The sequence below is a fragment of the Spinacia oleracea genome, chromosome 4 (assembly GCF_020520425.1).
Source record: "Spinacia oleracea cultivar Varoflay chromosome 4, BTI_SOV_V1, whole genome shotgun sequence".
NCBI classification, from domain to species: domain Eukaryota; kingdom Viridiplantae; phylum Streptophyta; class Magnoliopsida; order Caryophyllales; family Amaranthaceae; genus Spinacia; species Spinacia oleracea.
The window spans coordinates 82795324-82867412 of NC_079490.1; the positions used below are offsets into that span (position 1 = coordinate 82795324).

Consider the following 72089-nt stretch of genomic DNA (forward strand, 5'->3'; position numbering starts at 1 on the left):
CAATAAAAAAAATTCGCAACAAATTTGCTACGAGGACGTATGAAAAAAGGAACTCGATTCTAAGAACGACTTATAAAATAAATAACTCCTTGTGTCGTTGTTAGGCTTCCTATAACGACAATGTTCGGCACCAAAACCGAGCATGCTAATTAAAATAACCTTGAATGTCACACGGACAAATGTTTCGAAAATCCAAAGAATGACCAATAGAAGAGCCAAAAGTGTACCAACAAAAGCGAGAATAGAAAGAGTCAGAAGTCTAGACTAAGTAATGCTTAATTTTGGGCCTAAACTTTAGCTTGTCTTATGCATAGGGCTGGTTCTGCCGCTTGGCGTCGATCTGAAAATCAAAGGTTAGTGCGTCTCGAAGCTACATCACCAACACAAGGTTTAGTAACTCCAAGCTCCATCCGTCATTCCCCCTTTCAAGGATCTCCACTTCTCCAACCTCGATTCGCACCCTCAAACACGTCCATAGAAGAATTACGAGACCAAATGGTCCAAATGACCCAACTTATGAACCAATTGAAAATGGTCCAAATGACCCATCTGGGATCTCATGTGCACTTCAAAGGAACATCGTGAAAAACTTATTCGCTCACTTGACCTCATCTAAGTCCCTACAGATATCACACCTGACTCGTTGGTTAACCACGTTACAAGAGATGTTGAGGAAAAAGCAATAGTTTTTACTGATAAAGACTTACCTAAAGAAAGAGGCGCCCACAACAAGGCCCTCTATCTAGTGGTTGGATGCAAAGGACAAAACATCCCCCTAGCACTCGTAGATAATGGTTAAGCGGTAAATGTTTGCCCATTGCCAACCGCCCATTGCTTGGGGCTACGAAGCGATGACTTCCAAACCTCCACGCAAGGGGTACGAGCTTATGATAACTCTCGAAGGCCTGTGTTGGAAAAAATCAACCTCACAATACAAACCGGGCCCGTGGCACGTACCACGGAGTTTCAAATAATCTACATCAAGCCCACTTTAAACCTTTCCTTAGGACGCCCTTGGCTCCATGACTTGGGAGTTGTGGCTTCTACCTTGCACCAAATGATTAAACTTAACCATAATGGGGTAATTCTAGAAATACGCGCCCCTCCTCTCGATCTCAGTTGTACTATGGTTGGAACGGCCGAAACTGCAGAAGACCATTACGGTTTTCAAGTGGATGAAGCCATCCAAGTCATTGAGGACTATAATTTAGCATTTCTAGATCCGCGTGCATCCCGGGTCATCCCTAAAATACTACTAGCTCAAGGCTATTTCCCGGGAACTCCATTGGGCATAAGGAAGAAGAACTACATGTTCCATCCCCTACCCAACAAATCTACTCCCTTTGGCCTAGGCTATGAGCCCACAGAGGAAGATATTGCTGACCACTTGTCTAGGCTACGCCTTAAGCCAGCCAAGACAAAATAAACCACCCTTCTTCCCCCATAATATCAAAGAACCCTTAACGGTATGTTTGTCCAGGAAGGAGAAGAACGCCCATGATGTGACTTCCCTGAACCCTTCGTTCAGGATGGCTTGCTAAAACCCGGATTTGAAATTTTCCATGACTGTCATACTTTGGATGAGGCACCCCACCTCACCAAGACTGAAACAGCTGAAATATTGGACAACCAAGCTCTATGGACATTGTTTAACGAATCGAGGCCTATGGAGGACGAGACTGTGATGACTACCCTAGCCCTACAAGATGAAAGTTTCGATCCAACTCGGTTAATCGCTCCTACATCAACACGAGAAGAGGCCGAGAACGGATGGGTGAAGACATGTCAGTGGGTCAACGCAAAGGGAATAGAGTTCAAAATGAGTACAAGCGAAGGACCAAGGTTCTACGAGACTAAACCCAAGGCTTGAGCCGTAGAGAGCACTTTAGCAAAACGCCTAGTAGTTCTTTAGATGATAGAAAGAATAAAACTTTAGATATGGTCCTAGGAACCCTTAGAATATTGGTTAATTTATTTCAGTGTGTTTTCCTTACTTTCAAATTTAATAAAGGCGTAAAATTTCTCCTAAAATATTATTCTAACACTAAATAAGCACTAATCATACTTGCAAATATAAAAAATAAAGCGGCCCACTTTAGGCCCAATAGCAAGGCCAACTCGGTCTTGAATCGTGACCTCGAAATAAATTCCCGAAATCCACAAAATAAACCATACCATCCCCTCCATATTTCCAAGACATAAGGGTCAAGCCCGTGCGACCCAAAGAAACCGAAAAGAAATCAAATCCAAACAATGCGAATGTTGCTAAAAAAAAAAACATAACCCCATTATCCACATCATTAGCAACACGCACCTCAACCCACCCAAAAAGCCTACGCAAAAATCTTCATATTTTCCGCACCCTAACTCCATTTTCAAAGCCGTTTTGAGTCACGAATAGAGAAAATTAATCCGAACGAAAATGCGTCTAACGATAGCAGTCCAAAAAGCTTCCGAAATAGCGTCAAAATTGATTTATGAAGAATAAAAAGTAAAATGAAACAAAGAAAAAGAAATAAATGCAAGAACATGTGAAGCAATGCGCCGAGAAACCTGCCCAGAAATCATTTTCAGCGCCCAGAGCTGGGCGCCGAAATCTTTCATGCCCCAGCCTGGGCGCTGAATCTCTCTGCTTGCCAAATTTTGCCCAGAAGTGCTCGTCATTTTATCCGCACATACACGGAAAAATAACGAAAACTTGGGGGGGTACAACACGTATTCAGATATACGTACCAAAAAACACATGAAAAGATCTTTGTGCAAATACATGTACTCAAAAAACAAACAATGTGCAAATACATGTACTCAAAAAAATAAAACAAATTCTTGGCTTACGGCAAAGCAGCAGATTAAAATAATAATAATAAGCTTCACTACCGTTTCGAATAATATGTTTCCATCTCAGAACGTACTTATCAAATTCGGCATCCTAGAATTCATTCTAGCTAGAACTACGCGCGACCTGATTCTAAGTTAAAGTTATTTAACAAGGATACGTAGGCAATCCTGTTTATGGATTCGGTCCAATCAAATAAAAAATATAATGTGCATAAGTGTTGGAAATGAGAAAATAAAAAAGGAGAGAAGCAAAACGAAAATAAGAAAAATAAAATTAAGCCTTTATTAATATTTAAAAATAATAAGAAGGAAAACAAAAAGTGCTAAGAAATGAAAAACAAACACAACTGAAATAAATAAAGGGCACCTACACCCTAACAAGAACTACACTACTCGAGTTCTTCCGGATCATCAAATAAAGTTTTGTAGAGGGCAATGTTCGCAGGGTCCACCTCCACAGGCTTCTGCGCTGCCCCTATATCAATCTCCATAAGAACAGGCTCCTTGACACTAACTTCCAAGGATGCCAAGGCCTCAGAAACATTTTCAGTTTGAACAGCTATAGCCCGCTCAGCCTCAAGGGCACAAACAACAGTAGGGGAAGGATTATCAACATCAATTGGATTGGCCACTGGTTCTACTAGGGGCTGAACTTTCCTAAGCGATACATTATTCCGGCGACGATCTCCGCGAGAGCTTGCATTTCTTTTGTGAACGGCAGGCCCCTTCGTGTTAGGCACCTTTTTAGGCCTAGAATTGGAACGGGGAGGAACTTCTTTTCGCTTTCGATCAGGACGAGCTTTTACATTCTTAATACCATGGTCGCGAGGATTAGCAGAATCACGGCTCTCATACTTAGCCCTACACTAGAGGAAAAAACATCATAAGTTGCCCTTAAAATAGGCTTATAAGTTGCCAATTATAAGGGCAACATATGGGGTGGTCACTTTTGTGAAATTATCAAAAGTTGCCCTTAACAAGGGCAACTTATAATCTTATAAGTTGCCCTTGTTTGCAATAAGGGAAACTTATGTGAAACTTGTAAGTTGCCCTTAAGGGCAACTTATAAGCTTTACATAAGTTGCTCTTGTTTGAAACAAGGGCAACTTATAAGCTTCACATAAGTTGCACTTGTTGCAAACAAGGGCAACTTTTGAGTTTTTTTTTTAAAAAAAATAAATTAAAAAAAAATCTGCAATATAATTCCGGATATTTTGCAATATAAAATTCTGCATTATAATTTATAGAATACTGTTTCACCAAACATCAGCTTGACATTCCTCAAAAATGACATAAATTTCAAATTTCCATTAAATTACCGAATTAATTCAAATGTAATTAATTAAATCGATAAATAACAAAATAATGTAAGAGTCACGAATAACTACAAGCCTGCTCTATTTATTACACTGAGGGTAGTTCACAATCGTTGAAGTAAGTAGCCCACTTGTCTCTAACTTCATCCAACTCCTCCTTGGCAAAGGGCCCCTCCCTTGGAGTTGTAAAAACCTTAAAAAGAAAAACGTACATGCAAACCAATAAATTAAATTAAGTTTCATATGCGAAAACAGAAATTATATTATTCGCGAAAAAAACTTTCTGAGTGTACTAAGATTCATTTCAAGTTCTTTATGCACATCTAAGGCTCACTTAGCTCGATATAGATCATATTTGGCCAAAAATGGCATTTTCGATCTCAAATATCAACAAATGAACCTAAATACACTTTCTAAATCTTTTTCATGATTCATATGATTAATTATATGCTTATAAGACTCATTTCAAGTTCGTTATGCAAGCCTATGAGTCATTTGGGTCGATATAGGCCATTTATGGCCAAAAATGGCATTTTCGATACCAACTACCAACAAACGAACTTATACTCAAATTCTAAACCTTTTTCATGATTCATATGATTAGTTATATGTTTATAATACTCATTTCAAGTTCGTTATGCACGTCTATGGGTCATTTGGGTCGATATAGGTCATTTATGGCCAAAAATGGCATTTTCGATCTCAACTACTAACAAACGAACCTATATCCACATTCTAAACCATTTTAATGATTCATATGATTAGTTATAAGTTTATACAACTCATTTTAAGTTCGTTATGCACGCCTATGGGTCATTTTGGTCGTTATAAGTCATTTATGGCCAAAAATGAAATTTTCGATCCCAACTACCAACAAACGAACCTCTTTCCACATTCTAACCATTTTTCATGATTCATATTATTAGTTATATGTTTATAAGACTCATTTCAAGTTCGTTATGCACGCCTAAGGGTCATTTGGGTCGATATAGGTCATTTATGGCAAAAAATGGCATTTTCGATCCCAACTACCAACAAACTAACCTATTTCCATATTCTAAACTTTTTTCATGATTCATATGATTAGTTATATGTTTATAAGACTCATTTCAAGTTCGTTATGCACGCTTATGGGTCATTTGGGTCGATATAGGCCATTTATGGCCAAAAATGGCATTTTCGATCCCAACTACCAACAAACGAACTTATACTAAAATTCTAAACCTTTTTCATGATTCATATGATTAGTTATATGTTTACAAGACTCATTTCAAGTTCGTTATGCACGCCTATGGGTCATTTGGGTCGATATAGGCCATTTATGGCCAAAAATGGCATTTTCGATCCCAACTACCAACAAACAAACTTATACTCAAATTCAAAACCTTTTTCATGATTCATATGATTAGTTATATGTTTATAATAGTCATTTCAAGTTCGTTATGCAAGTCTATGGGTCATTTGGGTCGATACAGGTCATTTATGGCCAAAAATGGCATTTTCGATCCCAACTACCAACAAACGAACCTATTTCCATATTTTAAACCTTTTTCATGATTCATATGATTAGTTATATGTTTACAAGACTCATTTCAAGTTCGTTATGCACGCCTATGGGTCATTTGGGTCGATATAGGCCATTTATGGCCAAAAATGGCATTTTCGATCCCAACTATCAAACAAACGAACTTATATTCAAATTCTAAACCTTTTTTATGATTCATATGATTAGTTATATGTTTATAAGACTCATTTCAAGTTCGTTATGCACGCCTATGGGTCATTTGGGTCGATATAAGTCATTCATGGCCAAAAATGGCATTTTCGATCCCAACTACTAACAAACGAACCTATTTCCATATTCTAAACGTTTTTCATGATTCATATGATTAGTTAAATGTTTATGAAACACATTTTAAGTTCTTTATGCACGCCTATGGTTTATTTGGGTCGATATAGGTCATTTATGGCCAAAAATGGCATTTTCGATCTCAACTACCAACAAACGAACTTATACTCAAATTCTAAAGCTTTTTCATGATTCTTATGATTAGTTATATGTTTCTAAGACTCATTTCATGTTCGTTATGCACGACTATGGGTCATTTGGGTCGACATAGGTCATTTATGGCCAAAAATGGCATTTTCGATCCCAACTACCAACAAACGAACTTATATCCATATTTTAAACGTTTTTATGATTCCTCCCACCTACCATGTTAGTTTCTGAAATTGGCGCACTATGTTTAAACAGTAGTCATTGTTTGATTTTAAAGTCTCATTTGCTAGTTCATGAAGTGATTGTCATGACTCATGGAAAGATTGGAATCATTATTTAAGTCTCCCTTTAGCATTTAAAGTTGATTAACATGTTTGGTTGTGCCATTTGTATCTTGAGTACGATCATTTGATCATTCCAGCTGAGCTTCTGTTGTACTTATTTTTGTTGAAATGAATTTTCTGTTGAGTATTTGTTTGTTGTAAAAATATCTAGGGTCACAACATCCTTTAACTTAGAGAAGCCTCATTCAAGTAAATATCTATGTTGTTTCAAATATTTCTTGCAAATATCTATGTTGTTTCAAATATTTCTTGCTAAATTTGAAGAAACAGGTCTTACTTTGTTCAAGCATATCAGGATACTTGGATTTTCCATCTCTCTGTTGTTCAGTGAAGAATACAAATGTTGTTTTGCAATTTGTTGTCTTCTATATATAATGATGATTTATATTACAGTAGTCTTTAGGTCCTAGCTGTCAAAAACAAAAAAGTCTTTAGTTCACTTTTTATTTTTCATTTAAATTATTGTTTTGTGCATCAGGCCCACAAAAGAAGTTAGAGCAACTGCTATCTCACTGTGGCAATAGACACTGCGCAGACTACGGCAACCCAGAACCGAAATGGGTGTAAGTATTATGTAGCCTGACAGTAGTCCTTTACTATTAATAAATCTAATTACATATCATACATGTTTTTATATTTTCATGCAGCATGCTCACAACATGCTCACAACATACCAGATATCAAAGATGAGAACAAATTATATAGAGGAAAGACACTTGCCTTAAACAAATTGTTAGAGAAAATAGGATCACCACCACCAGCAATCTTGATCCTCCTATCTTGAGATAAAGATGTGGTCATCGCGCTACATGGAAAGAAAATATATAAGGAACAACTCTCAGAAGCATCACATCATAACAGAACTAAGGTGGATGTCTAGATCTTAATACAAAGGTGCACAAGAAAGAAAAATTCCTTGCACTCTTAAAATAAAGAGGAATTAGAATTGGGAGACTAATAAAAATATCATGCAACTATCTAGGATGAAAGAGATCGCTGCATTTTCAGAAACTAATTAATCATTATACATAACAAATACACAGGAAAAAAAAACCTAAGTACTTATTAAATGTTTCATAGAAAAGTTTAGAACTTTTAAAACTCCTTTGACAAATTGGTTTATCACTCAGTTTCAGAGGAAAAGAAACCAGCACAAAATTGAGCAACCAGTTTCAAACAAAGATTAAATTGAGGAAGCCTGACCTTCGAATAACTCTGAAAACACGAAACTCCCAACTACATCGTTGGCAACTTGGCTAGCCTCCTCGTACTTCTTTTGCAGAAACATAAACATAAGAACAAAGAAATTTGGTGAAAATTACAATTGTAGGCAGAGAATGAAAGAAAGAAGAGATGAAGAACCTTTGCATCAGCACTAAATCCCTGCATAAACTTTACTTGGAGATAACCACTGATTCCTATGAGAGGGATTAAGACGAGGACTATCAATGCCAGAATCTAGTTTGCAAGGAAAGCAATGACCAAACCAGTTATAGCAGAGGAAATATTTTGACAAGAAAACCCAATGCGTCTCCAACTAAAGCACGTACAGTTGCAGCATCAGCAGATAGCCTTGCACCTATTGTACCACTTGAATTTTCTGCCTCGTCAAACCAGCCAACTCCATGTGCAGTACTCTCTCAAAACATAAAGTTCTGATCCTTCTTATCAACTTACACCCAGGTACAGAAAAGAAAGAGGTTCTAGCTAGATACGATATCAGTGCTGCTAAGCCAATGACAACAAACATAAGGGACCAGAACCTTGAATCCCTTCTCAAGATATCTGGTGGCTTGTAAAACATTTCAATCCGCACTAGCAAATATTATACTAAATACTGGAAATATTGCACCACTGGCAATTGCAAACAAACATCCCAACACAGGTATTGGGATTTCAGTCTTGTTTAGAGAGGCTAGACGCTTAATAGAAACTTCTGCAATAACATATGGTATTGGGATTTCTACCACGTCTGCAGTTGCTAGTCTTGACACCGTTGAAAGAGAGTCACGAATGCTGCTGCTATTTCTCCCTGAGTCAAAAAAATAAAATTCTTGCAGATTATCAACTTCAACAAGAATCTAAAAGAAGACATCCAAAGAGGAAATTTCCTAAATTAAAATAAAAAATCTTAACACTGATTTGGATAAAATAAAATAAAAACCCTCCTCTCGTCGAATGCACAATGACAATCCTTTCAAATTACCACAGCAAATATATGTTTCTGTTCAATATTTCTTCTCTTAGTATAAAAGGTAGTGTGGAAGTGGGATGAAAGCTTTGAGATATCAAGCATTTGAAGCCACCACTTGTGTAGTTCTGTTGGGAGGATTAAGTGGTCCAGACCAACATTATTAGGTAACTAAGAAATGGTTTCTGATGAAACTCTATGCCAAAGTGAAAGATACTTAGTAGCCGATAAATTGTATGTTCTAGTTGATAAATGTAAGGACTTGTGAACAACATCTTATATATGTTCTAGTTTTGTCAGCTGATAAATTGTAACTCAACTAAAAAGCTGGACATCATGGTACAATATTGACAATTGGTAGCCGTCTGATATATATGTACCAGTTGATTTTCACACCACAACAGTCTGTTTACACAAACTAAAACCACCCTCATATTCTCTAAACAAACTCAAATTGGCAAAAGAAATCATCAAAAGAACATCTGTAAACAAAGTCTTTGTTCCTAGAATGGAAATGTTGTACCTCTATGCTTCTGATTCTCAAGTATCCTCGTGATATATACATTGAGCAACAATTACATAGAGTTGGCAGAAGTTTTTTCAGAATCACTATTTAGATCCCTTTCAATGCCTCTGATGTCATCAGTTTCTTTCACAACAACAGGTTCTTCAGTTCTATATGGCATGAACTCAATAATTAACAAAATAAGGCCGAAAACTATAAAACCTGAAATATGTAATCAAATATTACCTTGCAAGTAAATTACTCAATCAAACCGAGTGAGAAAGGTTTCAGAAAAATTAGGGCACAAATTACTAAAGAAATTTGGATGAAAAGTGATCGAATAAACAGAAAATTAAGTATCATGTAATGAAAAGACAAGATTATGCGATAGTATTAGCCCAATCTTAAGCAAACTTGTTCATAGAAAAATAAAATTGGATAAGAAAATATAAAGAAATATACCGAATTTCGAGGTTCGCGGCGGAAATTCATTGAGTTTGAGGAGATAAGCCCTTGTGTAACCCACAATGAGCAGATCTGGATGAAGATTCCCGACCTAAATCAACTATGAACTTCGATTAATACTTGACGGTGGTGGTTGACGCTGATAACTTGTATGTCGGTGATGTTTTTATCAATATGACGACAGCACATAAGGGCGCTGGAGAGGGAGTGCGGGGAATTAAGCAGAGAAGAATTGCAAGAGACTTTGAAAGAGAAGGAGAGAATTTTTTTTTGGTTTCAAAAGTGTTTTTTGTTTTCCATTTTTTTTAAGATGGAAGTAATTTCTAAAGGACACTTGAAAAGTAGTCGGTGGTGATGGTGGCCGGAGTGGCTGACTGTGCACGACAGGGAAGAAGTAAATTTACCTAGTATAGGTGAGTATGGAGTGACTGCGAGAGAAGAATGAAGCATGTCTAAAGATGCTCTTAACAAAAGGGAGGGAAAGATTTTAATGATTTATTTTTTTTTATTTTTTTTAACCATCAATGGTGGCTCTTGTTGTATAAGGGCAACCTTTGACGAGCCACCTATGAGGATTTTTCCTCTAGTGCTACCTCGAGGTATCAAAAGCTCAGCCGGCTCTTCATTTCGAGCCTTAGTTCTCACATCCTTATCATCGGAACTCATCCACAATTTGTAGTTTTCGGAAAGACCCACAAAACCATCTCTAGCCACGGTCCAACGCGGGAGGCCACCATAATACTTAGCCCACGCTTGAACCCGTGCTTCGAAAAAGACCGATACTTTAGGTGGTACCGTATCGGAAAACGGGATAGTCTTCCTTAAGCCGTACTGTCGCATGACTCGGTAAGGAAAGATGTAAACGGGTCGAGATAGCCCCAACAAAGAAACATAAACTAATGCCTCGGAACCCCCCGTCATATTAGTCAAACCCCACCACGGTACCACCCACTTAATAGAGCATATGCCATGAGTAAAATAGGAGGCCCACTCGGCCTCGTCCTGGCCTTGGTGCAAATACTTTCGGTTACCCAAAGCTATAGGGCGATAACGTTTAGGATCTGCAGGAGCTTCTAAAAGCCTAAGTCGTTCCATGAGCCAAATCTGCAAAAAACGGGTACGATCAGAAAAAACGGGTACGATCAGAAAAATAATAATAAACGAAAGTCTTGCCTAGGGCGCACTTTCAACGCCCAGGACCAGGCACCAGAAATTCCGACGCCTAGCTCTGGGCGCTGAAAATCAGCTCCAGGCAGGGGGCTGTCGAGGCAAACGAAAAAAGAAAAGAAAAAGAAAAAAATAGGCATATTACTTTGCGCGAATAAACGATCGATTACCTGCAGCAATAGGGGGCTCCCCTTAAAAATTTCAGACTTGGCATCTTTTTTCCATTCATCCGCATTCAGTAAGGTCTCGGCAACAACCAACGGCATAATGGAATAGCAACTTTCCATCTGGCTGATCAAGGGGATCAACCTTATGTCACCGAACTCGCCATTGTTATTCGACAGTAAATAGTGGTTCAACAGGCAGATTACAAGTGCTCGAATGTTCAATTTCTGTTCGGTCATATTTTTACTAGGTCTAAAGTGATGTTTTGCAAGCATTGCCAAATTAACCTTATCACCCACAACGATCTCAGCGAGCATGTTAGCATCTAGTCCTAGGAAAGCCCCTATAGTTGTTTTACCCTCTTCAACAGTGCCAGGAGTAGCAGGAGTAGCATTGGTAGGATAACCAAGGATCGCGACAAATTCATCTAGCAAAGGGCATATTTCATTACCCCGAAAGACAAAAATATGGTGATCGGAATCCCAAAAGTCCAGGGCCGCATACAGAAAATTATAATCAATATTAATTTGTTGTTAGCCTAAGAGTGCCTCTAAGTGGTATCCTTTCAACAAAGCCTTTTCTGTGGGATTAAGGGCTCTTAACCAGCGCCTAACAACTCGTTGGAGGGAGAAGGTAGGAATCGACATGGCAAGAGCAGGGAAAAATAAAAACTAAGCAATTGCAAAAAAGAGAAAGATTGAGAGTGGTGAAAGACGTACTTAACCCCTATATATACGAGAAAGCGTTGAGTGACATACCAATCCCATTTGGAAACGCGCTAAAAAATCCGGGAACTGCCAAAATAGAACTTCCAGCGCCCAAGGCTGGGCGCCGAAATTTTTAACGCCTGGCCTGGGGCGTTGGAAATGTAGCCCAAGGCCCGGATCCTTCAAAACGCAGAGCGGGAAAGGACTTAAAACCGTGTTAATAGACACGAGGCCCTGCTATAATCAAGATCAAGCCCAAAGCACTTTTAGAGCCCGAATAGTGAAAACAAATGTTAAAACTTGTCGAGACTTAGACTCATCTGAAGGAAAAAATATGTGTACATTTTTCAAGGAAATATAGAAAAAATAAAAAATCAAGGTCATTCTTCGAAACGAAAAAAATCAAAATTAAAAAAATCAAGTCGTTGGTTTCTCAAATTAAAAAGCGTTTATTTGTCAAAAGATCAATCCGGGCCAAAGTAAGCTCGATGTATTAATTATTGAAAAAATGAAGCAAACTTCGTCGCTCGAAAAATGAAGTCGCACTCCACGACTTCATCAAAGTAGCATACCACTACGAAGGTCGCTCGCACTTACGAGCACAATCCCAAACACGATCAAGGACATTACAAAATGTGTATCCCCAAGGAACCTCTTTGACAAGAAATGACCGTCAAGCACGAGTGCTTGGGGGCTCGAAAGGAAATATATATTTCAAAAGAGAGTATGCAAAGTTAAAAGCAATATTCCCAGATTACGCTGTACGAAGTCCCGTGTTTGGACGATCTCAAAAGATAAAACTGGATAATTACGACCTCAAGACAAAGGTCACCGTTGATACTTATACATAGTCCCCTAATCAAGGACTCAGGTAGTGGCAAAAGTGAGCCGTAAAGACTAGCTCAAAACCATGAAAGATGATGACCACGAGACAATGGTCCGTCTAAGCACGTTGTCAACCCACATTCAGGTTGCGACTAAATCCGAGCATCCCTCGAAAGAATTCGCTCTTACAAGAATGAATACAAAGAAATTCTCCAAAGAAATCACAAGAAAAAATGAAATAGGGACTTGCCCACCTCAATCGGGCAAGATTGCAGCACGTCACCCGTGAGTCCCAAATCAAAAAGACGAATTCAGGTTCGCTCACCTTCAGCGGGCGGGGTCTGCGTCACTAACCGCGCAGGTCCTCAGTTTTTGAAAACGAAACGAAAATAAATTCTCCAAAGACCAAAACAGGCTCGCCATCTTCAGCCGGCGGGGTCTACGTCACAAACCACGTAGGTCCTTATTTTCAAAACATCAAAACAGATTCGTCCACTTCTATCGGACGGGGCGTCCACCCTCAGCGGACAGGCTCGCCCACCTTCAGCGGGCTGGGTCTGCGTCACTAACCACGCAGGTCCTTAGTCGCTGCAGCGATAACTTTTTTCCGGTTTATCCTTTTCCAAAAATCAAAGGATGGTTTATCTTTTTCCAAAAATCAAAGGATGGTTTATCTTTTTCCAAAAATCAAAGGATGGTTTATCTTTTTCCAAAATTCAAAAGATGGTTTATCTTTTTCCAAAAATCAAAAGATGGTTTCCCTTTTTCAAAAATCAAAGGGTTGGTTTTCCGTTTTTCAAAAAAAGAGCGATGTGCTGGATTTTCCTTCGTTTTACGTCCTATAAAAACAAGGGGGTTTTCTCGTTTAACTAACCCTGAAAATGACAATCTTTAAAAGCATTTTACCTCGTGATTAGGCTTGGCCAGGCCGAGTTACACTTTATAGCTTTGATTTCGAAAACATCTTTAGACACTTCCAATGACAAAGTGAGGGAGTTTCTATACTATCGGTTAACAAATTCCAATGACACGTGAGGAATGTGTTAACACTTCAAGTGATGACCCTTAAGTCAAATGTTATCACTCGGGGGCTCGTGAGACCCTCGCAAAACAGGTCACATACACCATGGCTTGTATGACGCACTCCGTCTAGTACTTTGACCATCGTCTCATCTCGAGACTCTGTCAAAGTGGGGGCTAACTGTAGACGCCTACTTTTGTCCCCATTCCCGAAAGGGAAGGTTCGCTGATGAGAACATAAATCTCCACTTGGCAACGCATTTCCTATAAAATAACATATCTCAAGTACCCTTTCATTTCAGCCAAAACTGCTATTTATAGAAACCTGCTAAGAATAGAAACCGCCATAAAAGGTAGTTGTTAAAAGTGGCAAAGTCATAAAAGATAGAAACCTGTCAGAATTAGGTGTTGCACTCCAACATAAATCCTAAAAGAGATAGAATTTGCGTTCCTGATATAATTCGAAAATAAGAGTTACGTATTAATTAAATTCCTAACGAACCTAGAGTTCGTAACGGGCCCAGACGCATTCCGTCATAAGTTAATACGCACTAAAAGACTCGGATAAATCTCAAAAGCTCTGTATTCTAAGAGTCCAAATCTGACAAAGAACTCGGCCCAGATCCCATTTTCAACGCCTGGATCTGGGCGCCGACATCTTCGGCGCCCAGCCCTGGGCGTTGAAAATGCCTGGGGCCGTTTTATCTCGGGATTCTTTTTGGATTCGTATCTTAAAATCTATCTTTCCACACACCCTTTTCCTATAAATACAGCCTAAAAATCGACGTGAAAAGGACACAATTGCATAACCTGAGTATTGACTCTAGCCTTAAGCCTAAGCCTCACGCTACGAAATTGATCCAGCGTTCTGTCGCAATCGACCCAAAAGTCGAACAGAACGCATCCTGCCCCTTGTAGCTTGATGAATTAAGCCTAAATACTGGAACATTGCTTAGAAACCCGAGATTCGTTAAATAAAAGGAGAAATAGCAAAGCCAAGTGGTTAGTTTTCTGAGAACCACAACGCACCTCTCAAGGGTGCGTTGTAATGTGTCCCTCGTATGATTTAATCGCTTTCGCCACCCTTTTATAAAATTGTCAAACTATTAACTTGATTGATCTATCACGCCTAATAAGATAATACCTTGGACAATTGAATTATCATGCTAGGTACCTTAAATCAATCTAAATAAGATAATCACGATCGATTTAGTATTATGTGTTGCATATTGCTAAAATCAATTCAGAATAGTTTAATAGTTTAACGCATGTCCCTTCAATTATTTATGCTGAGCTAGTAAGGATAACCTGCCTCTGGAGTATTATCGATGAGCACTCCTCTCGGTAGCTACAGTCCCCCGAACTCTCAATCTCTGCCCTGCGGGTGTACGTTGAGCGATCCCCACACCAGGGATCACAAGGGAACCTATGGTAGTCGTGGTCGAACATAATTGCACTCCCTTTATGTCATGATAACCGGGTTTTGTTAGTTTTTCTCATTGTCGTTAAAAACTGAATGGCGACTCCTATAATACTGGTCGATTGGGTGTAAACTCATAGGAAATCCAAATACACTTGATCTGACGACGTCACGCCCACGAGGGACGAGGTCACGCATTAGCCTCGTGCTTTTTCGACCCCCTCACACCTTAGGAAAGTAATTGAATTATGGTTGTCCTATAATAGCTGGCCTATATCAGATTTTTAATTAAGTTCAATAACTGTGTTGAAAATTGAAATACGCGTAGCTGGTAGAGTTTATGCGAAACTGACTTGCGAGCATTGGAAATTTCCAGCGCTTGGCTTAGCATCGCTGAAATATTCTAGCGCTTACATCTGAGCGCTGGAATTTTTCAGTGCTGGTTAGTGAGTTCTGCGGAAATACAAATTGCACATCCGTTTCAAACTAAACCGTGCTTCTGCTTGGCGTGACTATAAATAAAGGGTTGCGACGTTCACTAGTTTTTACCCTTGTATGCATTATCTGATTGCTTAAGTATTCTGAATCATGTTGTCTGTCCTTTTCTTTTGTGTTTCTTGCCACGTCGACTCCTTTTTCCCATGTGTCTTTGAAGCTCATTGTTAGCAGGTGGCTTCGTTCACTTACCCCGACTGATGAGATGTTGTTGAAATAATATGCCTTAGATGCCTTGTTAGGATTACAGCAAATAAAAATTGATTTTAACTTAATCCATGCTGCCATGAATTTTTGGGATTCTGATCATCATGTATTCACTTTTCACAATAATGAGATTGTTCCCCTGCCTGAGGAATTTGCTGCCATCCTAGGTTATCCTGTTACTGCGCTTTCTGTGACCCCTAGTACTGCTGGTGAAGGGAAAAAGATGATGGGGAAATTCCTGGGTTTGTCTGAAAATAAGGTTAATGAGATGTTGGTCGGGGATACTGTTGACCTTTCCGTGCTCATTAAACAGTTTAGAATGTCTACTGTCAATATAACTGAACAGAAATGTAGCATTGGGGCCCTTTGTTTCTGTTTGTTGAATTGTTACTTATTTCATAACAATGACAGCATGCTTGGAGATTTGAGACTAAGGCTAGTTGTCAGTTCGATGGAGAGTTGGTATTCCATGATGCCCATGATGGTTGCCGAGACTATTCTTTGGGCGAATGTCTTGAAGAAGGATGTGAAGTGCAGAGCTATTGGGGGAAGCCCTTTGTTATTGCAGGTAATCAGTTTTGGAAATCGTTTATTTATTTTTTGCGATTATTATTTGAATCTGCTTGCAAATTGTTTTTCTTTCGACAGATGGTAGCGCTGGAAAATTTCCAGCGCTTTCCAGCGTAGCGCTGGAAATTTCTAGCGCTTAGAATGTCAGCGCTGCAATTTTCTGGCGTTGTGCCTTTTCATATATTTTTTTCTCATTTCGTTTTCATTTAATTTTAACGAAACTGGAGCGAGTCTCGGTCAGCTGATTTCTGTCTTTTTTTTCCAGATCTGGCTGATGGAGCGATTGTGACTTCTGGAAGCCCCGTCTGATCTTAGAACCTATTATCCCCGGGATCTTGGCAGTAGAAAGTGCATACACCAAGGAGAGAATGAATCCTAGTGGACTTCTATCTTACCCATGGTCTTTGTCCCGTCAAGTGGGTGGTCCCGTGGTGGGGTGTGCAACCTATGACAGGTGGGACGGGACGCATTGTTTTTACGTTGCTTGCAAGGCTAGTGCGTCCCACCTATTTGTTTCCGTACCGAGTTATGTGGCAGTATGGTTTGCGACAGACTATTCCCTTTGCGGATACCACTCCACCAAGCGCTACTTCTTTCTCGCTGCAACGCCTTCTAGGGTGGGCGGAAGGTTATGACCACTTGCCCCGTCGGGATGTTACCAAAGAGGGGAACATTGCTTTATCTGCAAATTACAAGCTTTGGATGAGCTCAGATGATGTTGCAGAGAGAGCCAAGGTTCGTAGTGTTGAACCTGCTGAGATATTGCAATCACGAAATACGCCCAAGTATGATCGGGAGGTTGTGTTGAAGTCTCCTAGGCCAGATGTTTCTATGGATGTTGATGTGGGAGCAGTGAAGGATTCTGCTAAGGTGTCCCAAGTGCATTCTGACTTCCATAAGATCAAGAGAGATTGGTATAAACTCGTCATGATCCAACACTTACGAGGTATCTTGGCGATCTATATCACACCGTACATGATTAATTGTTATGCAAAAACCATTCACAATTTAAAATCTATCCATGTAACTTTTACCTCATTCAGTTTCACGAGATACCGAATCTTGCTAAAATCTTAGTACTGCTATGTGATATATGGCGAAGGTTTTTTCAAAGTCCTTCATGTTTAACCTTTATAATAACAACCGAGATTTAGACTTAGTTATAACATTCATGCTTAGATTTAATCACATGGGTTGGGAGTTTCTTTTGAGTCTCTCATTTGTGTTTGATTTAGTAATTACTTTTACAGAATTCAAATAGCGCCATAGATCCTATCTAATAAATCTTTAACCTAATATGTTCTAAGTTTCGTCATGGTCCTAGTATTGACAAATACTTTCAAATATAATAATTTAGAATTTGAATGTCATTTTCAATAGAGAGATATGTATCTCATATACAGGACCAATAAAGTTGACTTAACTCCCACTAAAATTCTTATATCTAAGATGTTTCGTATTTTCACAAAGCTATTATATTTAATAGCTTTGTTGAAAAGTATAGTCCAGTTCCCACTTTCATGCTTTAATTCTAACAATAGATTTCTTAAGCTTGCTCCTTTATCTAGCATCCAAAACTTTTGCAATGTGTAATGTACACAATTTATTCAAACAAGTCCAATTGAGGAAGATGATTCGTTTTTCTAATTTCCATATTTCCATATGCAACGACTGCCATACTTCCAACATAATTCATGCATTCCGACTTGGTGAAAAAGATTTCAACATTATCAACACCATGATGGTGTTTGTAATCTTTAACCACCAATATAGCTTTTCTCTTGTATCCATATACAATATCATCTTTGTATGTTTTTTAAAACATGTTTGCAACCAATGGGTGTGAACCCTTTATGAAAAACAACCAAATCATAGACTTGATTCTTTAAGATGAAGATATTTTGGATTTAATGGCCTCAAACCATATTTTGGAATTTTTGATTCGTCGTAGCTTACCTGTATTTCTTATGTTCTCGAAGCACTTGGTTGAATTATATTCCTTATACGATATACTTATGTATTGAAAATCAAACATTAGGGTCTATAAAGACATTACTCAAGTCCTTTGAGTATTAGGATTCTCTTGAAGCACTTCCAATGTCTTCTTGGAACTCTTCCAAAGAATTCTAAGTATGGATCTCTTCTAAAGGCTCCTAAGTATCCTACACTTGTTTGTTGCTTTACTCAAAGTTCTCTTGTGGTTACTTCGAGGTCATATTTCTCCCACTTGCCTTTTTGGAAATATGATGGTTTCCTAAAAGACACTATCTAGAGCAACAACCATATGTTCTCAGATTTGTGGTACAATCAAAACCTTTTGTTTCTATGAGATACTTATAAAGAAACATGTATCTTCTCTTGGGTTTTTTTGATGTAAACACCAACTCCAACTAGGGTTTGACAACCTTAGATATATATGCTGAAAATATGTACTCAAACGAAGCTCAATCCTTGTGAGAACTTATCTTTATCTAGTCATTTGAGAGTATCATTTAGAAACTATATAGGAAAATAGTCGTGATTGTAGGCATTAAAATGTGATAAACGCCACGTCATCATTTTTGTCCCGAAAAAGTCAAATATTGACTTCTATTATTTAAATGACAGACAAATTGTTTAATTTGGGTTATAAGTCAAATAGGCCCATTTTAATCAAATGACGTTGTGAGGGGGTCGAAAATTCCCTCATCTGGATGTGGCAAGCATATTAAGTAAACATGGACTAACTGTTGGGCGTTAGCCTCATTTTACTAGTATTTTAGCAGTCGCCATTCAATTTTAAAAAATTGACAAAACCCGGTTATCGTGACATGCCTGGAGTGCAAACATGTGTGATTCACGACGGCCATAGATTCCCTTGTGATCCCTGGTGTGGAGATCCCTCAACGTAACATACATCCAGCGGAGCAGAGATTGAGAGTTCGGGGGACGTTTACTAATACGGGGAGTGCCCAACATTATCCCACGCGGTGCGATCATTACTAGTTCCATTTTGACGATGATGGGACATGCGTTATGCTACATTTCTACTCTGGATTGATATTAATGCACAGATATTACTAAACAGATGTCAAAAGCTGATTTAGATTGATTTAAGGAGCTTAATAATAAACCGGTTTGTCCAAGTATTATTTTATTTAGGCGCGGGCAGTGTAATAGATTAAAGTTAGCAAATTTATATGGCGGGGAAAGAAATAAAAATATAATTCACGTTACAGTAAAGCGTAGGCTTTACTGCGTTTCTCAGGAACACCTACCACTTTACTTTGCTAGCTTTCTGTTTGGTTTTAGAATTTTCCGACGACTGACTGATTATGGGGCAGGATTCTTCCAGAGTTTTGAGTATTTTAGGCTTACGGATTTGTGTTTAGGTTTTAGCAGCACTTCGACAGTATTTGGTGAGCAGGCGGTTGTGTGGGCAGGGTCTGCTTAACAGTGTGTTAAAGCGGCAGACACACGACTCGGGACTTAGAAAGCTTCGGTCAATACTCAAGCTTGAGGGTTTAGGGTTGGGAATTGTTGTTATTTTCCGGTTTTCAGAGGCCCTATTAATAGTAAAATAGGCCAGAAGAAGATAAAATTTCGGAATAGGAATTTTGCAACTGAGATTTGCTGAGCGCTAGAAAATTCCAGCGCTTGGATCAGGAGCGCTGGTTATTTCTAGCGTTGGACATTTGTGAGCCAGATTGTTTCTGGTGACAGCTGGACAATTCTATCTTTTGCGTGATTGTATAAGAAAAAAAGTGCAACGCTGGAAATTTCCAGCGCTTAAGGTTTGTGCACTGGAAAATAGTAGCTCTTGAAATGCCAACGCTGGAATTTTCCAGCGCTGGTGTTTTAGTCTACTTTTCCAGCCTTTATCGGTTTTTGTCGAGTCTTATCACGTTTTCTATCCTTTAGGAACACGAGTTGGACTACAACTCCTTGTCCTTACTTAATGATGAATCGTAAGGCGATTCAAACACTTAGGTATTTTATCTTACATGGTTACTATTTTAAGCAGCTTTTTAAGCATAGCAGTTACTGTAAATAGCAGTTTCTAAAATTGGAAATGTGGTTTACGAGATTACCAGTCAGTCATGGATTGTTCGTCGCATACTTAGGAAAGCTTAGTCAAGCGGTGTTTGGTTTCATCATCGAACACACTGTGTCGGGCCTAGGGACAAATCTAGGCGTCTACATGCAGTTAGCCCTCACTTTGATTGAGTCTGAGCAAGACGAAAATCAAAGTATTGGTAGACGGATTGCGTCTGTCACCTAGCTTGGTTGAAACTAAGTCTTAACGAGGGTCTCGCGAGCCCCCGAGTACGTGATAACATTTGACTGAAGGGTCATCACTGGAAATGCCAATAGTTCCCTCACGAGTCATTGGGAACTTACTGACCTGAACGGTCCTCTCACAGAATCATTGAACACGTTCAGCTTTGATGGATAAAGCTTTTCAAAAACGGACACTTAACTTGACTTTCGTGAATGAAATGACATTTTTTAGCAAGGAATGAATAAACCTTTGAAACTTTGGACATTTTTTAGCAACGAATGAATAAACCTTTGAAACTTTTGACATTTTTTAGCAACGAATGAATAAACCTTTAAAACTTTGAACATTTTTTAGCAAGGAATGAATAAACCTTTAAAACTTTGGACATTTTTAGCAAGGAATGAACAAACCTTAAAACGGGAACCGGAATACGGAACACAAAACTTTGACATTTTTTAGCAAGGAATGAATAAACCTTAAAAAGGGAAACCGAAATACGGAACACAAAACTTTAACATTTTTTAGCAAGGAATGAATAAACCTTAAAACGGGGACCAGGATACGGAACACAAAACTTTGACATTTTTTAGCTAGGAATGAATAAACCTAAAAACGGGAACCGGAATACAGAACACAAAACTTTGGAGAAAATATCTTATTTTTCAAAAATGCGCATTTTTTTGAAAACAAGTCTTATTATTTTGTTTTGAGTAAAATAACCGTACCTAGGTGGGTTACGGCGGTCCGCACATAGTTGCCTGTTAGTGGGCCACTGAATATAAGGATTTGAAAAAACCGCTACTTTTCCGCGGGAAACAAAACAGAAGAAATATAGGCGGTTATTTGATAAGATTTGGGCTGAATGGCCCGACATTTTGTCGGAGGGGAATAATCATGCACTGGAATTTTCCAGCGCTTAATTTGGAGCGCTGAAATTTTCCAGCGCTTGAATTCGGGAGCTGGAAATTTCTAGCGCAGGTTCTCTTTAAATTCGAGCAGTTCGGGGCATTTCGCCATTTTCTTGCTGATGTTTGTTCGTAACTTTCTCACTCCTCTTACTCGTTTTTGCTCATTTTTGCTCGATTTTGCACAATTCTTTCATCAAAATCGTTCCCAAGTCGATATAAATCGCATATATGTAAGTAATTTCGAGTTTTAATTGCGTTTTAGCTTGATTTTGAGTAGAAATTCGTATATATTTTCATGCTCAAATTGAATTGGGGTTTTTGATGTTTGCCTCGATTTCTTGCAATTTCTTGATAGTATGTGATGTTTATAACATGTGTAAGTGCCTAAGCATGTTAATTTTTGCAAGTATGTTGGTTTTGGGTGATTTATGCTCGTCCAAAACTAGCCCCCAAGGGTGCCTACGAATTGACATTAGAATGCAATGTAGGTGCTTCTTGATATTTTGCTTGCAATTACATAGCCTATTGATGATAGGAAATGCATCATTTCGATGTTTGGATTAGTCCGCGGTTGATTCCGTATGCGTGAACTTTTGTTACTAATTGCGAACTTAGTAGCATGTCCATTTAGAGAACGGAATTATTTGATGCCAAATAGTCTTTTGCATTTCGGATTTGAGAACTTAACTGCTTTACGTTGTTGGTTTGAGGTATGGTTGCCTCATGCTTTTTTCGTATTTTTGCAAAATATATCATGTCGGATAGCAGTGGATCCTCCACTGTGGGGGATACTTCAGACTACTGCTTGCAGCCTCAGATAGCTTATTCTCGTCCGATGAGGCGAGAGGGCACCTACCGTGCTCGCCTCTCTTGGAGAATGAGGGATGCCTCTTTGTCTTCTCCGTTAGAGTCCGGAGGAGGTTCTCACCCCAAGGATGGGCCTCTTTGGTTGTGCCCCATTGAGTATGATGGGATGGATTTGCACCACGACTAGGAGCGTCATGTGGTGTCCCGATTTCGTGCCGGAAAGGCTGGCACAGATACTGCTTGTCGACCTTACGGCGGGTCGGTCTTTGTTGCATGCTTGGGGAAGCTGGATGATCGGACTCGTGCCACGGTGGAGGCGTGTCCTCTGTACCAGACGGTATGTGTCTTTAGGGAAGTCGTGGGCCCTAACATGTCTAGCCGGTTCGTGCGCCTGCTTTTGAAGTGGTCGTGGGATACCACCAACACTTTTCACTTTCCTTGGGGGAGATGACCGTTACTCCCGAGGACTACACTACTCTCACGGGTTTGTCCTTTACGGGTAGGCATGTTTACGTTGCTAGAGAGACGACCATACCGTCGCAGAGGGTGGACAGAGAGTGCATTGGGGATGACTTGGTCGTAGAGGTGGTCAAGTACAAGGGGAAGGGGATGCCTTACTCCTTTCTTGACGGCCGGTCGCCCGTTTGTTGCTTCCGCGAGAAGGTTTGCTCGCGTGTTCTACTTGTTGTTTTTGAGTTCGACGATCTTGTCGAACCATTCTGAGAGGGTGGACCCTTGGCTGATCCCGTTGGTCAGCGACTTCTCTGAGTTGGGTTTGTATTGCTGGGGAGAGGCAGCCTACGCAAACCCGATGAGCCATATGAGTGTGGTTGTACGGGTCTTGGACGGTCCAGATAGGCCCATGCGGCCCATTTCTCTATGTGTTGTGCCGCGACTTCTTTAGGTACGTACTTGATATTACCATTTAGGAGTGCTAAAGGAGTTGCGTACTTTCACTCATGTGCTTTTACTGCTTTGCTTTTAGAGTTGTGGGCTTTTGAGCGCTTGCCCTTCTTCGCTCCTCGGTCCGGTAGAGTGGCTAGAGGTTACCCTGCTGCCTTTTGGTGGGTACTGCTGGGAAGCTGAAGAAACGCCCAAACATAAAGAACTTCAGGGACATGATTGTAGCGGGGCGCCTTGACTTGATTAGTATTCTCATTTTTTGCTTACTTATTTTTGTCTCGTTTCATGCGACTACTTGACCCGTTTGTTTTTGTTTTTTGCAAACAGATGAGTTGGTCCTGCTGAGCCGGACTGGAGGAGACCGAGGAGTTGAGAGAGGCTCGGCTCCAATCTCGGTGTCGGATCTTATACCAGGGTCCTAGGGGTTCGGCCTGGTTCTTGGGGGAGCGGGTACTCCGGCATACTATGGAGCTCATCGGGGTACCCCGATCGCCTCCTTCGAGTATGATGCGCCCTACATGCATCCTTGTTAGCCGTCGGGCAGTACTGCGACAGGGCATACCTACGGGCGACTTTGTGCTGCTCTATCATAGTTATGCTGAGTTCGTGCAGCTTCGTATTTTTCTTCCGCCTATCGTCGAGGTACGTGTAACTTTGTGATTTTATTGATATGCACGGAAGTACTTTCGGTCGTGTTTTGACTTATTTGCCTGTGTTGCAGCCTGAGCCTACCGATCTTGGCAGTTGGGTGCCACCAGATTGCTCGGTCTGCTATACTACTGCGAGAAGATCAAGGATAACAAAGGAGGTGCCTGTGATTCCCGACGAGGACGGACCCCATCCATTGGTTCCTGCGGATGTTCGCGTGGTATGTGATTTATCTGCCTGGTAGTCCTTTTTTTTTTGCGTAGAATTTCTAACACTTTTATTGTCCAGGTGTATGCTAGGATGGTCAACCAGGTGGTGCGCGTAGTCAACCAGTTGAAGGTCGCGTTGTCCTCGGCTCGGGAGGCTCTCTCTTGCAGCAACCCGGGCTTGACTCAGGTATTTTGCCTGCTAACTTTGGCTTATTTAGTTAGTTTGGTTATGTATGTGCTGACTCGTATCTGGGTTTTGTAGGTTGGCGGTACACAGGCTCGTGTTCCGGAGCAGATGCGGACTCCTCAGAGGAATCGTCATTCGTTTGAGGGTGATCCTGGTGTCTCTGGGTCGCATGTTAGGCCGCGCTATTCGGACGTTGGTTTGGGTCAGAGGCCCATGTTGCCACCGATTGGGCCTATAATGGGCTATGGCGGGCCGCTCGGGGTGCCTCAGTCTCAGATGGGTTGGCAGGCCCCTTTGTTCCAGTCGTTTCAGACCGGCTGGCAGCCTCAGCCATTTCAGCAGCCTTCACGTCTCGGGAGGGTGCCTGCGACGCAGATGCAGAGCTGGGACTCTTCTCAATTCGAGACCTTGTTCGGTGATCCGCAGGGTTCGGAGGGTGCTGGCACGAGTTGTGGTGCTCATGGCGACGAGGATGAGCCTCAGTAGGCCATGTACATGTATTTTGCTTGGACATGTATCATTTGTCTGTGCATGCGTCGAATTGAATTTTGCGAAAAAGTGGGCCATTTTTCAGTATTGTAGTATTTTTGCTTTTAGCCGGAGGTATTGCCCTTTCAGGTATACCAACTCACCTAAACAGAAAAGAAAACAAAAAACACATAACAAAAAGTGACGCGATTTAAGTTTTAGGGCCAACAATGCTTATCAGAATCTGAGTCAAAGTAAAATTCTTATTTAGAGATGAGCTCGAGCACATAATTTTTATGAAAATAGTACAATCCTAGCGGTCCTAGAATAAGTAGTCTTGTAACAGAGTTCACAAAAGATTAGGAACCTAACTGAGCTAGAAAACCAAAATTTGTTCGGCTGATTGAGTTTATGCGGATTTAAGTTGAAATTCCAGCGCTCAACTTGGCAGCGCTGAAATTTTCCAGCGCTTGAATTTGAGAGCTGGAATTTTCCAGCGCTGGTCTCTTTTTTTGCGGAATTATGTACTCGTATATCCGTTTTGCTTAAATTAGAATTCCTGCTAGGCGTGAGTATAAATAGAGGGTGCAACGTCCATGATTCTTTCACCTTGCATGCATTGTCTAACTGCTTAAGTTTCTGAATCCAATTGTCTGCTTATTTTTCTGTGTTTCTGCCATGTCGACCCCTGTTCCCCGTGTGTCTCTAAAACTAGTTGTTAGTAAATGGCTTCGTTTGCTTTCCCCTACTGGTAAGATGCTGCTAAAAGAATATGCTTTAGATGCCTTGATAGGATTACAACAGATAAAAATTGATTTTAGCTTCCTTTATGCTGCCCTTGGTTTCTGGGATTCGGATCACCATGTATTTGTTTTCCGTGGTAATGAAATTGTTCCCTTGCCTGAGGAATTTGCTGCTATCTTAGGCCATCCTGTTACCGCACTTTCTGCAACTCCTAGTACTATTGATGAGGGAAAAAATATGTTGGGGGAGTTCCTGGGCTTATTTGAGAGTAAGGTAGATGAGATGTTGGTTGGGGATACCGTTGACCTGTATGTGCTCATTAATTATTTTAGGGTCTCTACTATCAATGTAACTGAACGAAAACGTAGTATTAGGGCTTTATGCTTTTGCCTGCTGAATTGCTACCTATTTCATAACGGTGACAATATGTCTGGAGACCTGAAACTGATGCCGATTGTCAGTTTGATGGAGAGTCGGTACTCCATGATGCCCATAGTGGTTGTCGAGACTATTCTTTGGGTGGATGGTTTGAAAAAGGATGTGAATTTCGGGGCTGTCGGGGATAGCCCTTTGTTGTTTCAGGTAATCATTTTATGATAAAAATCGTTCATGTTTGCGAAATTTTTTATTTTTTTATCTGCCGATGAATTTTATTTTCGAATAGTAGCACCGCTGGAAAATTCCAGCGCTTTAATGTTGAGCGCTGGAAAATTCCAGCGGTTAGACTTGGAGCGCTGAAATTTTCTGGCGCTGCAACTTTTTTGACCTCCTTTTTTCCTTTCTTTTTCGATTCTTTTTGTTGCGAACCTCGGTAACTGATTACTGTTTTCACTTTTCAGATTTGGCTGATGGAACGACTTAGGATTTTAGAGGCCCCGTCTGATCTTAGGACCTATTGTCCCCGGGCTCTTGGAAGTAGAAAGTATCTACACCAAGGAGAAAATGAGGCCGAGTGGACCTCGTATCTTACCCATGGCCTTTGTTCTGTCAAGTGGGTGATTCCGTGGTGGGGCCTACAGTTTATGACAGGTGGGATGGGACGCGCTGTTTTTACGTTACTTGTAGGGCTAGTTCGTCCCACCTATTTGGTTCCGTACCGCGTTATGAGGCAATACCGTCATCGACAGGTCATCCCTTTTGCGGATACTGTTGTGGGCAAAATTATCGTGCCATCGTGTACCAATGAAGATGTGACACGTGGCACGTATTACGCCCCGTAAGCAAAAACCATACGATGTCTATTCCGGAGTATAAGTATCAGTCTACGTATCTGCAAAGTATATGTATTTGTATTTATGTACGTATATGTATGTATTGTATCTATACCTAAGGGGCATACGTAGCAAGTACCCTATGATGGGCACAAAGGCACAAACAGCCCACTTATGCCTAAAAGGGCCAGGAAACTGTAAAGAGGTAAGGACATGTGTCCTCCTCTCATACCTCAGCCAATCATGTAAAAGGAATGTTAGGTTATTCCTACAATAACCTAGTACTATATATAGCCCCATTTCCCTAGAAAAAGGGGTCACAATCAGAATACAATCAAGAACATTTACCGCTCTGCCTTCTCTCTACTTTGTCTCTCTAAAAAATACTCTTGCTTTAACATTGGCTACCGAAAACCTCCAAATCTAGTCTCCCGGAAAAACCACACAACATTTGGCGCCGTCTGTGGGGAGGTACGGTAGTATGGATGAGCAACGACAGGAAAATGATGCTGGGCAGCCTGTACGGGTGGAACGGCCACCGCTGGAAAGGGAAACGCCGACCGAGCAGCAGCATATGCCGTCTCCAGGAATCACTGGTGATGCCGCCCGGATTTTTGCAGCAGGGCACACACCTCGTCATGCCGCCGAGGTGGAAGTGCTCAGGGAGTAGGACGAGCTGACGAACTGCACTCCCCCTGGTAGGCACCTAGATCCTCGACCAGGCACAGTAATTCAGGAAAATCCAAACATGCCCGTGTCCGTGGGTGCCCTACGAGCTATACTGGCTGAGTTCCACGCTGATATGGGCAAGACAGTCAACGCTGAGGTGCAGAAGAGCATGTTGATCTACACCACTACCGCACCTGCTAATCATGAGAGGCCGGCGGATAACAGGCCGTCATTGTCCCTGCGTCCCCCGAACGTCTGGACCAGGCAGACAGGTGAGGACGTCAGGAGGCGGCCACCGGCAAATCAGACCCTGTCTTACCTACCACGCCGACCGCCACAGCGATTGGTCGGCGAAACGTCTCGAGGACGTGAGCAGGCACATGCAGAACAGGTACCTGATTCCGAATCTGGACTTTCTGATACCGGGTCGACTCCCGTCATGCCGGATAGGCCTCTCCCTCACCCAACTTACACACACTTGAGTCAGATGCGCCCAGGGGCCACTCGTCCTACTCTACAGACTCGCCGTCGTGAGTCTTCTCGGCGGGAACCGTACTCAAGGTACCAGGATCCTGTGTATCACATTCAGGAGGGAGTGTCCAACATGGCTCTAGGACATTCCACCCCTTTTGCAGATAACATCATGAGAGCACCAAGGGAACCCAAAGTTAAGCCGCCCAAGATCCTAGAGGAAGTGATACCACTGAGCCCGCAGCAAAAAAGGAAATATTTGAGAAGAAGAGCCGGCCTAATGGGACGTGGGCTATTGCAAAGGAGTCAGACAGGGCTCCCGGGGCGGCAGGCCAGAAGAGGTCCAGAACTTATGACCGGGAGCGATTTGAGTATAACACTGACATGTACACAATTCTGATGGACGTTGGGTCCAAATATGAGATTGACCGGCCATTTCCCATGAAGTCGCCACCAGAAAGCAGGGACCCTAAGATGTATTGTCACTTTCATAGTGACATTGGACATGACACCAAAGAATGTAAGAGCTTAAAAAGGGCACTGGACGGCCTAGCCGCTAAGGGATTCCTAAAGAGTTATATCAGCAGAAACACGGGAGGTTCTGGAAAACCTTTCTACAAAAAGAACAAATCACCTCCCTCGGAAGAGGATGGGAACCGTACTGACCCAGAGTTTGTGGCCGTCATATCCGGAGGGTTGGCCGCTGGTGGTCCAACCATGAGGGGTCAGAAAGATTATGCCAATCGGCTAGGGCAAGTGATGCTGTCAGGCAAGGCCACAGCCGACCCATTTCCAAAAGTAGAAATCGGCGAGGCCGGCCGTGGGAAAATAGCCACCCCGCATGACGATCCGTTGGTAATTGAGTCGAAGGTCGCCAATCTAAGGGTTAGGCGTATTTTGGTTGACACAGGAAGCTCGTCAAATATAATTAGTCTAGAGTGCTTGAACCGGCTGCAACATGATTCCACAAAGATAGAGAAAATTCACTATCCCATTATAGGCTTCGGAGGTAGTGTCATCAGCCGGTGCCTAGAAAACCAGACGAGCGACCTACACCCTGTAATCCAACGTCCTGACGAACCCCTGAAGGACTATATTGCCCGGTTCATCAAGGAAAAGGTAACTATACCTGAATGTGATGTCTCAACGGCGATCGAATCGTTCAGGCAAGGATTGTATGGCGAAACCGATCTATGGAGAGACCTGATTAAATACCCCTGCAAGACGTTCGAAGATGCTCAAGCCAAAGCAATGGCCCAAGTTAGGTTGGAAGAAACTCTCTATTCCCGGAAAGGGAGTAATGACTACTCAAAGACGGAAAGGCGATTGCCCTACCCCAAGAGAAGCAATGATCGTCTTGCCCCTTACTCTCGACCTCAACATGTAGCAGTGGTGGAAGATGATGACGACTCCGACTGGAAGAACAACCCGGATGTGCCTCCGAAAATTAACGAATATTCTTTTTGTGTTGACACTGTAGGACTAATGAACCACCTCTCGAAGATGGGGAAAGCAGTGCAGTGGCCACCAAAGTCGAGCAAACCCGAGTCAAAGAAGGATCCCTCAAAATGGTGTGATTTCCATGCCGACATCGGTCACACCACCAACGACTGCGTTGCGTTGAGAAGAGAAGTAGCCTATCTGTTGAAAAATGGATACCTCAAGGACGTCATGTCAGACAAAGCCCGTGGCGTCGTCAACAAAGACAACTCTAACTCTCCATCTCGACCTCCTCCACCTCCCCCTCATACTAAAATTGTGAATTTTATTGCTGGAGGCTCTGAAATTTGTGGTTTGACTTATTCTGCAGCGAAGAGACACGCTCGAGAAAATGAGATAGACAGACCGGCCCAAGCCATATCCGCAAAATATCTAACCCCTATATCTTTTGACGAATCTGATGCAGGAGACATCTCAAGCAAACATCATGACGGATTGGTGATATCCATCCCTGTTGGGAATTGCATGATCAAACGAGTCCTTGTCGACAACGGCAGCTCAACTAATGTGATGATGCTCGATGCCCTCAAGGAGATGGGGCTCAACCCAGAAAGAGATGTCGTCCAAAAATCCACTGTGCTAATAGGGTTCAGCGGTGAAGCAAAGACCACCTTCGGAGAAGTCACCCTACCCGTTTACACCCAAGGAATCAACCAACAGGTAAAATTTTGTGTTATTGATTGCCCTTCATCTTACAACATCATCTTGGGCTGGCCCTGGATCCACGACATGAAGGCCATCCCCTCAACGTACCACCAAACCATCAAGTTCCCAACTCGATGGGGGGTTCAGGAAATCAAAGGAGATCAGCAAGAGTCCAAAGAATGTTACAAGGCAGCTCTAAAACCCTCAGCCACCAATAAATCCTCATTATAGTAACTACAGTGCGATTCCGAACCAGCAAGCTATAAGGAGCCCAAATCCGAGCAACTCGACGAGGTCGTCTTAGATCCTGCGAAGCCAGAACAGGTCGTTTTTATTGGGTGTGATGTACCTGACGACATCAGGTCGGAACTTATCACATTTCTCAAATCCAACGCAGACTGCTTCGCATGGTCCCATGAAGATATGCCAGGCATCAGCCCAGATGTCATTACTCACAAGCTCAGTGTTGACCCCCATCACAAGCCCATCAAACAGAAACGGCGGAAGTTCGCTCCAGAGCGCAACCAAATTATCAATGACGAGGTCCAGCAACTATTAGATACGGGAAAAATCAGGGAAGTAAAACATCCAGACTGGTTGGCCAATGTCGTCGTAGTCAGAAAGAAGAACGGGAAATGGCGTGTTTGCATAGACTTCACCGACATCAACAAGGCGTGCCCCAAAGATTTTTTTCCTTTACCCCACATCGACGCCATGGTTGATGCTACTGCAGGGCATGAGATGCTCACATTCATGGATGCATTCAGTGGATATAACCAGATTTTGATGCACCCAGAAGACCAAGAGAAAACCGCCTTCATCACGGAGCGAGGAACTTATTGTTACAAGGTCATGCCATTCGGTTTAAGAAATGCAGGCGCTACTTACCAACGCCTAGTCAACAAAATGTTCAGCAAACAGCTAGGCGACACGATGGAGGTTTACATCGACGACATGTTGGTAAAATCCAAAAAAGCCTCGGATCATATTTCACACCTCCAACAAGCCTGACGTACTACGAAAATACAGCATGAAGCTCAACCCTACCAAGTGCTCGTTCGGAGTCTCCTCCGGGAAATTCTTAGGCTATATGGTTACTCAAAGAGGCATCGAAGCTAGCCCTGATCAGATCCGTGCAATCATCAATCTGCAATCCCCTCGAAATCAAAAAGACGTACAGAAGTTAGGAGGCAGAGTGGCCGCCCTCAACCGCTTCATCTCCAGGTCATCCGACAAGTGCAAATTGTTCTACGACATCCTTAGGAAGAATGAGAAGTTCAGCTGGACCGATCAACACGAAGCCGCATTACAGCAACTCAAGCAATACCTATCGAACCCTCCACTGCTATCCAAACCAAAAGACACTGAAGAATTACAGGTATACCTTGCAGTTACGGAGTCGACCATCAGTGCAGTGCTAGTACGAGAAGAATACGGGAAGCAACTACCTGTTTATTACGTCAGTAAGTCTTTACTCAGCGCCGAAACAAGGTACTCTCATCTTGAAAAACTTGTGCTTGCACTAGTTGTTGCTTCTGTTAAATTACGCCCTTGTTTTGAATGTCATCCTATCACTGTTAGAACTAACTATCCCATGAAGTCAATCATGAGGAAGCCCGAGTTGTCTGGCAGGATGTCCAAATGGGCAATACAATTAGGTTGTCATGATATTAGGTACGAACCTCGCACATCCATTAAGTCGCAAGCTCTAGCTGACTTTGTGGCTCACTTCAGCCCGAGCCTCCAACATGAAGTTGATCAAGAAGTCAACATATTGACCGATGGTGGATCATCATCAACATGGACTCTACACACTGACGGCTCCTCCAACATACGGGGGACAGGCCTCGGCATCGTGCTAAAGTAGCCACAAGGGGACACCATAGTACAGTCTGTCTGTTGCGAGTTCAAAGCCACCAACAACGAAGCGGAATACGAAGCCTTGATCCTGGGATTATCATTAGCACTCGACATGAATATCCACCGACTTGAGCTACGTTGTAATTCTTTATTCATTATCAGTCAGATTAACGGTCCGTATGCAGCGAATGACTCAAAGATGCAGGCCTACTTAGAAATAGCAAAGAGGCTTGTGAACAAGTTCGACTCATGCACCTTACAACAAATACCAAGAGATCAAAACACCCAAGCTGACGCCTTAGCCAACCTCGACTCAAATATCAAACCTAAACTCACTTCCATCCCCGTAGTCCACTTATGTACCCAGCCATCACCAAAGACAACCTACCCATCACCGAACAATCTCAACCTACTCAAACGCCTTCATGGCGCGATCCATACATACACTGGCTCAAACACAACACCATCCCACCTGGAGTCACCCACGACAAATCCTTCCGCATGAAAGCCTCCAGATTCATTCTAATCCATGGAGTATTGTTCAGAAAATCAGTTGCAGGACCATACCTGAGATGCCTAGATAATGACGAGATCGAGTCGACACTGCGCAATATACATGATGGAGAATGCGGAAACCACGCCAGAGGAAGAAGCTTAGCCCACAAAACTCTTACCATGAGATATTTCAGGCCCACCATGAAGAAAGACGCAATCGCCTTTGCTAAGAAATGCGACTCTTGCCAGCGGTTCGCATCTATTTCTCACCAACCTTGTGAAGTACTCCACCCCATCCTGTCCCCTTGGCCCTTCATGAAGTGGGGGATGGACATAGTGGGACCCCTACCACAAGCATCAAGGCAGCGCGTCTTCATGTTGGCAATGACTGATTACTTCTCCAAATGGATCAAAGCAGAAGCATTTAAACGAGTCTGAGATACTAAGGTCATCTCGTTCATCAAGCGAAATGTCCTTAGTCGGTTCGGTATCCCTTCCGAGATCGTCTGCGACAATGGTTCCCAGTTTATCAGCAACAAAACCAAGGAATTCTGCAGTAGGTACAACATCACCTTGCACACTTCTACACCAAGATATCCTCAAGCAAATGGCCAAGCCGAGTCAAGCAACAAAATCATCATCAACAACCTCAAGAAGCGCCTCGACGACGCCAAAGGAAGATGAGAAGACGAATTACCTATGATCCTTTGGGCCGACAGGACAACGCCCAAGACGGCGACCAATCACACTCCTTTCTCCTTAGTCTTCGGTTGCGAGGCAGTCATCCTTCCCGAAGTTGAGCTCCCCACAACAAGAAGCAGTTTTATGACCCCAAGAATGAATGACTTAGTCTTGGCCTACGACATCGATACTGTCGATGAACTCAGAGAAGCAGCATTGGTCAGGATGGCATCCTACCAACAAGCAGTCGCAAACAGCTACAACAAGAATGTGAGGGTTCGAGTATTTCAGCAAGGAGATTGGGTTCTGCGCAAAGTCTTTCCAAATAAAAAGGATCCTCGACACGGCAAGTTGGCCTCGACATGGGAAGGTCCTTACCAGATTATAAGACGAACAGGTCATGGCGCGTACGAGTTAGTTGACAAAGACGGCACATCCATCCCAAGAAGTTGGAATGCAACACATCTAAAACTGTACCATTTCTGAACATCCGAATCTTTTTTCTTGCTTTCTAGTTTTTTCCTAACACACAGGCACTCTAGCATTTGTCGCCATTGTGTCGACGCCCCCAACACAGATTGGGCACGACGTACCACAAAACCGAGAACATCTCGGACAATAAAACACTTACAAGTGGCAAAAAGTTAAGTCCCTCTCCTCTATCCTTTTTATTTCTTTTTTCTCTCTGTACATGTTATTATCATTACTGACTTAGGCATCGGAGGGCCGTTGGCTCCACCAACGGCCAATCCTCACGCCATCGTCCTGTTTTGCAGACAACAACATCACGCCAATATATGTGTACACTTAGAAGGAGTAACAAACATAAGCTTTCAACTCAACTTCGTCCAGTACTTCTCCTTAGCCTTTTCTCTCTTTTCTCTCCTTGTCGTAATCTCCTCTCATATTTCATGTCGCTCTATACTGATTTAAGCATCGGAGGGCCGTTGGCTCCACCAACGGCCAATCCTCACGCTCTGCTATGTTGAGAGTATGATGCCCACATGATGACGGATTCGACAAGGAAAGAACAGGCGAAGTGAAGTATACAACACAGCGTACAAGAAAACAAAATTCGAAATTGAGCACACATGTTCAAAGAAACAAAGTGACAGGAAACATTGTTAATTTTATTTCAAAACATGATTGTATACATTACATACTACAAATTTTACAAACTACAAAACACAATTTAGGCCATTAAAAAAACGCCTGGTACACTACAATGTACATTACATACACAGTGGAATACAGATCTACATTTTTGCTACAGTATACACTTTGCAGATTCTCCCCTTGGTATAGAGGAGGCTTACGCTGAGCCACCTTCTTAAACATTTCCCCAGTCGGATCAGGCACTGGGTTGCTTATATTCCGTGCTAAGTTTTGCACTACTTTAGCTAATTGCCTAACCACATCCGCAATCGCTTAGTTAGCCATGTCCCTTCTATTGAATAAAATAAAAGACTAACTTCAAAGATTGGGTTGGACACGACCTTACTAAAGTATTGCATCAACCAAAACAAGTCAAAACAATAGCACATATGGTCACAAAAATTCGGACACTAATGGGAAAGTGGCGCCTACTTTAGGCAAGTTCCCGCTTCGTTTGCATCACAAAAATTTAAGTGGTAGAGAATTCAACCACCCTACATGTAAAATTTCATTTAAGAAATAACATTAAATCCCTTTTGCGATATCACTCAACTAAAATACAAAACTTAGAATTAAGGGTAACGAAAAGAATCTAAAGCTTTTATTACATCAATGATAGAATACTACATCCTTTGGACAGTACTTTATTCGCTAAACCATAAAAATGAATTACTAAAACCATAAATAGTAGCTTTGATACTTTATTATTCAACCAAAAATAAGTACTAGCTATTACAATACTCAAATGCTAAAGGCATCACGACGATCATTCCTTTCATTGTAGTGCTTTGGGGTGAAATCTTGATCTTTAGGATCATCTATGTCTTCTTCAGGATCAGAATCATACTCCATATCTTCATGATTTTGTTGTGGCACACTATTCACTTCATCATTGGCTTCAGGCTCATCCTCAGTATCACTAGAAATCTCAATAGTGGGTTCGGGAATGATAGGGTTAGGATTCTCAATTTCGACAACATCCTCATCACAATCCTCATCCACAACTTCATCACTATCCTCATTCATGGGATTCTCCACATCACTATCATCCTCCATGTGATTGATATTTTCTACCATTTTACCATCCTCAAAATATTTCTCTGCAAGCTCTAAAATAGTGGTCATGACCTCCATCTACCATCCGGAGTACCATACTTAAAGTAATTAGGAGTACCATTGTCGGAATGCATATCATGGAATCGATTCTTAAGCTCTATATATGTATTCTTATGAGGCAAACAATGAATAACCATCTCAGACATAACATCCTTATTCCTTAGTTGAGGCAAATTCTGGACCATAGCAAAATTATTGCAAGCGAACTCAATCTTCTTCACATAAATGGGTGGAATCTCACAGTCTAACTTCTCTAGGTGTCCTAGGTTAGAGAACTTTGAAAGCAACATCTTAAATCCTAAAAATACACAACTTAAGAGTCTTAATAACACGTTCCCAAGAAAAATAATTCGATTCCCCCAAATTAATTAAGCTTTAACACATTCAATGCACAAATACATGCTTAATCATGGATTATGATGCAATTAATCAAATAAAGCAAAATAAAACATGATCAAACTTTAAATACAAGATCACATAATCAATACTTAATCAAACAACACTTAATTAGATGCATACTTAAATTAAATGCCCTTCTTAATCTACCCTTTCCTCACTTAGAAATAAATAATAATTTTCGAAATTAATTTAATAAATAACTTCAAATAAACGAAATTATTAAAAATTAAAATCTAAAATAATTTAATTAATTAATTCGAAAAAAACGAATTTCCGAAAAATAATTAAATAAATAATTTAATAAAAAAATTATTAATTAATTTCGGAATAAATTAAAATAAATTGGAAATAAAAAAAATTTGGAAAATTGAAATTATATGAAAATTCGAACCAAATTTTAAAAATAAACTAGTGATGAGGTCGCGTGCGTTGCGCGCGGTATGTTTAGGAATAACAAATTGGGTAACAACTTTGTTCTAATGTTCTATATGTATCTGTACTAATGATATGTAGAGTAATAAGTTGTACACTTGTAATTGACTTTGATTTGATTTTTGATGCATAATATTCCATATATGCTAAGTTATTTTTTGGAGGGAAAAAGGTGCAGAAATTAGATTTGGTTATCTATTTAGCTAAAATAGAACAATGCTAACTTAGTCTTTGTTAAAGAGTTTCCGTTATACAATAAATAATATTATTTTTATTTCATGGGCCTATGTAGACCATGTTTGCGTAGAAAGAGCAACTCCTAATCTTGACATTACAACAAGTCAACAAAAAGCTTTTAAAGACATTTTCTTGTCAAAGTTTGGTTATATACAAATTAAAAGAATATATAGACAAATTCGAGAGTTACACCTTCAATATATAAAATAAATTGTATCAACATTACTCTATAAATAGATCCTTTTAACACAAACCAATGTCTATTCTTGAAATTCATATAGAGGTAGATCCATTCATTTTTCTATCTTTCACCGTACCTTTTGATAGTGAGCAATTGACATTCATTCAGTATCGAACCAAAAATAACAACGATCTCCTCACAAGACATTAACAAAGTTGCAACACTTATATATTCACCCTCGTGTCGTTTCACTCCGTACATGGGACTCCTTGGTTTCTCCTTGTCACAATTGTTTGTGCACCTTCGGCCTTCACCCTCATCACATGAAAGTAAAAGGTATGGAAAATCAAAATGCAAGCCAAACGAAGAATTTAGTTATTCCCATAAACAACCTAAACAATCTTAAGAAGAGTTATCAAGTGTGTAATTCAACCACAGGAAAAAAAAAACCTGAAATATGATACAAATTAATGAAGTATGAAAGCTCCTGCTGTTCTGCAGTAAGCAGCAACTAACTGGCACCCTGACCATTTTTTCTCAGCAGGATGTTCTGTTGTCTCAACTATATGAGAAAAGACTTTATCAACATCTGTTGAATGGTCCGCGTAAACTTGCCTGAGCAACTCCGCTATGGTTTCTGGATCACTCATTTTCTCCCAACTACAATCACACAAAAGATGACCTCTTTTAAGGCTTGCAGTCAAGCAATTAAACATAACATGCAATAAAAAAAGATGGGGTTGCATAAAAACCAAGCGTGATGGGATATGAAACTTACACAATGTCCATAATCTTAGTTACATTAGCAGGTAGAGGAAAAGTTCCAGCCGGAGGAAACATCCTAGATAGTAAAGGAGATTTTGTGGGATTCGGAAGAAAAACCCAAAAAGGTGTTGCATTGAGTAGGGTAACACCCTTAACCAACTCAGAATTACATGCTGAAAACCGGTTGCAACATATCCTCCAAGTGAGTTCCCAACAACATAAAATGGTTCACCAATGACCTGCAACCATTTCAGTAGGGTCAATTAAAACATGCTTCACATTAATAGAACACAAAGTGGTCTAAGAAAGCAATAATGAGATGGTATGCAAGCATCAGGGAGGAAGTGCCACAAATGTCGGTAACAAATTGAACAGGTTAGTTACGGATTATATATGGTATCACACAAAGGTGAGAAGCAGCAGCTACGGCATGTTTGAGGCTGGAGCATACACTAGTAGAAAAAACCCTTATTGCAGCGGGCTTTTAGACCCCTGTTGCAGCGTACATCGTATGCTGCAACTGGGGGGGCTGCAACAAGTCTGAACTTGTTGCAGCGTACAAGTTCGCTGCAAAAAGTGATTTGTTGCAGCGGGCTTTTAGATGTACGCTGCAACAAGTGCCAAAAAATTGGCAAAATTTTGGACTTGTTGCAGCGTACATATAAAAGCCCGCTGCAACAGACTCAACTTTTTGCAGCGTACATTTATTTGTACGCTGCAACAAGTCTGAATTTTTGCGAAAAAATTTTCCCTTGTTGCAGCGTACAACATATATGTACGCTGCAAAAAAGCACTTTTGGCGGGAAAATTCTAATTTTGTTTAGGGATACCTAGAGTGCCTTGCACCAAATATAGAAACCTGTCAAAACAATAATAGAATAACGCAACCTGTATAACAAATATAAAAACAACAACTGGAGTTTTGTATACTATATATCCCAAAACCAAAGTGCACATATTACATTTAAATATATGTTCCAATTTCAACATAAACATACATTTTAATATAAAATTTATTCTATAACAACTAAACCAACTCGATCAAGCGCGCTAAAGCCAATAATAAATACTTGTTGGTAAAAAACTTAGCCCATTGCTCACGAACCACATCAAATTCCTCGCATAAGGCGCAATCCTCGGAGTGTAGACCTTTACAAAAACAGAAATTTAAATTAAACATTAGATTAAATACAAATTAAATATCACATTTTAACATTCAAGAAACTAATGACAATGTCCTAATAGTCTAAAATGAGTCCTTAGGTTCTTTAGTTCAAAGTTGGGAGCGAAAATGTCATTTTAGCCTAAATATGTCCTATAACGACCAAACAAGCCTTAAATGTGTATAAGTAGTTAGAATAAGTCTTAGAAACTTAAAACTAAGCATATTAAACATGTAATAAGTTTAAAATAAGTCCTTAGGTTCTTTATTTTAAAGTTGGGATCGAAAATGCCTTATTTTATCCTAAATATGACCTATAACGATAAAACAAGCATTAAATGTGCATAAATAGATTGGAATAAGTCTTAGAAACTTAAAACTAAGCATATTTATCATATAATAATTTAAAAATGAGTCCTTAGGTTCTTAAGTTCAAAGTTGGGAGCGAAAATGTCATTTTAGCCTAAATATGACCTAAAACGACACAATGAGCCTTAAATGTGCATAAATGGATTGGAATGAGTCCTAGAAAGTTAAAAATAAGCATATAAAACATTTAGTAAGTTTAAAATGAATCCTTAGGTTCTTTGGTTCATAGTTGGGAGCGAAAATGTCATTTTAGCCTAAATATGTCCTATAACGACCAAATGTGTATAAGTAGTTAGAATAAGTCTTAGAAACTTAAAACTAAGCATATTAAACATGTAATAAGTTTAAAATAAGTCCTTAGGTTCTTTATTTTAAAGTTGGGATCGAAAATGTCTTATTTTATCCTAAATATGACCTATAACGATAAAACAAGCATTAAATGTGCATAAATAGATTGGAATAAGTCTTAGAAACTTAAAACTAAGCATATTTATCATATAATAATTTAAAAATGAGTCCTTAGGTTCTTAAGTTCAAAGTTGGGAGCGAAAATGTCATTTTAGCCTAAATATGACCTAAAACGACACAATGAGCCTTAAATGTGCATAAATGGATTGGAATGAGTCCTAGAAAGTTAAAAATAAGCATATAAAACATTTAGTAAGTTTAAAATGAATCCTTAGGTTCTTTGGTTCATAGTTGGGAGCGAAAATGTCATTTTAGCCTAAATATGTCCTATAACGACCAAACAAGCCTTAAATGTGTATAAGTAGTTAGAATAAGTCTTAGAAACTTAAAACTAAGCATATTAAACATGTAATAAGTTTAAAATAAGTCCTTAGGTTCTTTATTTTAAAGTTGGGATCGAAAATGCCTTATTTTATCCTAAATATGACCTATAACGATAAAACAAGCATTAAATGTGCATAAATAGATTGGAATAAGTCTTAGAAACTTAAAACTAAGCATATTTATCATATAATAATTTAAAAATGAGTCCTTAGGTTCTTAAGTTCAAAGTTGGGAGCGAAAATGTCATTTTAGCCTAAATATGACCTAAAACGACACAATGAGCCTTAAATGTGCATAAATGGATTGGAATGAGTCCTAGAAAGTTAAAAATAAGCATATAAAACATTTAGTAAGTTTAAAATGAATCCTTAGGTTCTTTGGTTCATAGTTGGGAGCGAAAATGTCATTTTAGCCTAAATATGTCCTATAACGACCAAACAAGCCTTAAATGTGTATAAGTAGTTAGAATAAGTCTTAGAAACTTAAAACTAAGCATATTAAACATGTAATAAGTTTAAAATAAGTCCTTAAGTTCTTTATTTTAAAGTTGGGATCGAAAATGCCTTATTTTATCCTAAATATGACCTATAACGATAAAACAAGCATTAAATGTGCATAAATAGATTGGAATAAGTCTTAGAAACTTAAAACTAAGCATATTTATCATATAATAATTTAAAAATGAGTCCTTAGGTTCTTAAGTTCAAAGTTGGGAGCGAAAATGTCATTTTAGCCTAAATATGACCTAAAACGACACAATGAGCCTTAAATGTGCATAAATGGATTGGAATGAGTCCTAGAAAGTTAAAAATAAGCATATAAAACATTTAGTAAGTTTAAAATGAATCCTTAGGTTCTTTGGTTCATAGTTGGGAGCGAAAATGTCATTTTAGCCTAAATATGTCCTATAACGACCAAACAAGCCTTAAATGTGTATAAGTAGTTAGAATAAGTCTTAGAAACTTAAAACTAAGCATATTAAACATGTAATAAGTTTAAAATAAGTCCTTAGGTTCTTTATTTTAAAGTTGGGATCGAAAATGCCTTATTTTATCCTAAATATGACCTATAACGATAAAACAAGCATTAAATGTGCATAAATAGATTGGAATAAGTCTTAGAAACTTAAAACTAAGCATATTTATCATATAATAATTTAAAAATGAGTCCTTAGGTTCTTAAGTTCAAAGTTGGGAGCGAAAATGGCACTTTAGCCTAAATATGACCTATAACGACACAATGAGCCTTAAATATGCATAAATGGATTGGAATGAGTTCTAGAAAGTCAAAACTAAGCATATAAAACAATTAGTAAGTTTAAAATGAGTCCTTAGGTTCTTTAGTTCATAGTTTGGAGCGAAAATGTCATTTTAGCCTAAATATATCCTATAACGACCAAACAAGCCTTAAATGTGTATAAGTAGTTAGAATAAGTCTTAGAAACTTAAAACTAAGCATATTAAACATGTAATAAGTTTAAAGTTTGGAGGGAAAATGCTTCATTTTAGCCTTAATATGACCTATAACGAATTTGTGTATTACATCAAAGTATCAAGCAAAACAAATATGTGTATTTTTGCAATGATTGAAGCACGAATGAAAGTTCTGGCAGGAAATGAGCAGTTTGTTTTTTTCTTTTGTCTCTAAGATTTTAGAAACCTATCAAACAACTACCAATTAATTAAAACCTATCAAACAACTACCAATTAATTAAACCAATACAGTGATACCAAATGGGGCCTTAGCATTCTTATGTCAACTATTCGATGCAATCTAAATGTGTCCAATCTTAATTGGAAGCTGATAGCAGATTGATATGCCTAGGCAAAAGGTTTAATTATTTCACCTTCCCCTAGCTACAACTTTCAACTAAGTAAGAGGTTCTTTATTTTGTACAATAAGAGTACATCATTATACTTAACAGAGATCAATATGCATTGTGTACTACTTAAAACCTTCATATAGGATCATTACTCCTCCAAAAAGACAGTCGCAACTCCACATAACCTGTTCGTTTTTTAATGAAAATTCCAATTAGGAAATAAATAATGTTCAGAAAAGACAGCTTCTAAAGACTTACATTACCTATTGTACCAATGCCAGCCAATGCGATTCCCAGCCAATCTACAACATTCATAAGCTCCTTCAAGTAAAAATGGGAGAAAATGGAAAGTATAGCAAGTCCACATCCAGAAACAGGTTGGATGACAGATACCTGAAATGGTTAGAAAGCGATCAGAAGATCAAGTTGGTTTCAAAAGAATATAGCCAGCTTAAAACGGGCAAGATAGAAAAAGGAAAGTATCAAGATGCTGACCATTAAACACTGTTGTATGCAGCATAAGCTTCAATTACAGTTGACAATTGAGAATAAAATACACAGAATTAAAAGAGGTTGTTGAGAAAAGATGCAAGAACTTGAGAAAAAGTGAATTTCATGGTACCAGGCTACCAGCAATTAACAAGAAGATTATAGGAAAAAAAATACAAACCAAGAAGTTAAAGAGAATATAGTGTTGCAAGTGCAAGCAGTATAATGCTGCTTCTGCTACAGACCTACAGTATACACTCAGCAAGAAACAATAAACAATCGAAACATATGATTCACTAATGAAAAAACAGACCCATGCTTAAAGCAGCTTACAGACAGATGCTAGATACCAAGGTGACAATCACAATTCATAGGACAAGCAAAAATAAGGAAAACGGGAAGCGTAAATCTCATAACAGCTATCATAAGACAAAAGACACTATTAACACAATTTCTACATTATGTATACTCTATGAATAAAGGACATACTGGCTTGTGCTTTGTTTCTAGCAAAATCATCCTGCACAGTGCACACTAGTAGCAACTCTTCCATCAAAGTAAACCTTCAAGCATCAGTTTCTAAATACCAGTTGGGGATAAAGGGATGTTCGTTCATTACAATATGCACCATTACGTATAAATGTCACAGAAAAGACAACACGAAACAGTTTTAAGGTTCCTCGCCATATCGCTTGTCCCTGAATCCCCACCACCGCAGCGATAAACACCAAAGTACAATACATAATTTCCCAACAAGGGCTAGTTGAAACTATATCATGAACTTTAGCTTAGTTTCTAATTGCCTGGATAGCAAACCATTGTCTTTTCCAGTAACTACAGGAACACACCGGAACAGCCAACAGCCAACAAAATCAACAAAATCAAAATAAAAATAAAAGTTGAACAAACGAAAATCAAAAACGAAAATCAAAACGAAAATCAAAACGAAAATCAAAAACGAAAATCAAAAACAATAATCAAAACGAAAATCAAAAACTAAAATTGAACCCTAATCTGAAAACGAAAATAAAAAACGAAAATAAAAATTGAACACACCATACCACCGGAACCACGACGCCGAGCAACCACCGGAACCACGACGCGACGGGGAGATGCTGAACCACGGAACCAAGACAGCGACGCAGGGCTGAACCACGGAACCACGGAACCAAGACAGCGACGCAGGGCTGAACCACGACGCGACGGGGAGATGAGCAACCAACGGAACCAAGACAGCGACGCAGGGCTGAGCAACTCTTGGGTTCGACGGCGACGCGAGCTGAGTTCGACGGCGACCTTGGATATTTGTTTAAGGGAAAAGGCTTGGAGCTATAGCAGAGAAGGAACAGAGATTGAGCGCGGTTTGTACGTTGCAACTAGGAAAGTAAAAATTTTAATTTGAAACGCGGACTTGTTGCAGCGGGCATTAACATGTACGCTGCAATAACTACGGGTTGTTGCTGCGGGCTTTTATTTTGTACGCTGCAACAAACGCATTTGTTGCGAACAACTAAAATGTACGCTGCGATAACCCTTTAAAGGGTTTGACCCGCGTTGACCGACTGGTTGTTGAAGCGTATTTATACTTGTACGCTGCAACAAGGGGGCTGCAACAGGGGTTTTTTCTACTAGTGATATGTCAGTTCCATAGAACATGGTACAGCTAATATCTGCTTTTGCTCCAAGCCAAATAGAGAAAGGGGTTTTTTCTTTTGAAAAACTCAGAAAACAACAACAACAACAACAACAACAAAAACAACAACAACAACAACAACAACAACAACAACAACAACAACAACAACAACAACAACAACAACAACATTTTATGCCTGAAATAGCGAGTTGGCCACAAAAACCCACCCCGATCCGGCATACGGGCTAATTTTATGTCTCGGCCCGACCCTGTATACGGGCTGGTCAGGTCTACTTTCAGGGAACCAAAAATTTAGGGGGAAATCGAAAGAAAAAAGCAAGATATAGGTAGCTCATTCATTAGGCTCTGGCTCAGGGTAACACAATTTCCAATTAGGTAAAGCCTGAAAGTAGTGGTTGCTTTAGCTTATACCAATGAGATTTTGCTTGTTTGTATTTGTCACTTTTATCGTCCACACCAAAATCTTGCTGTTTTTAGCCTTTGCTATCTCACCTATTGGTTGGACATCTTATTCCCCTAATGTATCCACCTCATCAATAAGAAAGCTTGTGGGCATAAGATTTGGACCCCTTTTTGTGGATAGGCCAAGGAAAAGTCCCTATTTCTTATCACTTGTCATACTTAAGCATGCCCCTCTCTAATAAAAGAGCATGTAGGAGACAAGTCAAATTCCTTCCTAAAACAGGTATGTCGTATTCGTCTCATAAATTCTACTCTAACCATAGTCCCAACATACTACAAGCAACATATGGCCACTCTTAATAATTTGATAAATTTGTCAAAAACTATACATCATAGAAATAACACAAGTTCAACCACGAAATACGTACACAAACAAAACACATCGACTTGATAGCAATACAAAACCAGAAAACCTTTCGAAAAGAAAGGAGAAAAAACCCTGCATTTCAAAAGAAAAACGTCCCTCTCAATATGGAGGAAGAAACATTAATAGACCTACAAAAACAAAATTAAAGGAAAGAACACAAAGAAATAAAGGCTACTCCAAAGATGGCCTAATATCACCACTCATCCCTCAATTTCTCCCACAATTCACATTGGTGAGCAAAACAAAGTAACAAATCAATAACTGTTATTGATAAATAGTACAAATCACATGGAATAATCGTAAATTAATAGACTTTTAATATATTCATTTAACCTCATTTTTATTCACTTAAGCTCAAATTTTATTCATTTAATTCACTTTTATCCTTTCTTCTCTTATTTCCACCTTTTTGTTTTTCTTATCGATTACATTACGAAAATGCCATGTTATTTGCACTATTCGCGAAGCAAAGTTATTGATTCTCAATTTTCTAATTATCAGCTAACCTTCTACCTAACACCCTATGTAATGTGGCAACAATATCCTACAAATTTCCCATCAAAGGCATGTACATTTTCACTTTCGGCCATGAAACATGATTGTTTAACCTCTAATTAAGAAATAAACACCAAGTAATTACAACAATATGATCAAATACAAGAGAATTGAAGTACGAAATACAAAGAAATCTCACAAGGGGAGAGACAGACGGTGTGCCAGAAGGCGCTTTAGGAGTGGTAGGAACAGGATGAGCAGAGGGTGCATTCCCGGCAACAACAGCAGCTTCGCGTTCTTCAATGCTCAACCCTGTCTTCTGCTGGGTCAAATTATCTTGTCTCTCACTTGCCCTCACCACCAACAATTCAGCTACAAAATTTCAAACAAATGACCATTTTCAGGTACAAAATCAACAAATATTCTCCAATTTCATAATCACAGAACCCAGAAACCCGACTCACGCATTTCCACATTGAAATCAATCAATCAAAGAACCGAGATCCCTAAAAAACGGTTTCATAATCTCTGAAATAGCATACATAATCCATTAATTGGACTAATGAAAATGAAAGATAAATGCAGTAAATTTTAATCAATTGAAATCAATGATTAAGAAACTAAGATTGATGTTTAATCCAAACCCACTCCCCAATTCCACCCTAAGAAAACACCAAAACAAGCAAATTCACCATCAAAACAAACACAATAAAAAACCCCAAAACAGCAAAATTTTAATTTCTAAAAAAGGAAGACTACTTTTCATCAGGAATATGAAAACCCTCTGTGAGGGGGTCGAAAAAGCACGAGGCTAATGCGTGACCTCGTCCCTCGTGGGTGTGACGTTTCTTTTTGTCAAATCAAGTGTAATTGGATTTCCTGTGAGTTTACACCCAATTGACTAGTAATATAGGAGTCGTCATTCAGTTTTTAACGACAATGAGAAAAACTGACAAAACCCGGTTATCGTGACATAAAGGGAGTGCAATTATGTTTGACCACGACGGCCGTAGGTTCCCTTGTGATCCCTGGTGTGGGGATCTCTCAACATACACCCGCAAGGTAGAGATTGAGGGTTCGGGGGACTGTAACTACCGAGAGGAGTACTCGCTCGTCGATAACTCCAGAGGCAGGATATCCTTACTAGCTCAACATAAATAACTGAAGGGACATGCGTTAACTATTAAACTAATCTGAGTTGATTTTAACAATATGCAACATATAATACTAGATCAATCGCAATTATCTGATTTAGATTGTTTTAAGGGACCTAGCATGATAATCCAATTTCCCAAAATATTATCTTTATTAGGCTTGATAGAACAATCAGATTTAATTAGTTTAACAGTTCATAAAAGGCGAGGAAAGAAATAAAATCACGCGAAGGGGCACATTACGACGCACCCTTGAGAGGTGCGTCACGGTTCTCAGAAAACTAACCACTTTGACTTTGCTATTTCTCATTTTATTTAACGAATCTCAAGTTATGGGACAGGATACGTTCTGTTCGATTTTTGGATCGATTGCGACAGAACGCGTGATCAATTTCGCAGCGTGAGGTTTAGGCTTGGGGGTTGGAGTCAATACTCAGAATATGAATTGTGTGTGTTTTTTTCACGTCGAACTTGGGGTTGTATTTATAGGGAAGAGTTCGTGGAAAGATAGAATTGTAGAGCTCTAATCCAAGAAGAATTAGGAGAGAACACGTCCCAGGTATTTTCAGCGCCCAGGGCTGGGCGTCAAAGATTTTGGCGCCCAGCTCTGGGCGTTGAAAATGGGATCCAGGCAATTTCAGCGCCCAGGGCTGGGCGTTGAAAATGATGTTTGGGCCGAGTTCTTTGTCAGATTTCGACTCTTAGAATCCGGAGTGTTTGAGACTTATTCGAGTCTTTTAGCGCGTATTAACTTTATGACGGAATGCGTCTGGGCCCGTTACGAACTCTAGGCTCGTTAGGATTTTAATTAATACGTAACTCTTATTTTCGAATCATATTGGGAATAGGATTCCTCTTGTAATTTCTATCTCATTTAGGATTTATGTTGGAGTGCAACACCTAATTCTGACAGGTTTCTATCTTTTATGACTTGCCACTTTTAACAACTACCCATTACGGCAGTTACTATTTTTAGCAGGTTTCCATAAATAGCAGGTCTCTATAAATAGCAGGTTTCGGGTGAAAGGAAAAGGGTGATTGAGATTCGTTATTTTATAGGAGATGCGTTGCCAAGTGGAGATTTATGTTCTCATCATCGAACCTTCCCTTTCGGGAATAGGGACAAAAGTAGGTGTCTACAGTTAGCCCCCACTTTGACTGAGTCTTGGAGTAAGACGATGGTCAAAGTATTAGACGGAGTGCGTCACACAAGTCATGGCGACCTGTTTTTGCGAGGGTGTCACGAGCCCCTGAGTGATAACATTTGACTTAAGGGTCATCACTTGAAGTGTCGACATATCCCTCACGTGTCATTGGGATTTGTCAACGGATAGTATAGAAACTCCCTCACTTTGTCATTGGAAATATCTAAAGAGGCGTAGAAACTCCCTCACTTTGTCATTGGGAGTAGCTACAGATGTTTTCGAAATCAAAGCTATAAAGTGTAATTGGGCTTGGCCAAGCCCAATCACGAGGTAAAATGTTTTTAAAGATTCTCATTTTCAAGGTTAACTAAACGAGAAAACCCCCTTGTTTTTATGGGACGTAAAACGAAGGAAAATCCAGCACATCTTTCTTTTTTGGAAAAACGGAAAACCAATCCTTTTAATTTTTGGAAAAAAGGAAAACTACTCACATCGTTCTTTTTTGGAAAAACGGAAAACCAGAAAAAGTTATTGCTGCAGCGACTAAGGACCTGCGCGGTTAGTGACGCAGACCCCGCCGGCTAAAGATGGCGAGCCTGTCCGCTAAGGGTGGACACCCCGTCCAATAGAAGTGGACGAATCTGTTTTGAAATTTGAAAATAAGGACCTACGCGGTTTGTGACGTAGACCCCGCCGGCTGAAGATGGGGAGCCTGTCCGCTAAGGGTGGACACCCCGTCCGATAGAAGTGGACTAATCTATTTTGAAATTTGTTTGTGCTTTTTGAAAAGAAGGACCTACGCAGTTTGTGACGTAGACCCCGCCGGCTGAAGATGGCGAGCCTGTAAACATATAATTTTTTTGAAGATTCTTTTTCGAAAACTGAGGACCTGCGCGGCTAGTGACGTAGACCCCGCCTGCTGAGGATGGGCGAGCCCTGTCCGCTGAGGGTGGACGTCCCTGAATTCGTTTTTTCGATTTGGAACTTGCGCGATTCGTGGCGCGATCTTGCCCGATTGAGGTGGGCAAGCCCCTATTTTTTGTTCATCGTGATTTCTTTTGAGAATTTCTTTTATTCATTCTTGGAAAAGCGAATTCTTTCGAGGGATGCTCGGATTTAGTTGTAACCTGAATTTGGGTTGACAACGGGCTTAGATGAACCTTCGTCTTGTGGTCGTCTTCTTTTGTGGTTTCGAGCTAGTCTTTACGGCTCGATTTTTGCCACCGCTTGGTCTTTGATCAGAGGACCATGTACAAGTGTCAACGGCGACCTTTCTCTGAGGCCAAAAACCGGTTTTATTTTTTGAGACATCCAGACACGGGACTTTGTACAGCGTAGTCTGGCAATATTGTTTTACCTTTGCATAATATATATTTTCTTTCGAGCCTCCAAGCACTCGTGCTTGGCGGTCATTTCCTGTCAAAGAGGTTCCTTGGGGGTACGCATTTTGTAATGTCCCTGATCGTGTTTGGGATCGTGCTTGTAAGTGCGAGCGATCTTTGTAGTGGCGTGCTACTCTTAACAAAGCCGTGAGGTGCGACTTTCAGTAAAGAAATCGGCAATTTTTGAGTCGAATGGATACGGCAGGGCCCTATAGAAGTCAGGGGCCTTTTTGGGCCTGGGATCATTTTCGGCGCCCATGCCTGGGCGTTAAAGATTTCGGCGCCCAGCGCTGGGCGCTGAAAATGATTTCTGACGAGGTTTCTTGGTGACACAGTTGGCCTCTTGTTCGTTCTCTTTCTTTTTTTCTTTTCGTCTAGAGATTCTTTTTTTGGAACGAACCGTTCATTTGAGATCACCATTGATTGGTTAATAATTATTTCTCGAGAAACCGTAGCCTAATAGTGGACCAACGGTGTTTATTATTTCCTTATTCGTTCGCCATTTCTTAGCTTAGAACGATTGTGGGATTAATCTTCAACGCCCAAAGTCAGGCGTGGGTTTTGGCGTCGGAATTGATTATTGGGCAGATCTGCCTCTTTTCCGTTCGCTTATTTCACTTGGAGATTCTACGTATTCTCTTCTCTTTTGTTTTTCTTTATTTTTGGAACGTAGAATTTTATTAGAGATCACAATGAGCTGAGTGATCGTGATGATTTCTCGAGAAGCCGTAGCCGATTGGTGGACTACGGTGTTTATCGCTTTGGGGCGATTATTTAAAGGAACTGTTGCTCTTAAGGTGTACAGTTATTGCAATAGTCGGGCGAGTCTATATGGCCCGAGGAACATACCTTGAGGTGTAAGACTTTGATCGCTCTTATATTTTTTTTGAACGTGTTCGTGAATGATGATATGTATGTGCGAACGAGCGTTCATAGAATGGCCGTTGTGTGCGGTCCATTAATCAGTTCGCTTGAATCATTTTTTTTGAGCAATGACTGATTTTGAATAGTTTGCTTAGAAGCTTGATAGGGGTCAGGCTCATTCATGAAGTGGGCTCAAGCATCGTGCCCTTTCGATCGTTCAAGCATTTTCTTCGAGATTTTTTATTTTGCTATGGTCGTTTCGTAGCTTGGAGCCCCCAAGTATGCATGTTGGGATGCTTCCTTTCGGCGTACGATTTTTGTAGGTTCTTTCGAGAAAGATGCCTTGGGGTTCCGCTCGTGTAGGTGCGAGCTATCCCTATCGTGGTAGGTAATATTTTGCTACCTTTAATCCTTAATGTAGAAGTCGTGTGGCTTGCATTTTGAATTTGAGCGATAAGTAGTCTTTGCCTCTTTTACACATGCTCTTGGTCGTGCCCGCATTAGTGCAATATGCCTTACTCTTCTTTTTTCTTTTAGACTTGTACCGTGGGACGGTTGAACTTATAGTGCGACGTAGGCTTATGTGGCCTAACAGCGTGTCTTAGAACATTCCTCCAGGTGTTGGGATATCATCATTATTTTTTGCATTGGAGTACTTCATCACGCCTCGTTTAGGTGCTCGAATAAGTGTAGCACCTTCTGCGTGGGTGTGCACGGCTTATTACTTCGTTCGATGCGAGGATTCATAGATGTTCCTTTATTTTTATTTTCTTATGCTTGATTTTTCTTTCGCTTTTTCTTTGGAATGACGTAGACTGTGTAACGGGCGCTTGTAGGGCGAGCGTTATGTGCAGTAGTTTGATCGGAGTTTTGGTGACACGCGATTTTCAAATACCCTTGATAGTGGGGTGACTTTATATATTCTAAGTAGTGCTTAGGATTTGGGAGGGGTTGTAGCCATTCTAAGGTTCGTTTTACACGATTAAACCTCAGGATTGTGCCCCTATGATGTATGTATAGCACTAGCGTCGTGAATTTGCGATAAAATCGTCATTTCGAGCATTTTTAGAGTGTTTTTCTCAAGCCTCCAATTGTAGCTACGGGATTGGCTTGGTGCTATAATTCTTGGCATACGTTTTTATGCATTCATGGTGACATGGATCATGAATAGTTTGAACCAGACTCGTTTAGTGCGAGTTACGTTCGAGTAGTGATTTGCTACTTCTCTTGTAAATGTCGTATTGTGCGACATTGCCATGGTCAAGGTAGTCACATGTTGAAGTGTGCCTTGAACAAAAGCTAGGTGCCTTTCTTTACCCATAACCATATTTAGAAATCTTTTGACTCACTTGCAACATCGAGATAAACGCATACTTAGATTAAACCAACGACACTTTATTATGTTCGAAGAAGTCTTTGAAAATTATTTGAAATCCGAGTCCTACTGTGTACAATCCGAGGTGTCCTAAGTAGGTTGACTTATAGAAGGGTTCGTACAGGATTACATGAGTGAATCAAAATACTGTTACGATTTTTGGAATGCTGTCTAAGGATTTGCTGGAAGCCAGGGTGCAGGCGTCAAGATATACTTGTGCCCGTTTGGCATATGCTTTAGGCTTTTAGGGCCATCTTTTCCAAAATTGCGGGAATATAAACCGTTTTCAAATTGAGTTAGATTTACTTGGTGTATGTTTGTACAAAAGGTCAAGGTATACTTAGTTCTTTCCCTAGCTCTTTCGTTTCAATTTTTAGCCCCCAGTTGCTATTATGTCTTCTCATTAATGATGTTTTCAGATTTCGATTTTAGATGCCCGTGTCATATGTCTGAGTAGGGTGAGCCTTGGTTAAGTGCCAAGTCCTATTGACAATGTCTGATTTTTTTTCTAAGGGGATTAGCAAGCATTTGAATTACCATGAATGGGTACCCTGAGTTCGAAGGAACGATGGGGCGATGCCGTAGAACAATCCTCTTTATTGCAAGCTTACTGCCTTTACTGCTTGTTGGCGATCATGACTGTGTCTAGTGGTGAAAGAAGGTCTTTAAGCGAACGACTATGTCTAGTGGTGAAAGAAGGTCTTTAAGTGAGTTAGTTCGCTTTAGGGAGGGTCAAGTCGAGTACTTTAGAGGTCATGGATGCTTGCGCTAGCCCCCATTCAATTGAGGCAAAGCGATCTTTTGAGTCTTGGCTAAGTGCCTAGGAGTGTGAGTGCTCCTTCTGGCAAGGGTACGTGCCCTTATTATTTTTCGATGTGTGCTCGTTTTGGCATCTTGATGACTTGGATTCTTCCTTTGATTTAAATTTTTCTTTCGACTTGGATTGCAAGTAATTAAATTTCAATAAGGGACTTTATTTTTTATTCTTGTTATTCTATAGGCTTTAATATTTTTGCAAATTGGTTGGACCGAATCATGGATTGCCTACGTATCCGCCTTAAATAGATTTAATTTGGAATCAGGTTTTGCGTAGTTCTTAGCCTAGAAAATGGTTTTTTAGAATGCTGATTTTAAACAAGTACATTCTGAGGTGGAATCGCAATGTTTGAAATAGGATGAGATAAATGAAGTTCATTATTATTTTAATCTGCTGCTTTACCGTAAGCCAAAAATTTGTTTTATTTTTTTTAGTACATGTATTTGCACAAAAATATTTTCATGTGTTTTTTTTTTACGTATATTTGAATACGTGCTGTACCCCTCCAAGTGTTCGTTATTGTTCCGTGTATGTGCGGATAAAATGACGAGCACTTCTGGACAAATTTTTAGCAAGCAGAGAGATTCAGCGCCCAGGCTGGGGCGCTAAAGATTTCGGCGCCCAGCTCTGGGCGCTGAAAATGATTTCTGGGCGGATCTTTTTTGGTGCGCTAAATGCTTCTTTTTCTTTTTAAACTAACTTTAGAGGCGCTTTGCAAAGTTTCTTTTTTATTATTCACATTTTATTTTATTTTTTTTTATTTTTACGTTGAGCGTAGAATGCACTTTTCATTTGTCTCTTTTTTATTTGTGACTCAAGACGGCTTGAAAGATGGGTTGAATGAGATAGGATAAGTTGTATAGGTATTAGTCGAGCATGAGGATTACATCAACCAAGGCCAATGAATAGCATGGGGACGGCTCAAGGGTATATGAATAGGATGTATCCAAACAAGTTATATGGTCATTATGCTAATGGTGGTGTAAGAGCAGGTTTGGGCTTTGGAAATGATGGGCATGACGCACGTGTCAATGGTCGTGCGTGGTTTGCAGTTGATAACAAGTTCAAGAACAAGGGTCGAGGTAATGGTTTCTTGGGTTATGGCAATGAGAACATGGATGAGCTGAACAGGGGCCCAGAGCGAAGGCGTCTAAGAACATAAGGATTGGAAAGGGTAGACATCGTAGAACTTTATGTAGTTTTTGTGGCATGATTTGGATTGGTTGACTCAATTCTTTTCCTTCGTCTTCTTGGGTGAATGTTGCACTTTGGGAGGTACGGGCTAAGTATTTCATGGCTCGCTCTTTTCGCTCTCCCTTTACTCTTTCTATTTTTTCTTTTTTTGCATGGGGTTTCTCCCCAACATAAATCCTTCAGAATTTTTTTATTTGGGTTAAAAGGTAGATGGTTGTGGTCTTTGAGTCACGAGGCGAGACTGAGTGAGCCTCGTTTGGTAGGCCTATAGTGGACCTTTAATTTTAGTAGGCCTAGGGTGGACCTTTAATTTTAGTAGGCCTAGGGTGGACCTTTAATTTTAGTAGGCCTAGGGTGGACCTTTAATTTTAGTAGGCCTAGGGTAGACCTTTAATTTGTCTTACTTTGCAAGCGTATTTGGTCGTTTCTTAAAAAGTGCAAATAGCGTAGATTCAAAATATTGTTTTTACTTTATTGAAATTTAACGAAAGAATTACATCGAAAATAACTTTTTTGCTTCTTTCAGACTCCAGTTTCTGGGATTTAATTGGAAGTCGTGATTTAGACTCGAATTTTCATTAATCTTTCTGATTATAACCCGTGTATGAATACAAGGAGGTGGCCTAGACTCAAAATGATGACGTGGCGGAAGCCTATAATACTTGACCAAGCGACTCTCAGACTTAGGCTAATTGGACCATAACTTTAGTTGGTTGACACTTTAGATTTTAACCCTTGGGTGTTCATTTGTCATGCGCCATTTTTCTTAAGGTTAGCAAGGTAGTTAGTTGGGGAGATCGAATTTTTATTTTTGCAAGGCTAGAATCATTAGTGCGGCTTCCCTCTTAGTGTGTATTGCTTTACCCCAATGGGAGCCTTACGGTATGCCGATTTGGGTATTTTCATGGTTCGTCATGTTGCATTCATGGAAAATCTTTTAGTCCGTACTTAGGAGTATTTAAAGAAGCGAGTGGCTCGAGAGGTCTATGATAGTCGTGACCCAAGGTGATCATAAGCCTTGAGGCCATTAATTTTTGCTAATGGTATTGACACCTTAGGTTCACTTTGGGGGTTGTGCGACTATGGGGGAATGATTTTCAGAATGTGACTGTTTCCATTTTGCAAATACTATAATATATTTTTTTTATTGGTGAGAGAGAGTATTGAGGCCGTAGATTCTTAGCAAGGGATGACAATTACACATGGGTGCTTATTGATTTAAATGTTAGGAAGGGAGCTAGACTCAATATGGTTTAACCTTTTAACTTGCAGAACGACACCAAGTATTAGGACCGATTCTATGGATAAGACAACTAAAACTTAGGATTTAGATTGTACTTTGGCATAGCCTACTCTAGACTCGGATTTACTTATTTTTTATTCGAACATCATTTTTCCTTGAAAACTTTATTTGAACATCATTTTTTGAATTCTTTGCCCATGTGACATTCAAGGTTATTTAAATTAGCATGCTTGGTTTTGGTGCCGAGCATTGTCGTCATAGGAGGCCTAACAACGACACAAAGAGTTATTTTATTTTTTACAAGTCGCTTTTAGAATCGAGTGCCTTTTCATACGCCCTCGCAGCAATTTTCACGAATTTTCTTTTACTGCTACGTATACTTTATGCGCGGGCACCGAGGCTACTACGCCTGACCAAAAGGCCAGGCAGCAACTTCAGCGCCCAGCTGAGGGCGTGAGAAATTTTGGCGCCCAGCCAGGGGCGTTGAAAATGCGTCCCTGGCTGGTCCTCGTTTTCTGTTTACGTATATTTTTTGTTTATGAGACTTTGATTTTGCGTGCTTGCCTAATAACGTCCTTTACGCGTTGTGCAGCGTTTGTGGGATTCGTTACGGGCCATCCCGAGCGTCGCTTTTTTTTGTGGCGACCGTTCGGGTTTGCGGAACATGTATTTTGGTATAACTCTTTGGCCAATTGGTTTATGAATGTTTGGGCAATTTTTAAGGTCGTTGGTTTTCTAGCATTATTTGTCACACACAATCACATATTTCGCTACACATAACTAACATTACATCACGAGGAAAGATAATAATATGTCATGTAGTTTATGATAGGCTTCTATGGGTAGTATTTACGCCGGCTTGGTACCGCTTCTATTGCAGATCCAACACATGCCCCGGTCGAGGTAGTGTCTTCAACAGACGAATTTCGCCCAAGAGGCCAATCACGATGTAAGCCAAGGGGGCATGCACAGATGAGAGGGACCTAATGGGCGAGCGATTGGGTTTGGGACGGGTGTACTACTAGCAAAAGTGCCGAGTGGACAACATTCGAAGCGTATGCACCCCCCGGTTGGCGATGGGTATCCTTAGTCCTAACTCCCTGAGGGAGCCAAGATTCGTTATGCGGTTCTGCCCGTTCACATTAATATGCTGATTTTCAGGTCGTCCCAACTTGATGGGGAAATAAACGCGGGGTAGGATCGTTTCACCCTTCGGCTATTTTGATTACCTACAAGCACGAGTATTTCCTTCACTATCCCTAGCGGAGTCGCCACTGTGAGGGGGTCGAAAAAGCACGAGGCTAATGCGTGACCTCGTCCCTCGTGGGTGTGACGTTTCTTTTTGTTAAATCAAGTGTAATTGGATTTCCTGTGAGTTTACACCCAATTAACTAGTAATATAGGAGTCGCCATTCAGTTTTTAACGACAATGAGAAAAACTGACAAACCCCGGTTATCGTGACATAAAGGGAGTGCAATTATGTTTGACCACGACGGCCGTAGGTTCCCTTGTGATCCCTGGTGTGGGGATCTCTCAGCATACACCCGCAAGGTAGAGATTGAGGGTTCGGGGGACTGTAACTACCGAGAGGAGTACTCGCTCGTCGATAACTCCAGAGGCAAGATATCCTTACTAGCTCAGCATAAATAATTGAAGGGACATGCGTTAACTATTAAACTAATCTGAGTTAATTTTAACAATATGCAACATATAATGCTAGATCGATCGCGATTATCTGATTTAGATTGTTTTAAGGGACCTAGCATGATAATCCAATTTCCCAAAATATTATCTTTATTAGGCGTGATAGAACAATCAGATTTAATTAGTTTAACAGTTCATAAAAGGCGAGGAAAGCAATTAAATCACGCGAAGGGGCACATTACGACGCACCCTTGAGAGGTGCGTCACGGTTCTCAGAAAACTAACCACTTTGACTTTGCTATTTCTCCTTTTATTTAACGAATCTCAAGTTACAGGACAGGATACGTTCTGTTCGATTTTTGGATCGATTGCGACAGAACGCGTGATCAATTTCGCAGCGTGAGGCTTAGGCTTGGGGGTTGGAGTCAATACTCAGAATATGAATTGTGTGTGTTTTTTTCACGTCGAACTTGGGGCTGTATTTATACGGAAGAGTTCGTGGAAAGATAGAATTGTAGAGCTCTAATCCAAGAAGAATTAGGAGAGAACACGTCCCAGGTATTTTCAGCGCCCAGGGCTGGGCGTCAAAGATTTCGGCGCCCAGCTCTGGGCGTTGAAAATGGGATCCAGGCAATTTCAGCGCCCAGGGTTGGGCGTTGAAAATGATGTTTGGGCCGAGTTCTTTGTCAGATTTAGACTCTTAGAATCCTGAGTGTTTGAGACTTATTCGAGTCTTTTAGCGCGTATTAACTTTGTGACGGAATGCGTCTGGGCCCGTTACGAACTCTAGGCTCGTTAGGATTTTAATTAATACGTAACTCTTATTTTCGAATCATATTGGGAATAAGATTCCTCTTGTAATTTCTATCTCATTTAGGATTTATGTTGGAGTGCAACACCTAATTCTGACAGGTTTCTATCTTTTATGACTTGCCACTTTTAACAACTACCCATTACGGTAGTTACTATTTTTAGCAGGTTTCCATAAATAGCAGGTCTCTATAAATAGCAGGTTTCGGGTGAAATGAAAAGGGTGATTGAGATTCGTTATTTTATAGGAGATGCGTTGCCAAGTGGAGATTTATGTTCTCATCATCGAACCTTCCCTTTCGGGAATAGGGACAAAAGTAGGTGTCTACACCCTCCCAATTCCCCTTATCAAAACCAGAAGTAGAAGAAGAATCATCTTGGGTTCCTTTCTAAGACATTTCATCAAACACCTAGAGTGCAATAATAAATCCCATAAAACACCATGAAATACCAAATCAATTGTTGGTGGTATTTATAAGTAGCTGGGAAATTGAACAAGAACAAATAGAGTCCAAAACTACGTATGTTATTACTCATACTACATCTCCATCTCCCAATAATGTCACACAAAAACTTAATTATTCTCCAATTTCATAAACCCATAACCCAGAAGCCCGACTCACGCATTTCCACATTGAAATCAACCAATCAAAGAATCGAGATCCCTAACAAACGGTTTCATAATCTCTGAAATAGCATACTGTAGACACCTACTTTTGTCCCCATTCCCGCAAGGGAAAGGTTCGATGATGAAAACATAAAAACTCCACTTGACAACGCATCTCCTATAAAATAAACGAATCTCGATTCCCCATTTCATTTCACCCGAAACCTGCTATTTATGGAAACCTGCTAAAAATAGTAACTGCCGTAAAAGGAAGCGTCTAAAAGTGGCAAATCATAAAAGATAGAAACCTGTCAGAATTAGGTGTTGCATTCCAACATAAATCCTAAATGAGATAGAAAACTGCGAGAATCCTATTCCTAATATGATTCGGAAATAAGAGTTACGTATTAATTAAAATCCTAACGAACCTAGAGTTCGTAACGGGCCCAGACGCATTCCGTCATAAAATTGATACGCGCTAAAAGACTCGAATTAATCTCAAACTCTACGGATTTTAGGAATCCGAATCTGACTAAACAAAACTGCCCATACCCTATTTTCAACGCCTGGCTCTTGGCGCTGAAAATACCTGGGTACGTTTCTTTTCCTAATTCTTTATGGATTAGAACTCTGCAATTCTATCTTTCCACAAACTCTTCCCTATAAATAGGCCCCTAGTTTCGACGTGAACACACAACAACACATAATATATTATGAGTATTGACTCCAACCCTTAGCCTAAGCCTCTCGCTGCGAAACTGTTCACGCGTTCTGTCGCAATCGATCCATAAATCGAACAGAACGTATCCTGTCCCATAATTGAGATTCGTTAAATAAAAAGGAGAAATAGCAAAGTCAAAGTGGTTAGTTTTCTGAGAACCGTGACGCACCTCTCAAGGGTGCGTCGTAATGTGTCCCTTTTCGATGATTTAACTGCTTTCCTCGCCCTTTTTATGAACTGTTAAACTAACCTAATTTGATTGTTCTATCACGCCTAACAAATATAATATTTTTGGGAAATCGGATTATCATGCTAGGTCCCTTAATGTTATTTAAATCAGATAATCACGATCGAATTAGTATTATATGTTGCATATTGCTAAAATCAACTCGGATTAGTTTAATAGTTAACGCATGTCCCTTCAATTATTTATGCTGAGCTAGTAAGGATATCCTGCCTCTGGAGTTATCGACGAGCGAATTACTCCTCTCGGTAGTTACAGTCCCCCGAACCCTCAATCTCTACCTTGCGGGTGTATATTGAGAGATCCCCACACCAGGGATCACAAGGGAACATACGGCCGTCGTGGTCAAACATAATTGCACTCCCTTTATGTCACGATAACCGGGTTTTGTCAGTTTTTCTCATTGTCGTTAAAAACTGAATGGCGACTCCTATATTACTAGTCAATTGGGTGTATACTCACAGGAAATCCAATTACACTTGATTGAATAAAAAGAATCGTCACACCCACGAGGGACGAGGTCACGCATTAGCCTCGCGCTTTTTCGACCCCCTCACACATACATAATCCACTAATTGGACAAACGAAAATGGAAGATAAATGCAGTAAATTTTAATCAATTGAAATTAATTATTAAGAAACTAAGATTGATATGGCCTATGTGTGATTGAAAATCATATACACCATGCCCCATAGAATGTTTCTACATCTAGCAAGACTTCGGAGCTACCGTGAGATTCTTGATGCGAATAGAAAGCATTTTACATGACTTTATTTCCGCCCAAATTTCCATATTTTTCACTCCAAATCAGCAACTGGGTTGACTTTATTTTCACTCAAAATTGGAAATCTCATCATTAATTACACAACCCACCAAAATATTCAACTGATTTTGCTTCTTCTGGTCATTCCACAATAACTATAACTCAATAAATGATCAAAAAATACTGATCAAATCAACAAAAATCCAATTAAATGAACTAAATAAGTCCACATCAAAGAATCATGAGCACCCGCCAAAATTTGTTATCCAAAAAACTCAATATTTAGAAATAAGAACATTGAAAATTAAAATTACTACCTGAAATCTACACATATAAAAATCATCCCCAAGAGCAAGGCGCAAACCATCAATCGGTATCCGATTTGGGTTCCGCGGCATAAACGGAACACGCCTTGATTCGATCAGGTCGAAACTGTTCAGTAAACTAAATAAGCATTTCAAAAATAAAAATTAAAAAAGAAAGAGAAAAACTCAACTCACCTCAAACTCAAATCCCGCAATTAAGATTATTATCCAGAAAAATAGAGGAAAAAGAAAGAGGAAAGAAATAGGAGAGAGAATGGGCGCCTGCAAGCAATGAAAAGTCGACCTACCCAGAAGAAGGATGAGAAGAAGATTGCTTGAATTCATGCATGAATCAGTCTCCCATGGATGACGGAGGATTCGAGGAGAATGAGAGGGGAGAGAGAAACGAGCAATGAGTTGTAAGTTGTAAAATAGGTGAAAACGGAGCGTTTTATTGTTATGTAGATAAGATACAGTACTATGCTTCCCACTTTTAAAGGTTAAAGATTAAAGAAATTCGAAATTTTAATCAATTTCAAATAACTCAAAATAATTGGTATTTGACTTTTCAAAATATTGAGTACTCAAAAAATAACATTTTAACTTTAGGAAAATAAATTTTCAAAAATCCTAAAGTTCCGCATACCATTAAAATAGTATAAATTACTATTAAGAAGCTTTTAAATCGTAGTTTAAGAATTACCACCTTGCACTATTATTTAATGCAAAGCAGCTCTCAAACTAGAGCTCTGCAAATACTACTTTGTAACACCCTAATAATTCCTTGCTTTTTATAAAACATTTTCAAACTTAAAACAAAGGAATTACCAAGATATCACCACCACCATGATAACGGCTAAGGCTATTTACCAGAATTACGCAGCGGAATTTAACTAACTTTTAAATCATCATAAATAGTTAATGGCCATCGTACACTCGGAACCATTAAGGCCCAAACCAAAGTATTTAATAGTTTTAAAAATCCATTAACTAAAGTTTAAGAAAATACTGTAGTCATGACTAGAAATTAAAAATAGAGTTTATAAAAGCGGAAGAGAAAATTATCTCTCAAACTCAATCGCGTGATAACTTCTCCCGCAAGTTATCTCTACAAACCTATTATACAAAATCTACTCCCCAACAACGCAAATGCAATGATGGATCATCATAGGGTCATTAAGGCAAAGGCCATGACCAAAAGACATGAAGCACGAAGTCAGCGAAAGCTGAGTACGAACAAGCTAGAATGAAATCCCAGTCTAACATACTTCACTCAAAAATATAATAATCAACATGCAAAATCCATTTAATAACAAGTAATCATGGAGACAAGACTCGACACTTGACACGACTCTTGACTCACAGATTAATAGAAATATCCATAAAAGGAAAAGAAAAGGTGTTGGAAGCCACACACAAAAATAATAAATATCGGACCATACCAACTGTCGGACCATACCAACGGAATTCCCGCGCTTAAAATAAAGAATGAAACAACGTCTTGCATCATTCAAGGAGTACAAGTTTTCCGGCAAGACTCCCCCATTGTTCATACTCAAGGTATATATGTTCCAAGAGTTTTGAAGCTCATTCGGGTTCCACTTTACGTTAATTAATGTTTTCTACACAAGGTGAACTCAAGACACAACAACAAGACATAAAATACACGCAACCAAACAATGACACTACATTTTAATCCTTTAGGACATGTGATCAAACATAGGACTCAAGTGATATTACTCCCATTGTTCCTTCTCAATATACTATTGAGATTACCCGACATTTCCAGTTAACAAGCGTGGTGTGCACAAGGCACGATAGTACTTAGTTCAATTCACATAAACTTCCCAAACATATTCTACACAACGGTAGAATAAATAATGCATTGCGGCACAACTACTTGGCTTAAAGTATGCTAGACATCCCATAGAATAGCATAAACATAATCCTTGCATGATAAACACTCATACATGCATATAAACTTGAACAACATGATTGGCATAATTCAGCGATTATAAATCACAACATGACTGTTCACATAGGCTTCATAATTCAACAATAAACCATAACATGCTTGTTCACAACAACAAACATGAATTCCATAATACTTCAAATCACATGATTCACAAATAATAATCGTCACTTAATCCTCATGTAAATGGTGGTCACCCTAGGCATGTACATACCTCAAGTATCTAAGCACGGGGGCCGCTTTGCGAATCACAATCAAGGCTAGAAATCACCTTCTATAATTAAAATAATAAAATTTAGTTGTTATCAATGCTAGCTTACTAAATTTCCAGCAACTTTTAAGAGTTTTAAAACCTTTGATTTAATTAGAAATTAGTTGCTCATAATTAAAATAATAGTCGCAATTGAACGATTAAAGCCCTAGTAAGAAAATATTAATATTTCGCCTTTAAAATCCTTAAAATCAACACTTTAAAGCCTTGAATTAAATTTGAAAATTACATTTGATTTCCCTAATTTAAATCACCATTAAATTATGTATATCAATCGCTTATTAAATTGGGATTAAAACCCTAGCATTAAATAATGATAAAATCACTTTAGTACATAAAAAATCCACACTTTATTAATTTATTAAATCTGAAAATAATAGTTCCTTTAATAAAAATCATCCTTATGAATTCAAACACGTAAAACATCACACTACGGTGTTCCTAACCGTTCCCAGCAGTTTAATTAATCAAAATCAATAATAATAATATAATTTTAAAATACGGAATTGAAATAAAATAGGCAAGGAAGAGGAGACTTATACCAAACTGGCCTATAGCATGGTACAATCACGAATTTAATGTGATTGGGCGCAAAAGGGCTATAATATACGGAGTATACATAACAACACACAACACACGAGTGGCGTGTGTTGTGCGCACGGGCAACGAATTGAAGGCAGCAAATAGGGGCGACGGGTCGCGCACGAGCACGAGCGAATGAGAGGGAGTGCGAGTGTGGGCGAGTGCAGGCAAGCAGCAGCGAGCAACTTCAACGACTCGACAACACGAAACAACGCACGAGTGTGGCTGTGGGCGAGGCGAGCGAGACTAGAGACGGGGGGAAGGGAACTGCATGCCATGCGAGAGGCACGAGCAACGCAGCAATGCGAGGCGAGAGGACGCGTGCTGTGCGAGAGGCACGAGCACGGGTACGAGCGCACAATGTTGTGCGTGTGCAAGTGAGGGGCGAGCAAAGAGCCGGACGAGAGGAGAGAGCAAGGAGGAAAGAGAGAGGGTTATGAATTTGTGAGGGAATCCTCAATGCAAGGGTTTATATTTATAGGTTCCTAGTCCTAGTGGGCTTTGGTTTTAGGGATTTGCATTGGGCTTTCACAATTGGGTTTGGGTTCGAATTAAAAGCTTTAAGGCTTTGTTGGGTTCACCAACTAAATGGAATTGGGCTCAGAATTTATTTAAAACGCAACCCAATAATTTCCCGAATAAAATAAAATAATAAATTCATTTAATTTATTTAAGAAATTCGGATTTAATAAATAAAAAATTGTTATATTATTTAAAATAAAAATACATTTAAATCATTATTAAATATAATTAAATTCGTAACTCATAAACATACTTTATAAATACATTAAAATATATTTAAATTCAGAAAAATACTAGTTATTTTATTTAGGGTCAATAATGCTTTCAGAGTTTCAGTCAAGGTAAACTTTTATTCAGAAATCGAGTTCGAGTACAAAGTCCTTAGGAAAGTAATTGAATTATGATTTTCCTCTAATAGCTGGCCTATATCAGATTTTTAATTAAGTTCAATAACCGTGTCGAAAATTGAAATACGCGTAGCTGGTAGAGTTTATGCGAAACTGACTTGCGAGCACTGGAAATTTCCAGCGCTTGGCTTGGCATCGCTGAAATATTCTAGCGCTTACATCTGAGCGCTGGAATTTTTCAGTGCTGGTTAGTGAGTTCTGCGGAAATACAAATTGCACATCCGTTTCAAACTAAACCGTGCTTCTGCTTGGCGTGACTATAAATAAAGGGTCGCGACGTTCACTAGTTTTTACCCTTGTATGCATTATCTGATTGCTTAAGTATTCTGAATCATGTTGTCTGTCCTTTTCTTTTGTGATTCTTGCCATGTCGACTCCCTTTTCGCATGTGTCTTTGAAGCTTGTTGTTAGCAGGTGGCTTCGTTCATTTACCCCGACTGATGAGATGTTGTTGAAATAATATGCCTTAGATGCCTTGTTAGGATTACAACAAATAAAAATTGATTTTAACTTAATCCATGCTGCCATGAATTTTTGGGATTCTGATCATCATGTATTCACTTTTCACAATAATGAGATTGTTCCCCTGCCTGAGGAATTTGCTGCCATCCTAGGTTATCCTGTTATTGCGCTTTCTCTGACCCCTAGTACTGCTGGTGAAGGGAAAAAGATGATGGGGAAATTCCTGGGTTTGTCTGAAAATAAGGTTAATGAGATGTTGGTCGGGGATACTGTTGACCTTTCTTTGCTCATTAAACAGTTTAGGATGTCTACTGTCAATATAATTGAACAGAAACGTAGCATTGGGGCCCTTTGTTTCTGTTTGTTGAATTGTTACTTATTTCATAACAATGACATCATGCTTGGAGATTTGAGACTAAGGCTAGTTGTCAGTTCGATGGAGAGTTGGTATTCCATGATGTTAGGTTATGATACATATGAATAAACATAAATCATGCGGAAAAACCATAAAGACAGGAAACATATTATTTACACATAATCATTTAGCATAATTCAGATGCATACACTTTGTAGCGTGCCCTCCCTAGCTGCGCCCGAACCGAACAAGAACAATTCTTTAGGACTCCAAGTGTCGTCCCTCCGTAGATAGTCCACAGCACGTCCGGATCCGCCTTAAGATTGACCAACTAGAATCTCCCTTAAGGTACTATAAATTTCGGCTAATAGGGCAAGTGTTTGTGGCTGATTTTTGCTTGAAAATCTCACCTTTGAATACTTCGATTCTCGATATAAATATGTGACCCTAGGCACCTATTTATAGAGTTATGGAAAAGGACTTCGAATCCTATTAGGATACTAATTTATTTAATTATAATCCTACTAGGACTCTAATTAAATAAACTAAATCTTTTAGGATTAGATTTATGATAGGTTATGATACATATGACAAAACATAAATCATGCGGAAAAACCATAAAGCCAGGAAAGCATATTATTTACACATAATCATTTAGCATAGTTTAGATGCATACACTTTGTTGCGTGCCCTCCCTAGCTGCGCCCGAACCGAACAAGAAAAAGTTTTTAGGACTCCAAGTGTCGTCCCTCGGTAGATAGTCCACAGCACGTCCGGATCCGCCTTAAGCTTGACCAACTAGAATCGCCCTTAAGGTTGCTTAGGAATTTCGGCTAATATGGTGCAAGTGTATGGCTGATTATTCATCAAAATCTTACCTTTAGAATACTTCAATTGTATCTATAAATTATGACCCTAGGCACCTATTTATAGAGGTATGGAAAAGGAACTGGAATCCTATTAGGATACGAATTAATTAAACTAGAATCCTAGTAGAACTCTGATTAATTAATTTATCCTTTTAGGATTAAGAATTTAATCATATATCAAAACCTAATAGCTTTAGGATTCGTATAGCACACAAACACACACACGCACGCACAGCAGCCCACGAGGGGCGCCATGCGCGCGCGCGCAGCCTGCGAGCTCGCAGCCCATGCCACGAGGCCCACACGCTGCCGCAGCCTTGGCGCGCGCTGGGCCTGCCTTGCGGTGGGCCTGGCGCAGCCTTGGCTGGTGCGTTGTGGCGCGCTGGCTTGCTGGGCGATGGCCCGGCTTCGTGCTGGGCCTTCGTCTAGCAAGTCTCGTCCGATGCTAATTCGTACGACGCGCTTCCGATTAAATTCCCGATTCCGGAATTCATTTCCGATACGAACAATATTTAATATTTTCGATTCCGAAATTAATTTCCGTTTCGAACAAATATTTAATATTTCCGTTTCCGGAATTATTTTCCGATTCCGATAATATTTCCGATTCTGACAATATTTCCGTTTCCGGTAATATTTCCGATTCCGGCAATATTTCCATTTCCGATAATATTTTCCGAAACGTACCATGTTTCCGTTTCCGGCAACATCTACGACTTGGATAATATTTATGTTTCCGATACGATCCATATTTCCGTTTCCGGCAATATCATCGTTTTTGGAGTATTCATTTCTTGCCTTTGACGATCTCAGCTCCCACTGAAACCAAGATTCGTCGATTCCGAATATTCATAGATGGAGTAATTTAATTCCATTAAATACTTGATCCGTTTACGTACTATTTGTGTGACCCTACAGGTTCAGTCAAGAGTAAGCTGTGGATTAATATCATTAATTCCACTTGAACTGAAGCGGCCTCTAGCTAAGCATTCAGCTCACTTGATCTCACTGAATTATTAACTTGTTAATTAATACTGAACCGCATTTATTAGACTTAATATTATATGCACACTTGGACCAAGGGCACTATTTCCTTCAGTCTCCCACTTGTCCTTAGGGGCAAGTGTGCATTACCTAATTCCTTTGTCGCTCGATGCTTGCTCTTGAACATAAGGTAAGAGTTGTCATCCTTATTATGTCCAGAGGTGTTTCTCGGTTTCAGAGTTCAACTAATCAAATAAACAGATAATCATAGCCTATGATTCATCCGAGCACAGCCATGCATTTCAAAGTTTCTAGCTCTCCGAGTGGCCTTGTACAACTTTTAAGCATCTCATCCCGATTTATGGGAGGACAATCCCAATCTTGTGATCTTGAGATTAGACTTCGTTTGATAGGTGATTACCTGAGCGTTGCCTTTATAGCCTCCTTTTACGGTGCGACGGTTGGTCAACGTCAAAGCAACCAGTTCTCAAACAAGTAATCTCAAATCACTCAGGTATTGAGGATTTAGTGTCTAATAATTTTAATGAAATTTACTTATGACAGATTTTCATCTCTTACAGTAAAGTTTCATAGGTCTGTCCGATACTAGTCTTCCCAAAGTAAGTATCTATGCAAATGATTTTGACATTGCCATGTCCACATAGTTCAAGAAACAGAACTACTAGTCATCTTGCATTCTAGTCGTCTAACGTTTTCTATGCGTCCAATTTTATAGAAAACTCCGACCAGGGACCATTTTCAACCTTTGACATTCAAGTTCATTTGATAGACATTTCTTAGTCACAGGACTGGTCCTGACAGTCTATCTTGAATATATCGTCAAATTGAAGGGACTCATCATTTAATAAACCACAAATTAAATGGAAAAATGAATTCTATTCATTTATTGTGAATGATTAACCAATAATGTTTTACAAAGAATTAAACTCTAAAACTTTAAAAATTCAAATAAGGACATCTTTCTTGCTTCAAGAGTGGTTCTACGCATTTTGCAATGAAGAACCATCAAGCCAGCAGACAGGTGATCTACCCAAGTTCAGTGAAGAACTTTAAACAACCCTGTTTTATTGCTTCTTAGGAAATAAGTACTTTTACTTTAACTGTTTAGGTTGCTAGTGATGCTTTGTTTGGATTTACTTATCCAGGCAGTTCACAGATATGTGGAAGACTTTCCAGCTGTATCTCAGAACATAGAAATTAATATTTAATTTCCCACGCAACAACTCATGGTCTCCAATCCATGTTGCCATTTCAAAACACGATGCTATATAGCTCGTCCTTGCCAATGGTTAACTCCAAAGGGATCTTGCTTGATCCTTTACTAGTGTTTATGCGTGTAGCATCAATATTTAGCATATCTTTATTTTCTTGAATCAAGAACTGTTCCTATGTACCTTTTCAAGTACCATAAGTTTTTCTTGATCTCAATCGAGTTGATCTTCACTTAGATCAATAGAGATTGGTATATGTTCGTCATGCCTAAAGTCATAAGATACGTTTTTGGCGATCCTCATATTATATCATACATGATAAATTCTTTTGCATAATAATTCCCAATTGAATCCTATTCATGTAACTTTAGATTATTCTAGTTTCAGTAGATACTAAATCCAGCTAAATTCTTTGACATATAATATAGGTTAAGAATCTTACTTAGATCCTTTGATGTTTAACTTAGTAAATGCTTATTGTAGACACCTACTTTTGTCCCCATTCCCGAAAGGGAAAGGTTCGATGATGAGAACATAAATCTCCACTTGACAACGCATCTCCTATAAAATAAACGAATCTCAATTCCCCTTTTCATTTCACTCGAAACCTGCTATTTATAGAAACCTGCTAAAAATAGTAAACTGCCGTAAAAGGTAGCTTCTAAAAGTGGCAAGTCATAAAAGATAGAAACCTGTCAGAATTAGGTGTTGCACTCCAACGTAAATCCTAAATGAGATAGAAAAACTGCGAGAATCCTATTCCTAATATAATTCGGAGATAAGAGTTACGTATTAATTAAAATCCTAACGAGCCTAGAGTTCGTAACGGGCCCAGACGCATTCCGTCATGAAATTGATACGCACTAAAAGACTCGATTAAGTCTCAAACACTACGGATTTCAGGAATCCGAATCTGACTAAGAAAACAGCCCAGACCCTATTTTCAACGCCTGGCTCTGGGCGCCGAAATCTTCGGCGCCCAGGCCTGGGCGCTGAAAATACCTGGGTACTCTGTGGGTTAGAACTCTGCAATTCTTTGTGGGTTAGAACTCTGCAATTCTATCTTTTCACGAACTCTTCCCTATAAATACAGCCCCAAATTCGACGTGAAAAGGACACACAACACACAATTATATTCTGAGTATTGCCTCCAACCCTTAGCCTAAGCCTCACGCTGCGAAACTGTTCACGCGTTCTATCGCAATCGATCCATAAATCGAACAGAACGTATCCTGTCCCATAATTTGAGATTCATTAAATAAAAAGGAGAAATAGTGGTTAGTTTTCTGAGAACCGTGACGCACCTCTCAAGGGTTAGTATTCTATACTATCCGTTGACAAATCCCAATGACACGTGAGGGATATGTCGACATTTCAAGTGATGACCCTTAAGTCAAATGTTATCACTCGGGGGCTCGTGAGACCCTCGCAAAACAGGTTACATACACCATGGCTTGTGTGACGCACTCCGTCTAGTACTTTGACCATCGTCTTACTCCAAGACTCAGTCAAAGTGGGGGCTAACTGTAGACACCTACTTTTGTCCCCATTCCCGAAAGGAAAAGGTTCGATGATGAGAACATAAATCTCCACTTTACAACGCATCTCCTATAAAATAAACGAATCTCAATTCCCCTTTTCATTTCACCCAAAACCTGCTATTTATAGAAACCTGCTAAAAATAGTAAACTCCCGTAAAAGGTAGCTTCTAAAAGTGGCAAGTCATAAAAGATAGAAACCTGTCAGAATTAGGTGTTGCACTCCAACGTAAATCCTAAATGAGATAGAAAAATGGCGAGAATCCTATTCCTAATATGATTCGAAAATAAGAGTTACGTATTAATTAAAATCCTAACGAGCCTAGAGTTCGTAACGGGCCCAGACGCATTCCGTCATGAAATTAATACGCACTAAAAGACTCGATTAAGTCTCAAACACTACGGATTTCAGGAATCCGAATCTGACTAAGAAAACAGCCCAAACCCTATTTTCAACGCCTGGCTCTGGGCGCCGAAATCTTCGGCGCCCAGGCCTGGGCGCTGAAAATACCTGGGTACGTGTTTTTTCCTAATTCTTTGTGGGTTAGAACTCTGCAATTCTATCTTTCCACGAACTCTTCCCTATAAATACAGCCCCAAATTTGACGTGAAAAGGACACACAACACACAATTATATTCTGAGTATTGACTCCAACCCTTAGCCTAAGCCTCACGCTGCGAAACTGTTCACGCGTTCTGTCGCAATCGATCCATAAATCGAACAGAACGTATCCTGTCCCATAATTTGAGATTCATTAAATAAAAAGGAGAAATAGTGGTTAGTTTTCTGAGAACCGTGACGCACCTCTCAAGGGTGCGTCGTAATGTGTCCCTTTTCGATGATTTAATTGCTTTCCTCGCCCTTTTTATGAACTGTTAAACTAACTGAATCTGATTGTTCTATCACGCCTAACAAATATAATATTTTTGGGAAATTGGATTATCATGCTAGGTCCCTTAATGCTATCTAAATCAGATAATCGCGATCGATCTAGTATTATATGTTGCATATTGCTAAAATCAACTCAGATTAGTTTAATAGTTAACGCATGTCCCTTCAATTATTTATGCTGAGCTAGTAAGGATATCCTGTCTCTGGAGTTATCGACGAGCGAAGTACTCCTCTCGGTAGTTACAGTCCCCCGAACCCTCAATCTCTACCTTGCGGGTGTATGTTGAGAGATCCCCACACCAGGGATCACAAGGGAACCTACGGCCGTCGTGGTCAAACATAATTGCACTCCCTTTATGTCACGATAACCGGGTTTTGTCAGTTTTTCTCATTGTTGTTAAAAACTGAATGGCGACTCCTATATTACTAGTCAATTGGGTGTAAACTCACAGGAAATCCAATTACACTTGATTGAATAAAAAGAATCGTCACACCCACGAGGGACGAGGTCACGCATTAGCCTCGTGCTTTTTCGACCCCCTCACACTTATACATAGTTCAAATATCTTTTACTTAGATTTATTCATATGGGTCGAATATCTCTAATGGAGTCTTTCGTGTTTGATTTAGTAAATTCCATTACTTAATCCAGAACAATATTATAAGATCTTTGTAAATAGATCTTAATACCCAGTATGTACTAAGTTTCTCCATGGTCCATCATTGAAGAATAATTTCAAATCTAAGTCATTAGCATTTGAATGTTATTTCACAATAGAGAGATATGTGTGTGATACACATAGGACCAATTAAGTTTTACGTACTCCCACTAAACTTCTTATATATCTATAAGAATTATGTACATTTTATGAAACTAAAATACTAATTAGCTTCACTAAAATACAATTCCATTCCCAATTGCTTGCTTAAATCTGTACTTAGATTTCATAAGCTATCATTCCTTTTCAAGCATTTATTTGGATCCACAAATCCTATGACATACCATGTACATAGTTTATTCCAACATTTGATTGAGGAATACGTTTTGTCATCTAATTGCCATATGTACCAATATGCAATCATTGCTTGACTTATAGACTTGAGCATTACGATTTTGCATGAGGTTTCAACACAGTCCATACCGTGACTTTGCTTGTAACCTTTAGCAACTAATCTAGCTTTGTGTGTGAACACAATTTCATGTTTGATGGTTTTTATCCTTAAAACAAACTTGCAACCAATAGGTGTGAAACTATTCTTCCAAATCAACAAAATTTCAATTTTGTCATCAAAACATTGAGTATGTTTTATGGCCTCTAACCATTTAAAACATTTGAGTCTATATATGGCCTCTAACCATTTTAGGGAATCTGGGTTTCGTCATAGCTTTCTTACAGGTCACAAACTCATTAATCTACATGATAATAGTTTGACTGCAAGTTGTAGGTTTCTTCACTATCTAATAGAAGAATCGCATAGCTTCAGTGACCTGAACTCCATGTTTCTTCACTATCTAATAGAAGAATCTCATAGTTTCAGTGACTTGAACTCTATGCCTACTTGGGTATAGAACATCAAACGATAGAATATCAACAGACACTTGAAAGTTCTTTGAATATTCTGTTCTCCTTGAAGCACTTGTAAAGTCTTCTAAGAGATGTCTATTATTTAAAGCCACTTCTAAAGTCCTTAAAGAATAAGTGTTCGGATTTTCTGAAGAACTTCGAAAAGCCTCCGGAATGTCCGTTTATGTTTGTTGTTCGCCTCGAAGACTTTCGAGGTCTATTTTCTCCCACTTGTCATATTTGGAAACGAATCCCAAAAAGGACATTATTTCGAGCAAACAAACATTATGTTCTCAAAAATTCGTGGTAGAAACAATACCCTTAGTCTTATTTGAATAAATCACAATGAAACATATATCTATACTTGGGTCTTAGTTTGTTGAATAACAAACACTAAGCTCCCACTGAGTTTAGGAACTCTTTTAGATATATTATGAAAAGATATTCTGAAATTACTTTTCAATAGCTTTGACGAATTTGGTTTAGTTTTCAATAGCTTTTCAATAACTTATAGGTAGAAACGGAATTGTAAATTCCTTTCATTTGTTCCTTTGTTTTCCTATTTTCTTGTACCCTTTCTTATAGTCTTAAGAATTGAATTCTTTAGTGTTGACTTTTATACTTTGTTAGGCATGTCCAATGTCACTCTATCAAAGTTCTTACCATTTTATTTATGTTGAATATTTTGTTTCAACTAGATGATCTTACCAGAAGCTTCTAAAGTTCTCTAAGCATCGATCTATTCGAATGTCTAGGGACTAGACTCATTCGAGAATTAAATGGAAAAAAGATTTTAGGTTATTAACCATTGGTAAAGCTGAGCGTTTAAAATCAATGCTTTATGATCTCAAAACTACATTGTATTTTGAATTCACAAGCACCAATTGTTTTGCCATTAGACTTTGATACTCGAAAACAACCATAAAAGTCTCTAAAAGAAACGTACATTTTAAATTGCTCATTTTCTCTCATTTCCGTGAATCGTTCTTGGATTTATTACCAATCGAGGAAATTTACTGTTACCTTTCTAAAATGATTTACTGCAGTGCAAGATATTTAATTATAAACAATAATTAAAACATACATTGAAGCATGCAAAGTCTAAACATTTATCATGAATAATAACTTAAAAATTAAAGCAATCATGCAATTCAAACAAGTTATTAGCATTTTATTCGAATTTATTGTTCCAGCAGGTGTGAATAAAATGATTCCAAGATCCTAAAACCCATTGAAGAATTAAGCACATTATGTATTTAGACTCAATTCTAAAATCTTTTAGGTAAGCAAAAGCCTTTTGCTAATAGTCTAGAAACTACTCTTGGTTGATAGGTACGTCTAAGAACTTATTAGGTAAACCTATCGATTTT

The 72089-nt window shown here is 39.5% G+C and overlaps 1 long non-coding RNA gene across 1 annotated transcript; it reads right to left on the reverse strand.

The window, feature by feature from the left end:
- Nucleotides 1-36381: 36381 nt before the first annotated feature.
- LOC130460074 (uncharacterized) lies at nt 36382-43964 on the reverse strand. The gene is made up of 3 exons (XR_008919980.1): nt 43681-43964; nt 37200-37425; nt 36382-37081 (listed from the first exon to the last, which is right to left on the reverse strand). It is a non-coding gene; the product is annotated as an uncharacterized lncRNA (long non-coding RNA).
- Nucleotides 43965-72089: the final 28125 nt, after the last annotated feature.